Here is a 72,089-nt window from a genome sequence, read left to right on the forward strand (position 1 = left end):
ACCTTGGAACCTCCTTCTAAAATCTGGAGCCTCCGTCTAACCCTTAAACTCCTCCTAAAACCTACAACCCCCGATGAAGGCGAAAGCCTTCATTACCTCAACCATGATGATACATGTTCCTTTTACACATGCATGCACTATGTTTGCTTACCACACTTAAGCCTACATCTCTCACTGGAATACAACTGTTGGCTCTTTCCTACTACTTTCGTAGGAAGAGCTGGGTATTCTATGTTACAGGGTTCCGAGGCTTTTTGTCACCTACAGATATATTGGGATTGTCGGTTGTAGTATATGTGTAGCTTAGGACCTCGAGTCGTGTTCCAGTGAGAGACGTAGGCTTAAGTGTGGTAAGCAAACAAAGTGCAAGCATGTGTAAAAGGCACGTAAACCATATTTGTTGAGGTAATGAAGGCTTTCGCCCTCATTGGGGGTTGTAGGGTTTAGGAGGAGTTTAAGGGTTCAGAAGGAGGTTCCAGGGTTTAGAAAGAGTTCCACGGTTTAGGAGGAGTTCCAGGGTTCAGAAGGAGGTTCCAGGGTTCAGAAGGAGTCCAGGGTTAGAGAGGTTCCAAGGTTTAGAAGGAGTCCAGGGTTAGAAGGAGGATCCAAGGTTCAGAGTAGAGTACATGGTGGAGAACTCATCTCCCTCGTAGATCATGGAGTTTAAGGGTTTAGGAAAGCATAGGAGTGGGAGAGGAAGAAGGTGTAAGAGCATGGGTGAAAGAAGAGAGAGGAGGAAGGAGGAGGAGGGAAGAGGAGGAGGGAGGGGGAGGAGAGAGGAGGAGGAGGAGGAAGGAGGAGGAGGAGGAGGAGGAGGAGGGAGGAGGAGGAGAAGGAGGAAGGAGGAGAAGGGAGGAGGAGAGGGAGAGGGTGGGTTGCAGGGTTGGAGGAGAGGGGAGAAGGGTTGCAAGGTTAGGACATGCTTTTGGACGTGCAGTGCAAGGAAGCATGGACACTTGAGACAAATGCTTGGAATACCAAAGTAGACTCAACACAATGCCCCAAAGAGTGTGGGATTCATTCCATTATGGGGTATTTATACAAGTTGGAGAGCTTCTCTCTCTGCATGTAACACAAAGTCGTATCACAACATTGTAACACAAAGTTGTATCACAAAGTTGTAACACAAAGTTGTAACACATTCTCTGTCTACATGTAGAAGTTGTAACACAAAGTTGTTACACAAAGTTGTAACACAAAGTTGTGTCACAAAGTCGTAACACATTCTCTCTCTTCATGTAGACAAACTCGTAACACAAAGTTGTTACACAAAGTCGTAACACAAAGTTGTGTCTAGAAGTTGTAACACAAAGTTGTATCACAAAGTTGTAACACCTTCTCTTTCTTCATAAGTTCATGTTGGCATAGAGTCAACAACGACTCGAGGTCCTAAGCTACAGGTATACTACAAACGATAACCCCGATATATCTGTAGGTGACAAAAAGCCTCGGAACCCTGCATACTGAGAATACCCTACTCTTCCTGTGAAAGCTGTGCAAAAGAACCAACATTTGGCGTTGCTGCTATTGGGGAGACTAGCATCTCAAGTAACGAGTAAACATACATAAGTATGTGTTAAAAACAAACTACTTTGAACTTTCATGAACATATCACTCAAGAGCTAGGAGAGCTAAAATTCTTCCAACTCAAGTTTAAAAAAAAAATAAAAAAATTCCTAGCTGAAACTCTTCGTTACTGGTTTAGGAAAATGCATGTTTTCTAGAAAAATAGCACCTTAAGGAATAAATCAGGCCATGTGATTGTAGTCAGAGTGTAGAGCTTGAAATTCTGAACATTTCTGTTTTACAGAAGCACATTCTAACACAACCACCAAAAGTTATGGGCAATTAATGATTAAAGGTTCTAAATGCCATAACCCAAAAGAAAAATTAAAACCACCTCCCTAGTCAAATGTGGACAAATTCAAAGGTGCACATGTGTTTGACTAAATCCACATCTCCCCCTCCTTCCCTACAGTGTGATGACCCCCCCTCTCGATTTTTTTAAAATTAATTAACTAATATTTAATTCTTAATTTATACTACAATAATAAATAAATAAATAAAAGCCCTAACCTAACTCTAGTTAGGTTTAACCTAGGTTAGGTTAGTTTCACTTAGGGTAGGTTAGTTTAACTTAGTTAGGTTTAACCTAGGTTAGTTACTAACAGCTAGGTTAGCTTAACTAACCTTCAGTTAGTACCTAACTATAGTTAGTGAAAGTCGTTAGGTTAGTTACTAACTACCCAGTTATAGTAACCGAGGAGGTTATAGGCTAGTTAGACTAACTGGAATTCAATTGGTTCAAACCCCTCAATTGGACTGAAAGTCCATTCACATCAACCTTAAGACCAAGGCCCCCCCCCCCAAAAGGCCAATTTTACCCCTACTTCAACACTTCATATCATGCTCATTTGGGACCAAACTGGACCCCATTTGAACAAAATTTCACACATGGAAACGCCATGCTATGGGGCATTTTTCCAACCCCTTGCACACCATTTTGACATCCCTAGCACTCGCTCATTTGTGCCCCTGTGTAGGCCTCGTTTCACACAAATTCGCTCGTATCTTTACGTCTGGACCTCCGATTGATGATCCGTCTGCACCGGCACATTTCCCTACACATGTAGGACAATCTTAGGCACATTATTACCACGATGGTCCCCACAACACTAACACAACTCTAACCCTTCAAACAAAACATCAACACCCGCACTTGTGGTAGAGACACCCTTTGCAAATCTCGTCCAATCTGCATGCAACTATGTTCCGACCAACGTGTCCAACTCCAACACTCACCAAATCTGCATACAACTCCACTACAACCACCACCCTCGACAATCCTCTACCTCGAATCCCCCCCTCAAAGTCAAGCAATCCCTTTAACTCCTCCACGCCACAACATGGCTGGATGCCGTCGCGACAATGATGGGGATATTGACCTCGATCTAGAGGCTAACAATTTATTTAATCGAAGAAATAATAACAATCAAGGTAGGTGCCCCTTGGGAAAGCTGGAACTTCCTAAATATAATGGTAGGGGAGATCCAGCCTGATTCCTCCAGCATTTTGATGCCGCATGCCGAGTATGTGGAGATCAATCCCATGAAACCAAGGTGGCTTGGTTTCCCATGGCCTTTGATGAAGCATCTGAATGGTACCTATACCTTCTAGTGGAAGAGCACACCACATGGGACCTACTTCAAACAGAATTTAAAAGATGCTTGCAAACGGAGAGGCTACAAGATGATCCCACTCTCCAACTAAGTAAGATCGAACAAAGTCATCGAGAAGATGTACGCACGTACCTGGGTAAAATGAAAAGATTAATTGCCAAATGTGACCCATACCCCGATGCAAAGTACCTCACAGCCTGGTTCATTGCAGGACTAAGAAAGAAAATTTGAAAGGTATGAAAAAGATTAGCAGCTATTAAACATTCAGTGCTACTCATGCAGCAGCCACTGGCATCGAGGATGGCATGACTGACTCTGACACTAGCAGTGATGATGGTGGCCGATCTAGTGCATGAGATAAGTGCTCGAAAAAGGGAAAATCAAAGTCCATTGCCGAAACATCAAATGAAGATCACCTAGAGGCCATGACCATGAAGCTGAAAGAAGATATGATGCAAGTCATGGAACAAAAACTTCACTTGTCTCAGCCGCCAACTCAGACATATCCATGGTGAGAAAATGTCTGGTGTCCACATTGCACGGCCAATCATACAGCAAATGAGTGCCCGGTCCTAAGAGCCAGGATCACTGTACAAGCAAATCCACCGCCAAGGTTGTGGTGCCATATTTGCGTCGTCGACGGCCATGATGAAAACAGTTGCATCTTCAACATGCGAAACAACCCGCCTCGACCTCAATAATACCAAATGGCACCCATGCCAGTGTACAGGAAACTAGCACTTGCACAAGCACCCCCAACTCCAAGGCTAAATCTTATTCCCGTTCGGGCACAAGGCCCATAACTACTCAGGAATCCGAATCCATGACCATATCTAAGAGCACCAAATCTAGCTCCTCAAGAAGTTCCAATACATCAATTACAAACCAAGGAAGTAGAGTCGTCATTTGAGTATGAAACAGAGTACCTATTATACTATGTAGAAGGTGCAGAGGGTCTAATACTAGTTTATGCAAATCAAGTATGTCCCAATACATATCGATCACCAATCAAGTGCTACGATTGTGGAGAAAATCACCAGATCACAGAGTGCCCTCATCGTGGTAGCCTTGCTACTTTCCAACCACTCTGCAGAGATTGTGGCATAGGACATGCTTATATGGATTGTCCCATGAAAAATAAAGTCCCACAACAAACAGAGGTTAAGCCTGATGTCCCAATTTTGGGGTGGACCATGAAAGTTTGGGTCCGACAAGTGTAATATCACAACCTGTGAATGTAATTACATGCCAACAAAAAGAGGCCACCAAGGACCCTAACATTCCAATCCAACCAAAGTGGCTTCTTAAAAGGAAAGCACAAGTGCCTCCACCTCTGCCAAGCAATGAACAGCCAAGCTGATCTACATCATCTCCCCGTGAGCCTCCAATAAAAGAAGCTCCATACCCAAATGCAGAGGTGGAGAAGGCTCATTTTCAGGCACTTCAATAAAAAGGAACAAGCTCAATTTGAGGCTAAGAAACAAGTTCAAGTCCCAATCCATGACTTGGCCCCACAAAGTATTGATACTATACTTGAGCCTCTGTTCCAACAACAGACTCCACAACATAATGTCCCAACACGTTAACTTGAAGGAGCTGTACTCTCTAGCATCCTAAGTTGCCCTGTGTCAATTCCCATTGGAATCCTCCTACGAAATTGTCCCAATCTCTGGGAGAGTTTCAAAGGATGGATTGAACTCGCAAATCCCTCTCCACCTATGAACGACACCGAAGATATCCCTTTGCGGATGGGTGAGAGAGACGACATATGCAACATTACTGTGCCTTTGATCCACAAGGCATATAATGAAGTCCAAGCCATAGTGGATGGTGGAGCAAGTGTAAATGTCCTATCAAAGGAGCTCTAAGAAGAATGAGGTCTCCCACCAATGCAAAAGGCTAATTTCAACATATGTCTTGTCGATGATTCACGGGCTAAACCCTTGGGATTAATAAATGGCATGTCCACAAAGGTCGTAGGAGTCCCCTTTTCCCTTCGATTCATAATCTTGGATCTTCCCAAAAAATCCTATCAAATCTTACTGGGACGTCTTGGTTATGGGAAGCATCAGTCCTCCATGACTGGGGAACTAATAGACTAACAATCCAGAATCACGACACCGCATTCAGGGTGAATGTGGGAATAGGAGCTATAAAACCAATTATGCCTAGAGCATTGGATGACACATCTTCCATGACAATCTCAAGCAAATAAGCTCCTTTGCAATAGCATGCCATAGCGGGCGATTCACAAGGCAATGTCAATAACTGGATACAAACATTGGCAACCATCGACAACTGCCATTCATTAGACCCCATCTTCTCACAGATAGATGCATGAAGAACCAATCAATCTAGAGATGCCATTCTTTATGGCTGACCTCGAGTGGGATAATGAATCTAAAGAAGGTACCCATACCAATGATGACTCAAATTTTCCTTGGGACCTTGAAACTAAGGCTGGGAATGCTGAAATTGAAGATCAAATCTTTGATAATGACTTAGCCATCCTGCATGCCCTAATGATAGTCGAGCTTCCAAAAATTGAACCTCCAAACTTGAATAATAGCAAAAGATCCCGCAAGAAAGCTAAAGGAGGAAATCGCAAAAAATCCAAGGCCAAACACTTGAATGAATTCAAATGAGTCCAAACAAGGATCATTGAATTGTACCTTGCAAAGCTAGCTCCCTCAAAATCAGAACTATCGCCTCTTAAATGGTCCCCTGAGGGACTGGAAGAAGTATGTGCAGCAAATGAACCCTTACTTAGAAACACCTTACCAGTGGAAAAGTTACCCCACAGTTCCCAATGTAAGAAGTTTCAAAAATTAAGCCACATGTGCAGATGAAGCTCGATCAAGAGACTTCAGAAAAAGAAAGTCAAAAAGAGCCTAACAAATTGGTAAATGCAACTATGCCACCTAGTACACATGGCACATTTCAGGCTAGTTCAACACCATCAGAGGTCGAATCTTCGAGAAGTGCCAGAATAGTTCAAGAATCACACAAGTGGTAGTGCACCAATAGCAATGCCAAGACCATTAAGAGAATCTGAAGTTCAAGAAATTGATAGCATTGGAGAAACTCCAATCTATGAGGGATCAGCAAAAACATGCATAATAAACCTCGCCCTTGAAGGGGAGGAAGAAAAACTGGTTTTCATTGGGAAATAGCTTCGACAAGAAGATGAAACCAAACTCAAAGCACTCCTAATGGAATACCGTGACTATCTAGCATGGTCATACAAAGAGATGAAAGGTATTTCACCAGAAGTGGCAGTACACACGATACCTATAAGGGAAGGTGCTCACCCTAGTATGTGGACCTTATCGCAGAAATCCTAAGTATGGCACCATGGTTTATGACGAGCTAGAAAAACTCCTAGATGCCGGATTCATCTACGAGATAGAGCACACTGATTGGGTTTCACCCATCGTCATTGTGCCTAAATGCAACAAGAAGCTCAGAATATGCGTAAACTTAAAAAATGTGAATGTTGCCATAATTAGGGATCACGATCCCCTACCCTTAACAAAAACAGTGTTGGAAAAGGTGGCAGGTTCTGAAATATATAGCTCCTTGGATTGCTGCAGTGGCTATAACCAAGTGCAAATTGCTCCTAAAGACCAATAAAAAACAACATTTGCTACAGAATGGGGTATTTTCGCATATAGAGTCATGCCATTCTGCCTTTGTAATGCCCCAGCCACATTGAGGCAAGTCATGTTCACAGCTTTCAAGTCATTTCTGAATAAGTTTTTATAGGTGTTCTTAGATGATTTGTGCAGCCATTCAAACAAAAAAGACCACTTCAAATTTCTTGAAGCAATACTAATCAAATGTAGGGAGTATGGCATCTCCCTAAATCCAACAAAATGCTAGTTCATGGTCACCCACGGAGTTGTTTTGGGACACATCATCTCTCAACATGGGATTGCAACAACTGACATGGACAAAATCAAAATCATCATGGAATTGCCTCCTACAAATTCCAAAGGTGTACAGGTCTTTATGGGACATGCTGGCTATTATAGAAGATTTATATTGTGGTATGCCATGATAGCTAGAGCACTTTACAAATTATTAGTGGAATTCTTATGGACAAAAGAATGCGACCAAGCCTTAAAGTGGCACCTAAGCTACCTTTAATTTTTCAAAACTTCTCTTTTGAGGTTCATCCCATATGAAGGTGCTTCCCTTCCCCTTAAGCTGGTCTGTCATCGGAACATCAATCTTAGCATAATCTTGGATGAATCTCCTATAGAATCCTGACAAACCTAAGAATATCTGTAATTCTTCTAGATTTGTAGGATGTGGCCATTCCAATATGGCCCTTACTTTGTCAGGGTCCATACGAACCCCTTCTTGGGATATTATATGTCCCAAGTATTTCACTTCTTTTGCAAAGAATTCACATTTGGATTCTTTTGCAAATAGTGAATTATCTCTAAGCAGTTGGAACACTTTTTGCAAATGTTCCAAATGTTTTTTTCTAGTTTTACTATAAATAAGGATATCGTCTAGAAATACTACAGCAAATTTCCCTAGATATGGCCTTAAGACACTATTCATAAGTGTCATGAAAGTTGCTGGAGCATTTGTTAATCCAAATGGCATTACTTTAAATTGATAATGCCCATACCTAGTATGAAATGATGTCTTAGGGACATCTTCTTCCCTAATTCGTACTTGATGATATCCTGATCTTAAATCAATTTTAGTAAAGTATTTTGCCCCTTGCAATTAATCAAAGAGCTCATCAATGCGAGGCATAGGATACTTATTTTTTATGGTGATTTTATTTAGTGCTCGGTAATCTATGCATAAACGCATAGTACCATCCTTTTTCTTTACCAGTAAAATTGGTGCAGACCAAGGTGAACTACTTGTTTGGATTTGGCCCTTTCTAAGATATTCCGTTAACTGTCTTTCGACCTCATGTTTCTCCATTTGACTAAGCCTATATGGAGGTTTACAAATAGAAGTAAATCCAGGAATTAAATATATTTTATGATCCACTTCTCTCTCAGGAGGTAAACCATCAGGTAAATCAGACGAAAAAACATCTTTAAATTCAAACATTAAATCTTTTAAAGAAGATTTATACTTTTTAACATTATAAAAAACAACATTACTTCTTTCCGATGCAAAAGACATAAAGTCACCAATAAAAGTAAGTTCACAAAGATATACCTCGCATTGTTCTTGGTGTAGTAGTGGTTCCAATTCAATCGAACAAATAAGAGGAGAGTTAGGCACATCATGTTCTCCTTGAATCTAAAAGACTCTACCCTCTTTTTCAAACATAATGGAGTTATTAAGATAACTCCTCTGTAAGCTATGCCCAAGACTATACAGCCATTCTCAACCAAGCACTACATCTGTTCGGTCGAGATGCATGATTTGGAAATCCAAGGCATCCTGATAGCCTTGAATATCCATCTCTACACCATATATCATGGTGTCCCAAACTTTTTTATCACTGCCCTTCGCCAAAGAGACCACATATTTATGGGCACTCGGACTCTCAGGCAATTTTAATTTCTTAACTAATGAGTAGTTTAAGAAATTATGTGTTGCACTATCATTGACCATCATCTTACTCTTTGCCCCTTAATTTTTCCATGCATCCTCATCAAATCATGAGGACCAAAGGTGGGTTGCCACATTGCCGATGATAGATAGCACATATGGGTGCTATCCTCATGATAGACCTCTACCTCAGTGTATTTTTCAATACCATTGAGCGATAACACTTGCACCGCATGCACTTGTTTTTGTGGAGGTCTATTTGGGGCTTTAGCTCGCGCTGGTTTATTTTTAGGACAGTTCCAAGTAGCATGGTCTTTGCCCAGACATTTGAAGTAAAGATTTTCTTGCCTGACCCTTTCATAATCCTCTTTTTTTAAGAGAGGATAATTTTTTGTTTGAGGTTTCTTAGGTGGTGCTTGAGGAACCTCCTTCTTAAAGTGCCCCTTTCTTTTCAAATTGGAAAATTTATTGAACTTTGGAACAAAACCTGTTTGCTCCAAAGTTCCAATTCTGAATTTCCCCATCGTATCATCATATATTTGGGCATACTTAATGGCTTCCTCAAAGGTCTTTGGAGAATTTCTTTTCACCTCAACCTTATAAGTGTCTTTGAGACCTCTCACGAAACCCCTTATCTTTTGGAATTCATCAATTCCCTTCAGCTTAAGGACTACCTCCCTATAATTTGCTATGTACTGGACTAGAGTGTTTTTACCCATAGTGCAATTGTCCCAAGCCTCCCACGCTCTTTCTAATTCATTTTTCGGTAAAAACTCTTTTAGGAAGGCTTGTTCAAACTCAGTCCAATATCTAGGAATTTTATCACTCTCCCTGAGGCTCATCCACCATTTATAGGCTTTATTTCCAAGGGAAAGACTTGCTTCCACGACTTGATTTTCAGGAGGTGTATTCCTAAGTTGATGAAAGTCTTGCCATTTTTGCAAAAACGTATTAATCACATCTTTATTACGCTCCTTTTCTTCCCCATTAAAAATTGGCAGTTTTAAGTCCTTAAGGATGTTCGAGGTTTCTCTAAGTCGAGAGGTAGACCTCTCAACTTAATTAGGAGGAATCGGTGATTTTTTAGTAATAGATATCGATTGAGAATCGGCTATCTTAGTTATAGCTTCAGCTATGATTTTTAATGTTTCACTGATAACCCCTAACTGTGTTTCTATATTTTGCATTCGAGTTTCAAGTTTAGTGAATTCCACGTACGGAATTCCATAATCACCATAATCAATATCCTCCATTTCTACATTATCCTCTTGAGTTTCAGTTTGTACCTCCTCATGTATTTCCTCTCCAACTATCGCTTTTCCCTTTCTAGCCCTTTCCTTGGCCTCCCTATTCTTACCATCCCTTTCTGGAGTTGTCATTTTTAAAATGTATATTTTCCAGAAAATGTAAAGCAAAGCGCTTTATGTCAAAGAGAAAAATATGATGCCCACTTCCCTGGTATTTGTTTGATGGTCTTGAATTCATCTTCGTGCTTTCTTCGATCCATGATTCTTCAATCCCGTCCACGATTCTTCTGTTTCCCTCAATGTAGAAATTTGAAATCCTCGATACCTTCTTCTTTTTTCAATTTGGTGAGGCTAAGGAGTTTTGGTAGAAGAAGAGGGTGAAAAGACTTTGAAAAGAGAGGAGGGCTTTAGACTTTAGAAAGAGGTATAAAGAGAAAGGTGAGATGGTTTTTTAAAAAAAAAAACCTTTGAATGATGTGACCTTCTCAAAACTCTGGCAGAGCTACGAAATGAAGACGATGAATGGACGAAATGATGCGCACTCAAGGTCGGAGCCTTCTATCAAGCCACTGAAGCCACTGTGTAGGGATCATTATTCCACTATACTATATGAGGTTCTATGAGAGAGAGAACGTACTGCACGGTCTTCCAACTTTCAAAGCTTCCAAAATCCTTCTGGAGTTTGGACCCATTTCTTGATCTCTATGCCATTGCTCAAGGCCGTATGCTATCTCTGAAATACTGGCTATCTCTGAAATTCTAAATCTCTGATAGCCTTCCTATGCACTGCATAGTGACTAGTCTTCCGAAATGTCGAATAGCTTGGAGTCTTGGACCTTGAAGTCTTGAATCTTCGTAACTCTGTTTGCTTTTATTGAAGCATTGCACAGCCGCACGTACAATGGTACAAGACACTGCCATTGTCAACCATGGCTACTTGATAGACTCACATCAACATGCGAGTCTCACCGCCCCGCTCAACAATAACAACGTAGCCCTCAAACATCAACACAGTGGTTCAATTTAGTGCCATAGTAGACTAGCAGTATAGTTGAGGCTCTGCAGGTTTCGAAAATGGGCTCTGATACCAATCTTACAACATCGTAAAGAGGGCCCAATTCAAGTTCTCCACCCAGCCATGACTTTCCAGAGTGCTCCCCCTCCTTCGACATCGTGAACTCCCTTGTTTCTTCACTTTTCTTTTTGGAGCCTCTCTCTTGAAGCCTCCCCTGAACCCAATGCATGCCATGTGTTCTTCCTATGATGCCAAGTGTCATTTCCAAGGTCCTCACCCTTTTAACCCCTCTTGGCATCCCTCTTAATGCTATATCTATTTTGCCTAGGCATTAATTTGTGTGTCCACTGTTGCACTGTCAAGCCCTCTAGCTTCCCGCCTTATACCATGGTCGCACGGTATTATAGTTGATGTAATAATTGGATAGAGTCCAATTCAACACAATAATAAATGGGAGCCGATTGAAGCGCTACTACTTCAACATGCAAGCCATCCTTGAAAAAAAACAAAGATTTGGGAAGCCAAGTCTTCCTTAGTTAGCACTAGATTCTTACACGCACACTCACTAGCATATGCATGTTTTTGCACATATAGTTTGCACTAGATTATTACATGCACACTCACTAGCATATGCACATTTTTGCACATTTAGGAAGACCTAATCAATTTTGTATTAGGGATGATTAAGTCTTAGTTTCCCTATTAAATCCCACAAATAAGCATATAGTTAGTCCCTACCTAATCGACACATCACATGCATTCACACGATTTTGCATAGGCACATAATAGATTGCATTAATAATAGTACCACACACTTTCATTCCATACTCTCAAAGCACGCAATGAATTCACACAAGCAGGACAAGTATGCCAAAACTCAAAATGAATTGGCAAAAGAGTCTGCAGCCTTAGCAAAATGAGACCCTCGCCAAACCTCTTCCCAAGAAGAGTTGATGGCAGAGTCCACAACCTCAACAATGAGATCCCCTCTGAAATTCACAGCCATCTACCCCTCCTCAAGAGGAGATAAGCTTCCTGACTACAGACCACAAATGGTATGGTGCAAAAGCATTACAGCAGGAATGACTCGCATGCCACAAGCTCAATAGCCACTTGGTTACACACATAGCCTCCCTCCCTTCCCTTATGCTTTTAGATTTTTCTCCTCCCCTTGTCCCCTTAGGCTTTTCAACCCCCTCCCTCTCCTATAAATATACCATTTAGCCCCTCCCTCCCTCTCCTAAAAATCCCCCTCACGTCTTGCACATCCCTCTCCTATGAATCTATGTTGCAACTCACTTGCCCTCCTACACATCTACCTTGCAACCCCTCCCTCTCCAATGAATCCACCTCTCTCCCTTCCTCTTCTATGAATCCCATTCCTCCCTTCTAAAATCCACTTCCCCCCCTTCCTAATGAAACCCCCTCTCTCCATCTCTAGTGTAGAAAACTCCCTACATTCCTCTCTAACACAACCCCTTGTGCAGCCCCCCCCTTGATTGCAGCCCCCTCCTTTGATTCTATCTCACCCTCCTTTGATTGTACCTCCCTCCCTCCTCTAATTCTGAAACTCCCTCTGATGAATTTCCAACTCCCTCCTCTGATTTTGTAACTCCCTCCTCTATTTGCATAACCCCTCCCTTTGAACATCCACCCCTCCATTTGAAGATAGGTCCCCAACCTTTGATTGCAACACCTTTCCTATAAATCCCTCTCCAAAGTGACCCCCTACCTCCCTTTCCTACGCATCATCTCTTTGAATTAGCTATCTCCCTTCCTCTCCAATGTAACCTCCTCCCTCCCTCTTCTCTCCAATCCAAACACTTCCTCTCCTATCCCATGCAAACCCCTCCCTTTGTCTTTTGTCCAACCTAGCCCGCTAATGTCAAACAACTCAATACACAGCAATACAAAGTTTGAACTATAGCAAGAGGGAGTTCTCTCTCTCTCTCTCTCTCTCTCAATTCTTTATGACAAATGTTGTGACAAAGCCCTTGAACCTCTATGGGATTTTTTGCAAGCATATTTTTTTAAATAAAAAGAAGGCCCTAGAGGTTCAAGGAATTTGTTATGATATCATGGTCATAATGAATCCTTTGGGACCTCCATACGCTTCGTTTTTACAATAGATCTTTACTAACAACCATGTGATCATAATGAGCCGTCCAACCAAGGCACATTATGACCACATGGTCATCAATAAAGATCCATTGCAAAACACAAGGTCATGGAGGTCCAAGGGCTTTATCACAGCATGTGATTGTAATGAAACCCCTAGATCTTCATGAGCTTCTTTTGGAATGGATCTTTAGTAATGACCATTTGGTTGTAATGAGTTCTTTGACCAAGCCATGTGGTCATTAGTAAGAGTGATTGTATGAAATAAGCCGATGAGTCCAAGACTTCATTGTCTTGACACATCCATTAAACCTCCATGGGATTTTTTACAATTCGCTAACAAGGACGTACTACCAAAAACAATTCATGGATGTTCGAGGGCTTCATTATGATCACGTGGTCATAATGAATCCCTTGGACCTCCACAGGATTCTTTTTAGAATGATGATCCTCGAATGAGCCCTCCAACCAATCTCATTACAACTAGAAGGTCATTAATAAGGATGTATTGTAAAATAAAGAAGCCCATGGAGGTCCAAGGGCTTTATTATGATCAGTTAGTCATGTTGTCTCTATGCCAACATGGACTTAGGTAGAACAGAATGTGTGTATATAGAGTAGCAGCAAAGCTCTGCTTGTACTTGCATAAAGGTAGAAATAATCCCTCTTAGAAATCCATTTTGCATGTTCTACATGCAAGTTCTACATACGATTTCTACATGTAACTCCTACATGCGAGTTCTACATGCAACTCCTACATGCGAGTTCTACATGCAACTCCTATATGCGAGTTCTACATGCAACTCCTACATGCAACATGCAACTCCTACATGCGAGTTCTACATGCAACTCCTACATGCGAGTTCTAAATGAAAGTTCTACATGCGAGTTCTACATGAAAGTTCTACATGCAACTCCTCAGCCTTGATTGTTTTCCACCTCACTTTGAGGGGGTTTATTTATCCTCATGATTTCATGATGTATTCTGCTTAGAGCTTGCTCTCGCGGGTTTTTTCTCTTACTTAATAGAAGTCTATTTCTTGAAAAAAGAATGGTGTGTTTACTAGAGCATCAAATTAACCTTTTCCTTTGTATGGATATTTGTGTTGGACTCAACAATACCCTAATGAAATGGTTTGAGTTTGTTTATCTCCATTTGGGAGAATTGAAACTCAATCCATTTTATTGTGTGTGATTTCACCACTCATGTTTTTGAGAGGTATCTGCTTTCTCTCAAACTTTCTTCACTCAATACCACTCACAAATACAATGATCAAAACAAGAAGAAACTATGGGCTTTCTCACTCACATAGTGTCACAACACACAATGTAGGAGAGATTAGAGCCTTCTACATTGTAAAAGCTTACAAGTCCATCGATTGTATTCACAATTGAATGGAAGGGACAATAAAGGGGATTTACTTAGCTCAATACACACATATCTTTTGAATTCTTGTCTCCTACCAAAAATAAGCCTCTCTCCCTCGATGCTGAAGACTGAAGGTGACGAGATTATCTTTTGAGTTAGTATCCCACTATGTCCACCTCTCCCTTAAAACAAAACTAAATGAAATATTTCCTTTTAAAATGTACAAATTTGATACATTTTAAGCATAACTAACAAGACTATTATGTAGTATAATTATGGAAAAAAAAGCATGCAAAAGATGCCCTAAATATAAGGGTATTTTTCATAGCAATTTTGAACATTGTCATAATTTATGTAATTTTAAAAAGCACAATACATAGTCCTTATGGTTTGCTAAGTTTCAAAAAACAATTTGAAATTAGAGCATTTTTGGTGTACAATGATATTCCAAAGAAAAAGCCTTTTAGAGACTGCTACACAATGAAATAAGTATATGTATACTCTTTCACTCTGCATGTATATCAACACCTGTAGTTTCATCATCATAATGTCATTGTCATGATTAAATGATGATTCAAAAGTGGATGATCTATCCTCCTTGATATTATTAATAAGAATAATCTCTTCTTCCCTATGAAGACCCAATGCTCCTTCCATTTGCAACCATGTTTGTGTAGAGGAGGAGGATCCAACAAAATGTGTGGCATAGGATGGAATCTTGTAAAAGAGGATGTCTATCATATTTTTCCTTAGACGTCCAAGATCAAGAACATCCAATTGTGGGAATGATTTTAGGTGGTGCTTCTTGCCCTTTTCCTTTGTGAACATGCAACTGATTTAGGAGCATATTTCCCTTTTAATGGATTAGCATGCATAGTCTTAAACAATTGCATACCAATAGAAGTTACCTACCCTTGCATAGAATTTTGGATTTCTACTACTTTTGCGATCCAAAATGGATTTCCAAGAGAGTCTTCTTATGCAAGAGTCTCAATCATAGATCCAACATTCAAATCTTGTATGGAACCTACCCACATTTTAGTGAGCTGCTCTTGTCTTTGGTGAGATTATCATTCACCAAGGTACATCTTTGTGCAGATACATTGATAAAAGCTCCTACATCAAGTGGTAGACTCCAAGGTTTCTTAGCTTGTCCTAAAGGAGGAGGAGATGTTGGCCATACAAAATCATTGTGTACAGTAGTATTACTCTTTGATTAAGGATGGGGGCTTGGTCTTCAAAAGAAATATTCCACCACTCTTTGTTCTCAATCAAACTTCTCTTCTAAGTCTTGCACCTTTCATAGTAGCCAACATCCCTTCCTTGAGCTTGTGCTTGCTTCACCTCACTATCGATCATCAATAAACTTTCTTGCATTGAAGCATACATTTCACATAATAGAATCAATGATTAAAAATGTAAGCCATCTAGAGAAGAGGCATATTGCTTACTATATCAATATGTTCTTTGATCTACTTTTTTCTTATGAGAAATAGATTTTAAAAAATCAATTCATTCAATCTCTTTGTACAACAATCCTCATCTTCTCCAACTTGAATAAATATCCTAGAATCGCAAGTCTTAAGTGAAAAACCTCAAGCTATGGAGTATAAGATTCTTTCATAAGATCCATCATCCCTACCAAAGTAAATGCATCATTTCTTCCAAGATTCTTGGAGAATATAATTTTTTTTTAATGCTTTTGGTTGTGAGTATCTCAACCAAGGGGAATCCAACTTTGATCTTACCCTTATCCATAAGCATACAGATATATGTGAGAAATGTCTAGGTTTTATTTTCTCTTGCTATATTTTCAAGTTGGATATAAAGTGTCCTTAAGAGGGGTCCTTCCCAAGATGTGATAATGCAATAACTTATTGTGATTGATAGATTTGGATCATTGTGCAAATTGGGATAGTTGAAAAATACCTTGGCTTAGAGCTTTTGTGATACAAAAGACATCCCATGAGATGCATTTGCACAAATGTCTCTTCCTTCACATGTTTTGGAGGTCTTGTGAAGTGTGGAAAATAGGTCTTCTTTTGATCGATACCATATAAAAGAATCCCAAGATACTTATTTGGATTCTTCACTTTCTTCTATGCTTTGCCAATCGTTCTTGAGCTTGTTGCTCTCTAGGTGCTTTAGAGCACTAGTGATATGAGCTGCATGTAAAAATGCACAAACATCAACATTTTAAAAAACTTTTAGAGGATTGAATTTTTAATGTAAAAAGTTTGGTTCATTGTTCACTTGAGGTTGTTGACCTCTGTCTTCAACTCTTGGGGTTTGAACATATAATAGATACATCCATTCTTCCTCAAGTTCTTCCACAATCTACAGAAGTGACTATGCTAGCACACCTTTCATTGCACTCTACCATCACCTCCTTGTATAGTGTGTAAACCTTGAATCTTTTTCAATTATCTATGAAGTGCAATTTTCCTATTGTGGGCATCACTTTGCATTCATAGAAAAGTAGATTTCCATCCACGATACAGTCATATGTCCAATAGGTCCAATAACATGTGGATTCCTAAAACACCTTATCCTCTTTTGTACACATGCAAGCCTTGAGTTCCCCAAGCTATGAATGCTTTTAAATGATGATCTACCAATTTTCATATGCCCCAAATAGTACTCTTTTTGCTTGTTCCTTACAATTCAAAACAAAGTAATATGTCCTCACATCTCTCAACTTTCTCACACCTACTCTCCCTAAACAATTTTAAACATGACCCATGGTGGTGCATGTTTCCCTCAAATGAGCCTTAGATATCAATAGTTGTGTTTTTATCCTCCCATAATTGGTGAATCTTTTGTCAATATGCAACCTTACCTTTCTTAGGTTGTTGGAAGGACTAGATGCACTATGTTTAGCTCTTAAAGTGAAGGAACATGTGTGATTGAATCCATCATAGATGATAGTGCTACATCCATAGCTTGATTAGAAGTAGAATGAACATTAGATCTCCCCTAGCAACTTAAAAAAATGCACTGCTTCTTCAACATGAAAGACTATGGTTCATATGAGAACATGGAAAGCCTTGTTGGCTTATTACTATGTTCAAACAAGGAGAAAAACACATTGCCACATGTAATTTCTAGATTATATGAAGATACCAAAAGATCGCTGGGCTTGATGAATCATACTTTGTGAGATGATGTAGAGGAACCTGTACTTCTTGGATCATAAGTTGGGACATCTTGACAATCAACACTAAGAGGAAAGACATGATCAATTCAAAATAAAAAAATGCTCATATAGAAGCCTTTGGTTATATAGATACAAAGCCATTCAGGGCTATCAAATGTATGTCCTCACCCATCCCTAAAAATGGAACCCAAAAAGCAATAAACCAAAACAAAAATAGGTCTTTAAGATCCTTATTAAAAATTGAACACTAATTTATATTTAAGAAAATATGAACACGAAATTATTTATGTTTACCTAATAATTAAAAATAAGTTTAAGGTCCATATTTGGAAAAGTAAGTATTATGATGTATTTAAAAAAAGATAAATCCTAGACTTGAAAAAGGTATTTATGTATACCTAGCTATGAAGAAGGAGTATATTTGTATACCAAGTTATGAAAATGGGTTTTTAGTCCATATATGAAAAAGTATTCTAATCTATTATAGAAAATTTAAACCCTGGATTGTGGTTATTTATGTTGACATGATTGTCTTAGACCATAAAATCAAAAACCTAAACCATAATCTCTTATTGTTTACTATTCCCCAAAACTTAAATCTACCTCCTCCCACTCTAGTAAGCTACTAGATTCCAAGTTTGTAGACAAGATGGATAGCAACCCCAAAAAGTGAGTGGAAGATAAATATTTTTTCCAAATTTCAGTAATAATTACCAAATCAAAACAAATTGGGACTTAAAATTTTCAATTTTATCCAATCCCGAGGAAGCTTACATGTAACTACATGCTAATCCAATTCCAAGGATTAGATTACGATGTAGTTGCATGCAAATACAAACCCCTGATTCAAATTAGCATGCAATTGCACGCAAATCATACCCTTGGGATGGAATTAGCACGAAGGTTGCACTCTAATCTGATCAGTGTTTGCACGTTTACTGAGCTGAAATCCCTAAGCCAAAAAGTCCAAGGTGAGTCTTGTACCTATCTTAATTCATATATTAAGCCAAGAAAGTATAGAAGTAGGGGGTGATGAGTAGTAATGCTTCAAGACAATCTTACTTATTGGCAGACCCTACCTCTTGAGTATGATCATGAAAGGGTATTTCTTGAAACCTTCTCTTGGATCCTTTTATGCCTATCTTTTTTAACAAGAACAATATAAAGAAACATGGAATCCTTCTATGCTCATGACAAAAAAAGAGCCTAGACATTTTCAAAGTTTGTCATTTTATGCTCTACATAATTGTCCATCATTTCTTTTTTTATGTATGCCTTTCAACTATGCATCTATGTCTTTTTATATAGTATCCTTCTATATGAACATATTGGTAAGAAAAATAACTAGTTGCTACATTGCAACGTAGTGTAGTATTTTTATATGTTACATTTGCAATTCAATAGAAGAACATAGTCAAATCACATGACTAAATAAGTTTGATGAGTATGCTTAAATTTATGTTATGCTACAAACTAAATTTCCCTTCCTCTATTTTTACAGGATGTCAATGCAGATATTGCCAACAACAGCAACTTAAAATATCATCGTGTTCCCAAGAAAAGTTAAGCCACTAAGCAATAACAAGCCTAAACATGAACATCCATTTTTCTCACTATGCAATATGAATCCATTTATCTCACTTCACAACATAAGCACAAAGCTGAGCCCATTTGTCTCATTATGCAACAAGATATGATAGACAAAAACTCCAAATGGGATTGGAGGGCGTAAGATTGGTCTTCTCAATCTTTATGCTCCCAACAACAAAGGGGAGCAGATCTCCTTTTGGAAGGAGTTACTCTCTTGGGCCCCCATTGTAGATTCTTGGATCATTGGTGGTGACTTCAACATGGTTGAGTTGCCTTCAAACAAAAAGGGAGGCAGACAGGGTGGAATTCATTCTTTGGAGAGGGCAACCTAGGATGCTTTCCTCTTTCAGTTCAGTGGCAGGGACACTTGGTTGGATGATGCCTTTCATATTATGCCATAGTCACTCCCGTACTCTTGGTCGAACAGGAGAATACACATGCCTATTCATGCACGGATTGATAGATTTTATGTAGACAATTGTGCACTTGACAGAGGAGGATCTATATGCATTTCTACTGGGGTTTGCACCTCAGATCATTTTCCAGTGGTGTTGCAGATTCTTGAGCCTCATCGGAGAGGATGCTCTACCAGTGTCAGGATTCTGGATGCTTTTTATGCAGAGGAGAGCCTCACGGAGGATATTTTACAGATTTGGGTTTCTCACATATAGGGTGGAGCTATCCACCCATCTCAGGTAGCTGCAGCCTTATCTGGAATTAGTGGCTATTATCATACAGTCGCTGATTCTAGGAGACATGAGATTCTTAAATGTGAGATTGGTATATGCCATCAGTTAGCATCCCTTCAGAGGGAAGAGCAGAAGAGGCCCATAGATGCTTGGATTCAGCAGTGCCTTACTGCAGCAAGGGCTCATTTGTAGACATTGTTGGATGAGAGAGCAGAATATGCCTTTCATGCATGGGAATCCTTTTGGATTCAGATGGGTGGCAGGGTCAACAAACACTTTTTCTCTAGTCATGGGCCCAAACATAGTAGAGATAGTGTTTCACAGCTTGTTGACTCAGACGGGGTGTTACAATCGGCAGATCCTGATGCTATCATGCATGTAGCTTCAGATTTTTTTGCATCCCTTCTTACTGCAGATCTAGGCACACAGGCCATTGATGATGCCAGAGAGGTTATTTGGCATTGTATCCCTGTATTGGTGAAGGATGAGATGTATGTTTCTCTGGATGCACCTTTCACCAATGCAGAATTCAAGACTGCATTACTTGCCCTTCACAAGGGCAAGTACCTAGGTTCAGATGGACTTACCCCCTCCTTTTTTATTACTTTTTGGGAGCAGATTGGTGATCACATTACATCAGCCCTACAGGGCATGTGGGACTCTGGTGAGATGCCAGACTCACTTATAGATGGTCTCATTCATCTCATCCCAAAGGGGGGTAATAATAATCTTGTGTCTCAATGGAGACCCATCACTCTATTGGGCACTTTTTACAAGATTCTGGCAAAAGCCATCAGTCTGCAGCTATAAGTTTTTCTTCCAGATTTGATTCATGACATGCAGATAGGGTTTGTGCATGGCAGAAGTATTTTTGATAATATTTTCTCATTTTGGGAGGCCTTAGAATGGGCCATGCAGAGCCGCCAGAGATTGGCCATTCTACTCTTGAACTTTGAGAAAGCTTACGACAGAGTAGATTGGGATTTTTTAGAGGGTACTCTATCTCGCTTTGGTTTTTTAGATGCATTGATTAGAGGAGTATCCTCTCTCTATAGATCAGCCCATACCCAGTTGCTCATTAGGGGGGTAAGAGGGGACAGGTTTTAGATTTCTAGATCCATCCGCCAGGGATGTCCTCTTGCCCCGTTTCTTTTTCTGTTTGTGGCGGAAGCTATGAGTATCTACATTAGATCTCAAGATGATATTTATGGGCTGAGGCTTCCTATCCGCTGGGAAGAAGAGCTCCTAGATAGTGAGTTGGTAGATGACATGGCTATTTTTCTGGATGCTTCCCCCAGGACACTCACTTCCTTTCGGACAGCCTTGGATTTGTTTTGCACGGCTATAGGTGCACACATTAATTCGCATAAATCTAGTGGTTTTTGGATTTGCGAGGATGACACCCCGGATTGGGGTAATGATATTGGCTTCACTTGGGTACAGAGGGGCATCTCTGTCAGATATTTGGGCTGCCAGGTTGGGGTGGGCATCTCTCCTTCACAATAGTTTGCTCCGATGTTGGAAAGCATCAGAAGAAAGCTCCTTTTCTGGAGCTCTCAGCCAAATTGGACTTGGCCTCTAGGGTGGTGGTGGTTAACCAGGTTCTTCTAGCCACAGCATGGTTTGTATACTCTTGTTGGTGCCACTCTAGGGATTGTATCACTCAACTTAAGAGGCCTGTATGAAAAATTTTATGGAGTGGTCTAGATGGCACAACTGATGTTACAGCCAGGGTGGCTTGGGAGACCTTGATTCTTCCTACAAGAGAAGGGGGTTTGAATATCATCAACCCAGATCTACAGTGCAGAGCTTTACTTTGCAAGTTCGTTGTGAGAGGTCTTATGCCAAGGCAAGAGCCTTGGAAGGATTTTTTTATCAGATGCATACAGTCTTGCACGTCCGCTTTAGGAGAGGATTGGGGACACATAGTACTAAATGGGTTTTCACCATAGCCCACCTCAGGTCTCCCTCTTTCCTTCTTATGGTTGCTATCCTAAAAGCATGGGCCAGCTTCAGGAGTACCCTTTGCAGGATTCCCCCATCCACCCGTGAAGAGATTGAAAGGCATCCTATCATGTGGAATGACAGGATTTTGGATGAGCTTGGCAGACCACTTGGAGCTTCTCCTTACATGTAGTGGCCAAGATGGGAGAGGGGCCCTGCATCTACAATGGGAGCATGGAAAGCCTTCAGGAAGCTTCCTGCAGACCAATAGGCCCAGATGGTTCTTAATCTCAGAAGGAGTGCAAGGAGAGTCCAACAGATTGATGCAGCCTTGCCCTTGGATTGGGTGGACACAAATGACATGCCTATTACTTGCTCCACCTGGATGGGGGCATTTTCCAGATTGGGAGTTCCTTTACAAGTGATTTCTTTTCTTAACACATGAGGATGCCTTAGTTTTTTATGTTTCTTCGGGGGGCAGGCTGTCCAGATCCACACACGATATCTTGTTGGAGGTACCCATGGAGCATGGCTCTCTTTCATAGTGGTACTTGGATCTTGACCCGCTTCTCCTCGCCCTTGGCTCATGGAGGCTGTGGCTCTATGGAGGTGTCCCAATTAAGTTTTTGTAGTGGGACCCTGGGGAATGGGAATGGATAGATAAAGGGCATTTGTAATGGCGTCTGATGCTCTTTCACAGATAGTCACTAAAAAGCTTGACAAGAACAACTTCCAAGCATGGAAAAGGCTATTGGGAGTTCATTATTGGAGCTAAACAAGAACGAGTTATTCCTAATGTTCCCAATCAACAGGAGTTGCAGGCATTTAAAGGCTAGCATGAGAGAGCCGAAAAAGTTATGTACTGGCTATCTATCAGTATTTTAGATTCTATGATTGTGCATATTCAGGATGCAAGCACACCTAAGGAGGCATGGGATACTTTGACAAAAATGTATAGCACAAATATTCCACATGATAGGCGACCTTTCAATCTCCACGGGTGGATGGGGGAATCTTGCGAAGAGTACTCCTGAATCTGGCCCATGCTTTCAGGATAGCAACCATAAGAGGGGAAGAGGGAGACTTGAGGTGGGTTGTGGTGAAAACCCATTTAGTACTGTGTGTCCAATCCTCTCCTGAAGCGACGAGACTATATGCATTTGATAAAAAAATCCTTCCAAGGCTCTTGCCCTAGCATAAGCCCTCTCACAATGAACTTGCAGAGTAAAGCTCTGCACTGTAGATCTGGGTCGATGATATTCAAAACCCCTTCTCTTGTAGGAAGAATCAAGGTCTCCCAAGCCACCTTGGCTGTAACATCAGTTGTGCCATCTAGACCACTCCATCAAAAGTTTTGTACAAGCCTCTTAAGCTGAGTGATACAATCCCTAGAGTGGCACCAACAAGAGCATACAAGCCATGCTATGGCTAGAAGAACCTGGTTAACCACCACCACCTTGGAGGCCAAGTCAAGTTTGGCTGAGAGCTTCAGAAAAGGAGCTTTCTTCTGATGCTTTCCAACACCGGAGCAACTATTGTGAAGGAGAGATGCCCACCCCAACCTAGCAGCCCAAATATCTGACGGAGACTCCCCTCTGTACCCAAGTGAAGCCAATATCATTACCCAATCCAGGGTGTCATCCTCGCAAATCCAAAAACCACTAGATTTATGCCAATTAATGTGTGCACCTGCAGTCGTGCAAAACATGTCCAGAAGGAAGTGAGTGTCCTAGGGGAGGCATCCAAAAAAATAGCTGTGTCATCTGCCAACTCACTATCTAGGAGCTCTTCTTCCTGGCGGATAGGAAGCCTCAACCCATAAATATCAGCTTGAGATCTAATGTAGATACTCATAGCTTCCGCCACAAATAGAAAAAGAAACGAGGCAAGAGGACATCCCTGGCGGACGGATCTGGAAATCTGAATCATGTCCCCTCTTACCCCCCCAATGAGCAATTGGCTATGGGCTGATTTGTAGAGAGAGGATACTCCTCTAATCCATGCATCTAAAAAATCAAAGTAAAATAGAGTACCCTTTAAAAAATCCCAGTCTACTCTGAAAGTCCAAGAGTAGATGGCCAATCTCTCGCAGCTCTACATGGCCCATTCTGAGGCCTCCCAAAATGAGAAAATATTATCAAAAATACTTCTGCCATGCACAAACCCTATCTGCATGTCATGAATCAAATCTGGAAGAAAAACATGTAGCCATAGATTGATGGCTTTCTGCAGAATCTTGTAAAAAGTGCCCAATAGAGTGATGGGTCTCCATTAAGACACGAGATTCCTATTACACCCCTTTGGGATGAGATGAATGAGACCATCCGTAAGTGAGTCCGACATCTCACTAGAGTCCCACATGCCCTGCACGGCTGATGTAATGTGATCACCAATCTGCTCCCAAAAAGTAATAAAAAAGGAGGGGGTAAGTCCATCTGAACCTGGGCACTTGCCCTTATGAAGGGCAAGTAATGCAGTCTTGAATTCTGCATTGGTGAAAGGTGCATCCAGAGAAACATACATCTCATCCTTCACCAATACAGGGATACACTGCCAAATAACCTCTCTGGCATCATCAATGGCCTGTGTGCTTGGATCTATAGTAAGAAGGGATGCAAAAAAATTTGAAGCTACACGCATGACAGCATCAAGATCTGACTGTAACACCCCTCTGAGTCAACAAACTGTGAAACACTATCTCTACTATGTCTGGGCCCATGAGTAGAGAAAAAGTGTTTGTTGACCCTGCCACCCATCTGAATCCAAAATGATTCCCGTGCATGAAAGGCATATTCTGCTCTCTAATCCAACAATGTCTGCAAATGAGCCCTTGCTATAGCAAGGCACTCCTGAATCCAAGCATCTGTGGGCCTTTTCTGCTCTTCCCTCTGAAGGGATGCTAACTGTTGGCATATACCAATCTCACATCTGAGAATCTCACATCTCCTAGAATTAGCGACTGTATGATAATAGTCACTAATTTCAGATATGGCTGCAACTACGTGAGAGGGGTGGACAGCTCCACCCTGTATGTGAGAAACCCAAATCTATAAAATATCCTCCGTGAGGCTCTCCTCTACATAAAAAGCATATGAAATCCTAACCCTGGCAGAGCGTCCTCTTCGATGAGGCTCAAGAATTTGCAACACCACTGGAAAATGATCTGAGGTGGAAACCCCAGTAGAAATGCATACAGATCCTCCTTTGTAAAGTGCGCAATCGTCTACATAAAATCTGTCAATCCGTGCATGAATGGGCATGTGTATTCTCCTATTTGACCAAGAGTACAGGAGTGACTGTGGCATAATATGAAAGGCATCATCCAACCAAGTGTCCCTGCCACTAAACTGAAAGAGGAAGGCATCCCAGGCTGCCCTCTCCAAAGAATGAATTCCACCCTGTCTGCCTCCCTTTTTGTCTGAAGGCAAGTTAACCATGTTGAAGTTGCCACCAATGATCCAAGATTCTGCAATGGGGGCCCAAGAGAGTAACTCCTTCCAAAAGGAGATTCGCTCCCCTCTGTTGTTGGGAGCATAAAGATTGAGAAGACCAATCTTACGCCCTCCAATCAAAATAATGATCCATTGAGCTCTAGAAGGGGAGATAATACCATGACCAGCAACCAAGGGGAGAATAGAAAGAGATCACTGGCATCCAACTTGTGTTCCTGGATAAAAAGGATATCAATAGCACCTTCAGTGACACCTAGATGAAGTTGGTTCCGGATTAGCTACCTACGGTGACTGTGTGGAACTCCGCCTAGGCCTTGTATGTTCCAGCTGACTATCCTCATCGATCGGAGGATGCTGGATGGAAAGGCTTACCCGACCTAGTAGAGGAAACCAGCTTCCCCTTGGCCAAAACACTCCTGTTGAGGGCAAGAAACTCAACAGGTGAAAGGATCCCCACACTTGCTGAAAGGGAGGCCCTGTCAGAAGGAATCCCAATGAACGAGACCCCTAAGGTGGAGGGCACAAACTCCTCATCATCCATGAAAGTCGCCGAATCTGCCAGTTCCAAAAAAGAATTCCTAATAAGTAAGTCCTGGCCGAGGAGTGCGAAGAAGACTTGCACTCGTGGAAGATGGAGGAGAAGGACCTGTCAGGCCTCTATCAGCAGAACTGGAGCTAGGGGTTGAGGAGGCCTGTGGTTGGGGTGAAGAGGAACCTGGAGCCCTCATCTGCCATGGGATTTCCAAAGTCTGCCAAAAAAATTTCTGCAAGTCAATAGGAATCTGAAGCTTAAGGTTGCACTAACTTTACTTTTTAAAGGGTTTTTATTGAAACAAGCATTTTTTAAAAATTCAAGATTTTGTCCCTATATAAGAGAATGTGCCCTCATTTTCATTTCATTTTTTAAAGAGCTCTCCACTCCCACACCACCTCCCACTTGCCCCTGAGATTTCCACCCTATCACCCTTTCTCTTGCACACTCTCTCCATCCCCCATGGCTAGGCCCAAGATCAAGGCACCACAGAGATTAGCACAACCAGACTCACCTCCAGACTCAAAGACAGAGAGTGATAGCCCCCCCCCTCTCCCCCCGATGATCCCTGTTGAAGGGAGAAACTATCAATCCGAAAGCCAGACAGGGAGCAAGAGGGACAAAGGAAGGCACAAGAGGAGGGATAGAGGAAGGCACAAGAAGATCCTCTAATAGAGGCAGATGACTCAGAGAGCACAGAGGAGGAGCGTGTGGAAGAGGAACAACGAAGGACAGAGCAGAGGACCAAGAGAAGAATAGACAATCAGGGTCCATGCCAATGGGGGAGAGGTGCACGAGCTCCAAGTGCAAGTCAAAGAGGCTCTCAACATCTAGGAAGAGGCCCTCCACATCAAGGGCAAAGAGGCCCTCCTCCAGTGAGGCAGTACAAATTCAAGCCAGGGACAATGGCACTATGGGAGATCAAAAAGTTTCAGAAGTCCATTGATTTGCTGATCCCGATGGCCAGCTTCACAAGAGTGGTACGCGAGGTCATGTAGGACCTCAACCTTAGCCCAATGTCTCAGTTTTATAGGCGCAGAGTTGTGGAGGCTCCCTGGCATATTTCTAGAGACACCTTGCTTGTGCTGCATCATGCATCTGAGGCCTACCTCTAGTAGACCTCATGGATGACACCCTACTGGCTGCCATCCATAGGAAAAGGGTCATGGTGACCACTATAGACATGCAATTTATTGTACGTCTTAGGAAGCCCAAGGGCACTTAGGGATTTTGTATGCTCCACCTTGTACTCTGCCTATGGGCATCTATCTTGTACTCTACCTATGGGCATCTACCTTGTACTCTACCTACGGGCATCAATATAATAAAATGTCTTTTTTAGAATTGTGTTTGCAGTTGCAATATTAAATTTATTTTCAATGTATTTGCAATCTATTAATTTACTTACATGCACTATCAATGTATAGAAAAGCAAAATGAAATAATGAACATCAAATCTTAATAGAACATGCAAAAGGAAATAATACTCAATTTTACTAAACATAGAAAAGGAAACAATGTTCTCTAAACGAGAAGATAAAATTATTTGAAAATGGTAATCTTTATTTACATTGAGTAGTATCACAAAGATCATCAAAGCTTGAATGCCTAAGCTACTCTAGTCTACGCTTCTTTCTGCTTGGCTCAGATCCCTTTTTTGCTTGCTAAAGCAGAGAGGTCTGCACAATTTCATTCTCTATAGCTAAGGGATTTGTAATACCAGCTAGCGCTGCAATAGCTATAATACTATGAAGCGGACTAGATCGTGTGTCTGAGAATAAAAATAAAGCTACACTACGCCTAATCAGAACAACACGATCGGACGGATGGGCCTCATCTTCACCATCTGATTGAGGACCCTGAACTTCATGATGTTTATCTTTCCATCCAGTGATAATTGTCGATGGAACACCAAAATGTTTTGAGCCACTTTGTTGATGTAGTGGCCAATTGATGCCATCCCCCCACCAAAAGACCCTCTAGTTCCACCCTTGCATCCAGCATACTCATCAACCCATAAAATATCCTGCAACCAACATATTACATTAAAATCCAAAGATTATATAAATTAATAAAATATCAATTTTCAAGAATTAATCAGAATAAGGGTTTTTTTCCAAGTAAAAATCATATCTTTAAGAAATCTTATTTGGGAGGCCACTGACACCCTAGCAACCATGCCCATGAATTTTTTGCCCAAAAAATCCCTGCAAACTGGGCTCTGGTCACATGATGCAAAAACTAGGCTCTGGTCACATGATGTTGGATTTTGGGATTGTAGGGGTTTTTTGGGCAAAAAATTTATGGGCATGGTTGCTAGGGTCCCAGTGGCCTCCCAAAAAATATTTCTTAAAGATATGATTTTAATCTGTGAAAAAACCATAACCCTATTTTCACAAATGGAATGGGAGGGGCAAGTGGCAGGGGCATGTGTAAGGGGCAAGTGGCAGGGAAAAGTGGCAGGGCAAGTGTGACAGTGGCAGGATGTCCTGGGTTCAAAATCATAACATTTGGTTGGGTTTTGTACCCTAAACCCTTAATCTTGTTTTTCATTCCCTAAATCAAATTTGGGAGGCCTCTGACACCCTAGCAACCATGTCCATCATTTTCAAGCCAAAAACCCCCTTGGAAGCCCTAAATCTGACATCATGTGACTAGAGCCCTGTTCAATAAACCACATAATGTTGGATTTAGGGTTTCTAGGGGGGTTTTTGGCTTGAAAATGATGGACATTGTTGCTAGGATGTCAGAGGCCTCCCAAATTTGATTTAGGGAATGAAAAAAAAGATGTGGATGTCTTGAAAAGTCATAAAATTTGCTTGGGTTTTCTACTATAAACCCTAAACCCTATTTTTTATTCCCTACCAATTGAAGAAAAAGCAATGATTTTTCTTCCTAAAATGGAACCTAGAATTATAGTAATGATTTTGAAGCACATGATGAAGCTGGCAAAGCTACATACCCTTTTTGCCTCATCGCAGAGTGCGTCAGCTACAATGTCCAACTGGACTCCCTTTTGTGGTTGATCTTGAACTTCATGTTGGCTTGAGGTGCCAGCTTCTTCATCTCTGTCCCCAAACAATTCCCTCTTCAAATTCATGAACTGCTCATTGGGCATGTCGTACTCTGGTGCGGCATCCTTGATTGCCTTCTGTGTTAGTTGGATTGCCTCCAGAGATCAATGAGGCTCAAGTCATCAAAGCGTGCAATCTCATCGATTGCTGGATTCACTGGAGCATCAAAGTCAATGACATCATCAAAAGTGTCATTCGAGAGCCGACAGAGCACCTCATCCTCTCGAATTCTTCCATCACTTCCAATAGGGTAAGGTATTCCTCACCCTCAATCCTTATTGGATCACCAAAGCAAGGTGTGGCTTGCTTGCTGCCTCATCTGGATTATAGGTAGAGGATGGATATGCATGAGTCGGATATGAAGATAAGATGACCTTGCTTTCAACTTGCTCCTCAGCTAGGCTACTAGTATGCTCCTTAGGCTCCAAGTCTAGGTTTAGGTCATCTCCTCCACCAATTGTTGATGGACCTGCTCCACCACTTGTGGATGCACGACCCTCGGGCTACTCGCCAACATCCTCATCAAACTTGCTAGTGGCAAGGAGAACGGTAAGGGCTGCATCTCTCTCGATCAAATGAATTGGGCAAGATGAATCATCCCCGATGGGAATAGCGTACTCATGGAGAGAGAGAGGGACATTATCCATGGCCCTACCTAGTGTCTTCTCGAAGTTAGCACTCTGGTCAAAAGAGCTCAAAATATCCAATGAAACCCATTGGTGAGGGGAGTTAGCAATCACGACAAATTGCCCATGGATAAGTCTTTCAAAAAATTGAAGAGAGGGATTATCAGAGCAGGAAGGAGAGCTCTCAAGTGTGACTCAAGATGGAATGCTTTGTAGAAGATAGGATAAACCTGATCTGCAAAGGCATGGGAACTAGTGGATGAAATCCACTGGTCAAAAGCCTCTCTAGGGGAAGCCATGAGTGTAGGACGATGCTTGGGAAGATGAAAGAGGAGGTTGTGGAATGCAAGGTTACTCAAGTTGGGAAACTGAAAATGTGAAAATGACCTTAGAAGTGTACTTTATAAATGGAAATTGCCCTTAAAAATGCTCTTACTGACAATACTTTTATATTTATTGTTTTTTCTTTGGAAAGTCTCTCTCTCTCTCTCTCTCTCTCTCTCAGCTATCTCCCTCTCCTCTCTCTCACTCTCTCCCTCTCTCTCTCTCTCTCATAGACCCACAAGGTCTTCTGAGGATGTTAATATATCTTTCTTTCCCTTCCTTTGTGTCTCTCATTGCTCTCTCTCTCTCTCTCTCTCTCTCTCTCTCTCTCTCTCTCTCTCTCTCTCTCTCTCTCTCACTCCCCTCCTCTCCCTTGCTCTCTCTCTGTCTCTCTATCTCTTTCCCTCCCTTTGTGTCCCTATTTGCTCTCTCTCTCTCTCTCTCTCTCTCTCTCTCTCTCTCTCTCTCTCTCTCGCTCCCCTCCTCTCCCTTGCTCTCTCTCTGTCTCTCTATCTCTTTCCCTCCCTTTGTGTCCCTATTTGCTCTCTCTCTCTCTCTCTCTCTCTCTCTCTCTCTCTCTCTCTCTCTCTCTCTCTGACACCCGATGATCATCTTGTTGCCATGTTGCCCTTAGCTATCTATATCATGGACATTGATTTTACATATGCACTTTTTGTATTTTGTTAGTGGCTCCACCCTTTGGATCAGTTGTATATGGGTTTTTTTTCAATCTCATAGTCTCTCAAAGACCTTAATTAACTTTCTTATTTTTCTCTTTCTCAACTTAGAGGTGCAAATGAATAAATTCAATCTTAACTCTCTCTCTCTCTTCCCATTCTCTACCTCTCTCTCTCTATCCCACTCTCCATCTCTCTCTTTCTGTCCCCATCTCCATTGTCATGGACATTGATTTCATGTATACACTTTTTGTATTTTGTTAGCAGATCCACCCTTTGGATCAGTTGTATCTGATTTTTTTTTTTCAATCTCTTACTCTCTCAAAGTCCTTAATTAACTTTCATATATTTCTCTTTCTCAACTTAGAGGTGCAAATGAATAAATGCAATCTTAACTCTCTCTGTCTCCCTTTGTATCCCTCCCCCTCCCTCTGTCTCTAAGAGGCCCTTTGTGTCCCTAACTGCTCTCTCTCTCTCTCTCTCTCTCTCTCTCTCTCTCTCTCTCTCTCTCTCTCTCTATATATATATATATATATATATATATATATATATATTCATACATCTAACTCTATCTCATGGCCAGGTGCATTATTTGTGTCGCTTATTGTACTCTCAACTTCTCTCTCTCTCTCTCTCTCTCTCTCTCTCTCTCTCTCTCTCTCTCTCTCTCTCTCTCTCTCTCTCTCTGGCACGCTCTAATTGCTATCTATCTCGAGATCACACACTCTTTGTCTTGCACAATACAGATATACAAATATCCACACAAATTTAAAATTACAAATATTTATCGCTTTATCATTCGTAGATCATAGAGAGCCATTAATCTGGAGGTGCATACTTAATTTTAAAAATCTTAACAATAAATGAAACAACACTTTGTATTATATATGATTTCTGTTCATACATGTAATAATGCTCATTGCCAAGTGCATTGTTGAAGCACTAAGGACCCAAGAAACTGGATATCATATGAAATACCTGCCATCATGTCTCTACTATCTCTAGAGTATGGGGGGGGCAACAATTCTTACAAAGGATACTTGTCTCATCCCTATATCTAACTTTGTGATTATCAAATCTAAAACAATAGTCTTGGGGAGGGCTTGCTATTGCCAACTGCAACTCTTCCCTAATAAATCGCATGGTCCACTCCTCTTCCAATTCCAACATTAGGTCAGGATGTCCTTGCCGATAAAGAGCTGATAAATTGATACCTCGACAATAGGACTATGAGTCCCATCGCGCAGATCATCATCCATTGCTTCCCATTGAAGGTTCTTCCATCTAAACCTTCTATATGTGAAAGTCATGCAGAGATTTTGCCTTCCAATGAAATACCTGCAAAATTCAAAATCTATTAATACATAGTATCCTGATCATTTTTTATACAAACAAGAATTGTAAGATTTGCTCACCGATATGTCACATCTGAAGTGTTCAATCGACATTGTTCTAAATCTTCGGCATGACATGTTCTTGTTGTCCATCCATTGTCAAATAGCTCAAATAGCCAGTCCATTTCTAAGCTCTTGCAAGTGTAAGTAATCTTTGTTTTCCTTAATTACCTACAACTTGCAAAGAAATCAACAAAGCATGGAAGTGGAAGAAACTAGCTCAACCTAGCATTTCTTCCACCAGTAGTTGGCTTCATAGCATTTCTCACATCATTAAACATTCTATTTCTATATGATTCACTTATCTCCATGCTTGGAAGCGGCCATTCTAGACTGTCAAAAGAGGGCAAGGGAAGAGATTCTAATCTACCATACTCTCCTTCTTCATCTGGCATAATGAAAATTGATTCATAGAAGAAGGTCATGTCCTTTTTTAATTCTGATGGTGTGCGACCTTCATACTGAAGACTCCTGATCTCAACATGGAGGACATGCAACACCCCAGTTACGCATGCTGCAGGCTCCCGCTCTTTGTAAGTAGATGGATATAAGTCTGTAAAACAAATACAAGGCATAAGATAGTAGTGTCAGCGTCCCCAAATAAATGCATATACTCTAAAAAGCAAATGAAGTACTGGTACACTTTGAAAAACTTACAATTGGGCCTACGATATGGAAGTCCTTCATTCGGATGCACATATATGTTTGCATGGGTAAAGACATATTGCATATATACTTGTCTCATTGTGCTACTGCCAGGAGAAATTTCAAAATCTAAGATCCTTTCCTTCCAATGTTTGGAGATGTCCATTGCGTCCTTTCGACCCACTTTGTAGCACCTATGATTAGTGGGTTGCATTGTGATCCAGGAATATTTCCTATAGAGCTGAGGAATCCATTCCCCATGCTCATCCTTAACATTCTTCAATACAACAGACTGTAAACTACTTTTGTATCTATCATTTTCTACTTCCATAGTTTCTGCCCCTATACCATATGATTAAAATTAGCTCTTTCTACTTCCAAAGACCCTCCCAATTTATGTCTTCTATTCTCTCTTTCTCTATCCCTCTCTTTCTCTTTCTTTGCACCTCCTTCCCTCTCTCCTTCAACTAAACCTCTTACAAAAACAAGCAAAATATTATTACAAAAAACATAGAATACTTCTCTCTCTCTGTCTGTCTTCCAAGGTACCCCTCACACAAACAAACATCAAATTTTTTTGAAATACTTAGATACGATATGCTCTCTTCCTACTCTGTTTCTCCATAAACAAAGAAAACATTATTAATATTATATTATTCTCTCTCTCCCTCCCAAAACTCTTGGATTAGGATCTCTTTTTCTTCCTTCTTTCTCAAATACTTATAAAACCTAGCAGTTTGAAATAGAATCTCTGTCTCTCTCCCTCAATCATCCCCTCAACAAAAGAAAACATAGCATTTCGAAATATAATCTCTGTCTCTCTTTTCCCTTCCTCTATCTACCCCTCCTATACTAGCAAATAAGAAAACGACTATTTTCTATCTCTCTCCCTCACTCATCCCCTCAAACAGATAAAAAAACACAGCAGTTTCAAATATAATCTCCCTCCCTCTCTCTCTCTCTCTCTCTCTCTCTCTCTCTCTCTGTGTCTCTCTTCCTATATTTATCCCTCCTATACTAATGAAGAAAAAATTTACTATTTTATGTCTCTCTCCCTCAGATAGAAAACAACATAGTAGTTCGAAATAATCTCTCTCTCTCTCTCTCTCTCTCTCTCTCTCTCTCTCTCTCTCTCTCTCTCTCTCTCTCTCTTTCCCTTCCTCTATCAATGAAGAAAAAAATATCAAAAATCGTCTGTCAAAGCTCTGTTCATCCCTCTTCTCTTCCATTCATTCTCTACTTATTTCACTCTCTTAGAAACCAAAGTTGCAACCTAAATCTGCTTGGTCGAAGGAGTGAGAAAAACGGGTGTTCTCTCATTTTCGGTTCTTTCCTCACCATTTTGGAGTATAGAGAGTCACCTCTTGAAATTGCAACCTAAATCTACTTGGAAGGAGAGAGAAAAACAGGCGTTCTATCATTTTCGGCTCTTTCTCTACCTTTTTGGAGTATATAGCATCAACTCCAGAAGAAGAAACACATACTTTCCAGGTAATGAAGTGATTTTGTCTTGAAAGTTTTGTTTGTATTAAGTAGATACGTTTTTGTATCACACTTTGTCTATATGTTTGTTACAAGAGATAGGAAAGAGGGAGAAATTGAGGTAGATAGTTTCTCTGAGAGATTTTTGAATGTGGAAGAAAAACATGAGCAAAGAGGAGAGAGAATGACTAAGCAAGAGTGGAAAGAAGATATTTTGAAACCAGCTGCTAGAAAGTGGCGGGAATGAATGTTTGAAATGTTTTGGAAGAGAGAGAATAGGGGGAGAGCTGGTTAGGAAGTCAAAGTTTGGGCCAAATGGTTGAACCAAATGGAAAACGTGAGCATAGTTTTAGCTAGGGGATAGTTTGCCCTGGGAGAAAAACGAGGAGGCCTAACATGGTCAGGGCAGGCCTGTCAAAGATAATTTTTTTTTGTGAACCACCAATGACGTTTTTTGGGGTATTTTGAAAAAATTTGAAATTTCCCCTAGATTTGGGGAGCCTCTATTACAGAGAAGTCCACATGGCATAATCTCCTTCGTGGATACCATATTCCCCTATCCAAGCCTCTAATATTTTAGTAATTCTCCAAAGAGCCCCTTTTTTTAGTCCAAAATTTTTATAATGCAGAAGATTTCACTCGAAAAATGCTCGTCCCTAGCATGCAAAACTATGTCCAGTTGTTCTCTCTCTCCTCTCTTCACAAATTTAATAAAACCTTGCAAACTATACATTCCCCAATTTCCCTTGTCAACCATTTTTTAGCACCATTCATTTTGCCCACACTTTGTTGAGAAGTGTATATTATAAATTCTCTAAACTCAATTCCTTTATAGATGAAAGGAGAAAAAGATAGAGTGTTCCCTGACATATATTCATGTAGTAACTTAGTTGGAGTGTCACATTGCACACCTTGTTAAGCATGGAAAACTATGTTTAGTGTCTTTCCTCATCTTCCAAAAAAAAAAAAAAACCTTGTGAACCATCATATAAGATCTCTCTCTCTCTCTCTCTCTCTCTCTCTCTCTCTCTCTCTCTATATATATATATATATATATATGAACTCTTTCTTGGCTATGGGATAAGAGCCATTTTAAAAGATATTGTCAGCCTCAATACTTCACACATGGGTATTATTTTTGTCATAAACAAGTCTTAGTGTGACTTAGAATTAAATTTTCATCATCTTTGAAAACGAACTAGTCTTTAGACATACAAGTATATAAAGTCCGGAATTAGTGTCAATCTATGATTAGAATTCAGTACAGTCCACAACTAGTGTGACGTAGAATTAAACTTTCATTTTCAAGGAAGTACTCATTATTCATCATCTTAGACAATGCAAATTTAGGGAAAATAAAATTAGTGTATAGAATTGAACTGCAAACATGAAATTAGTGTACATACAGAGCCAATTGATATCCATCGGAAGTTGGCTCTGAGCCAATTGATATATATCTATCAAATAGTCATAATTTTTTGCATGCGGAAAGGTAGAAAAGCTTGGATGGATTTTAACACGTATAAATCAAAATTGCCACAATTTGAGGCATTCAATTACTATCTCAAAGAAGAACCCCACACTAATTAACAAATATGTAAGTCCGCGTACTAGCGAGAATCATGCTCATCTTATATGCCGTAGAAGTGTTAATTAATACAGGGACTGCCACGACGAACTATATTTACTGCAGTGCAGCCTTTGTATACAAAACAAAAAATTGTAGTCTAATAAGGACCAATGAATCATGACTTCCGTGAATATTTATATATGTTGTTGTGGAAGACTGAGAAGCTTGAGCCGTTCCTTAAAGTCCACTAGTTTGCAGAAACGCCATCAAAGCCTCAAGCGTAACTCCCGCGCGATTTGGATCACTCTTTAGTGTTGTGGAAGACTGAATCTTGAGCCGTTCCTTTACAACACCAAAGTCCACTAGTTTGCAGAAACGCCATCAAAGCCTCAAGCGTAACTCCCGCGCGATTTGGAGCACTCTTCAATTAAAATAAATTCATAATATTCTAGATTGCATAGCAGCGGGTTCTGCTGCGGGGCATGCACAAGAAGGCAGCATGAAACAATTCCAAACAATTATAGGAGCTGATGGAATGAACCTAAAGTCCAAACGGTCACTCCAGAGCAGTTCCTACAAAAGCAGCGAGCATATTTTGCTTTCCAACGACGCCGAAGGCTCCACAGAACGGTCAGTGGATCACGGTCAACCGCTGGGATAGGAGCTATTTTAGAAGATATTGTCAACCTCGACACTTCACACACAAGTATTATTTTTGTCATGAACTAGTCTTAGTGTGACTTAAATGAACTAATGAGCACATTTTTGTTTTTGTAAGGTTTTGGATCAGAGCCTCATTCATTGTTCATTTTCGAAGATGATGAAAATCTCAGTCACACTAATTGTGGATTTTATACAGATACTTCTGTGAAGTTTGATGTTGACAATAATACCTGCTAATTCGAAATCACACTGATTCAGATGATGAATAATAAGTACTTTGAAAATGAAGATTTAATTTTACGTCACATTGACCCTAATTGTAAGCTTACTTGAAGCTTGACGTCGACAGTAATATCCATAGGTTCTAAACCGTATACTCACAACCAGTATTATAGTTATGTTTCAACTACTTCTTGTGTTTTTTTTCAAGTGTCATGATGCGAGGCAAGAATATCCAATTTAGGGTCTGTGTCGGAAATTCCAAGATCATTAGGGACTAAACGAGCCAATGTACATGTATACATAATGTCAGACTAAGATTTTCATTAATCATACGTTTTAAAGCATATACTCACAACCAGTATTATACTTATCTTTCAACTTATTGTTGTGTTTTTTTTCAAGTGTCATGATGCGAGGCAAGAATATCCAATTTAAGGTCTGTTTCGAAAATTCCAAGATCATTAAGGACTAAACGAGCCAATGCACGTGTGTACAGAATAATTTGTGCACTGCGAACATGAAATTAGTATGCATACTCAACAGAGCCAATTGATACCCATCGAAAGTTGTCGTCTCTGAGCCATTGATATATATCCATCGAGGCTTAGTAGTTATAATATTTTGCAGGCGGAATAGTTTTTCAAGGCAAAAGTAGAAAGCTTGGACGGATTCCAACAAATATAAATCAAAATTGCCACAATTTGAGGCATTCAATTACTATCTCAAAGAAGAAGCCCACACTTAACGGTGCAGCCTCCAGTTACAAAATATATAAGTCCGCGTACTAGCGAGAATCATGCCGTAGAAGTGTTAAATCAATATGTAGTATAATAAGGACCAATGAATTAATGACTATTTATATATGTTGTAGTCGAAGACTTAAGTATCGAATCCTGAGCGGCCTCTTGTTGAGCGGTTCCTTTATAACATCAAAACAGTCCACTGGTTTGCAGAAACGCCACCAATCTGCACAGATAACGGGCTCAGAAGCGTCATTCCCGCGTGATTTGGAGCATTCTCAGTTGAAATAAATTAATCAGCATACGAATAACAAGTATACAAGCTGCCACATAAAATTCTACAGCGCGTCGAACGAGAGAAGACAGGGTTTGCAAAGAGGAGTCGTCTTACCACGCCGAGGCTGCACAAAATCGATTAGTCACGGTCAGTGGATCACGGCGAACCGTAAGGAGGAGAAGGAGAGGGAGAAGCCGTGACGGGGGCAGGTGAAGCAAAGGCGGGAGCGGCACCGTAAGGAGGAGAAGGAGAGGGAGAAGCCTGCACGATGGGGGGAGAAGGAGGGGGAGAAGACACGATGGGGGCAGGTGAAGCAAAGGCGGGAACGGCACCACCAACACCGTAAGGAGGAGAAGGAGAGGGAGAAGCCATGGTGGGGGCAGGTGAAGCAAAGGCGGGAGGAGCAGGTGAGGCAGGAGGAGGAGAAGGTGGTGGAGGTGAGGGAGGAGGAGGAGAAGGTGGTGGAGGTGAGGCAGCAGGTGTGACAGGAGAAGGAGAAGCTGGAGCAGCACCACCGTAAGGAGGAGCAGGAGCAGCTAAGGCGGGAGGAGAAGGTGAGGCAGGGGCGGCCGGAGAAGGTGGAGGAGTAGGAGAAGGCGGAGGGGAGGCAGCCGGTGTGACAGGAGTAGGAGGAGCACCATAAGCAGGAGAAGGTGGAGAAGGTGAGGAAGGAGGAGAAGGGTAGGGGAAGGGAGGAAGAGGGGGGCAGGGAGGGGCACCAAAGCCATAGGCAGGAGCTTGACCGAGCTTACGGGAAGGGAGGGGAGTGGCGATGGAGGAGGAGAGGCAGGCCATGGAGAGGAGGAGGAGGAAACGTAATGTCGCCATAGCTACGTACGTGAAGGTGGCAAAGACGATAATACATTACACAACTTTGCTCTTTGCAATTGATCCTCTCCTGGATTTCTTTATATTGAGGCCGCGCTTGCCCCTTTTTCTCTAAACTTAGCCCGCTTTGCTATTTCTTTTACCCCCCCTCGCTTTCCGAAAAGCTTCTTCCATCCGCTCCCCCACAACCAAAGGTCCCCTTTTTTACTATATTTCGAGCTCCTTTCATTCCTCTCGTTTTGCGCGTGTGCCATAACCCCGCATTTTGTATTAATGTATTCGTAGGAAAGATTTCGAAAATGTTTTGTCCCCCATGGAACACAAAGTTATATTGACATAAAAACGAAATTAGAGCTCATTAGGCTACAAAGTTTGTAGCACCTTGGACGATATTCTGAGTTCAAAGAACCGATTCATAAGATCCGCAACAATGTCTTGAAAGCAGATTTTAGTATGCGAGAAAATGATATCGTTTCGAACCAAGCGGATTTTATTATGCTGGAAAATGATATCATTTCGAACCCTCCATACTCCAAAGTCAAATTGCATGCCATTAAGCTTACCTTAAGAGCACCATATTCCATCTAAGTGGCATGACACTCTGTGCTTGCATAAGCCATTGATGAATCTTTCTCCACAAATTTAAGTTCGAATTTTATAGCAACCCCAAAATAGATGGAAATGCCATTCACTATCCACTTTACAAAATACATAGATTGGAGAGATATTACACCATTTCATGAGCCTATCTTTCATGTATAGATTACAGCACAGGACTCTCTAAAGAAAAAAATTAACCCTAAGTGAAGGCATTAAAGACCAAACACGATGCAGGCACATTGCCCAAACCTTTGAAGAATCCATAGGCACATATCTTTCCACACTGTTTGGATTATGTGTGGTATGACAGTAGTAGGATTTCAAATTTGTCATATTAATTAGTGGGACTAAAGTAGAGGGGACCCAATACCCCAACCAACTAACGTAATAATAAAAGATTTCAAAAATGTTGTATTAACTAGAAGATAAGCTGGGAGGGGGGGAGAGGGGGGGGAGTGTGGAAGAGCAAGTTTAAAGCAAAGGGCTCCTCCTCTTTGAAAATGTTGTATTAATTAGTAGAAAATCTAGGGGAGGAGGGATTGGAAGAGTGGGACTAAAGTAGAGGGGGCCCTCCCCTTTAAGAACTTTAAAACCCTTTTATTATAATTTCTTATGATATCTTCATGTATCCTAGTAGAACAACCTTATGAGGTTGGACAAAGATTATCTTGTGTGTAGGTCCCCCAAGTGCATGAAATTTTGAAGTTCTTTAACATTACCTTACTTGGTCTAGCTCGACCTTTTCACCTAGCAAGTATATTAAATTCTTCCATTGAAAAATAAAGCCCCTTTCAATTAAGTTCTCCTAAGGTCAAGTTATATGTATGGAATACTTTACTAGATCAAGTGCCCTTTGAATGTTTAGATTGATAGAGTAGATGAGTAAACTTAGGTGAACCTCTAGGGGAGTATGCACAAGCCAAAATGGATTCATTAATTAGTATTAGGGATTGGATGCAGCACCCCTCACAAAATCTCTTTTGCTGCATCAACTTTTTGTAGATATGCCCCTCATTAATTAGTATTAGGGATTAGATGGAGCACTCCTTACAAAATATCTTTTGCATCAACTTCTTTTAGATACGCTCCTCCAAAAAGGATACCCCTGCCACCATCCATATATAGATATACATACATACATACATACATATATATATATATATAGAGAGAGAGAGAGAGAGAGACCATGCACATACGTAAGCAAAGCCACATTGGATAGGATATTAAAAAAACTAAATCCTCAAATCAAAGTATAAGCAAGAGAACGGCCATGATAAAGGGAGCATGCAACAAGGCATGAGAGGGGGACAGAAGTAGCATTACCAGTACAATAAGGCAACAGACCAATGTGAAAATAGCCATGCAGAACTCGTAAAGCAATAGAGTGCAAGCCAATAAGAGGTTTACGCCAAGTAAAGGTGGTAATGAAAAGTGACCGCGTGCCTTTGGAGGCAAGGTGGCTGTAGAAAAGAACCGAGTCGACTATACACAAACAATATGAAGAAGAACAGGGTGAGCCATGAGCCAAAATGTGAGTAGGAGGTGGCTAAGAAGAGTGACTTGCAGGGAGAAGCATGAACAAGGAAAATATCGAGGAGCCTACTCAGCTATGATAGTGGCTTGCAAGTGCGCTAGGTGACCAAAAAGAAAGCAAAAGAGCAACATGCGTGCAACCAGCAGTGGGTAACGGGAAGTGAACCGAGAAGAGACGAGGATACATAAGGACTTATTATGAAGAACAAATGTAGGGGGCTGATCGTGGAATAAAGAGGACGTAAATGCATAATACTTAAAACTTCCCAACCAATGAGCAAGGAATAAAGCATCACGTGCCAGGGAATTGGATGAACTTGTAGTCAACAAGCCGATTGCATCAAGCAATGAAGTGTAAGAAAGAATAACTGGAGCTAGATGTGCATAGAAAAGAGCTGCACCACCATAAGTAAAAGCTGTAAATGCAATGAAAGGAGTTCGGTCACAAGTGAAAGGTGGAAAATCAACATGATAGCTAGAGTAACAAAAATTTGGTAGAGGATAAAGAATTTGAGGGATATGGAATAAGTAGATCAAAGGTGAACAAAGCAAGTAGCTTGAGAAGGTGGGCACCCTCAAGGTGCATGAAGGGCTTCCTAGGACATAGATGAGGGGTAGAAGAGCGTCTCTAAGGGCACACAAAAGTATAGATTGAGATGGCACGCACCCTCAAGGAGCATGAAGAGCTTGCTAGGACATAGATAAGGTAGAGTAGTAGATATCGTGAGGCGGGCAAGGGAGATGGAAAGCAAGTAAGAGTCATGAGGTAAGCCACAACTGGTGAGGAGAAGGGTAGGAACAAGAGAGGAACTGAGACGCCAACTCAAGCAAAACATCAAGAAGCCACAAAGGAGGATGAAGACGAAAGGTGCGCAACATCACAAAGGAGGAGGGTGAGAACTCAGAGAGGCAGCCTTGTCGTGAACTTTAGCAAGGGAGATGAATGTAAATATAGAAGAGGAAAGCAAGCACAAGCTGAGCCATCAAAGAGGGAAAAAGGCGGTGCTTCATGGGAGGTGGTACGTAGGGTAGTTGTTAAAAACGGTCATCGTTAGCTTTAGAGGTGTCCAAGATAAATGGCTGGTGATTAAGAGAACATGGTCATGGGCAATGAGGAAACAACATGGTGATTTAGGAGGTAGAAGGTGGTCTAGGGTGTTTAGAAATTCTTAGGTCAAGCTAAGGGCGTTAACATCTATTTAGAAATAAGTAGAGGGCCAAGGGAAAGTTGTAGTAGTATTTGCAGGGGCACATGGGCGAATTATCCATTTAACCCAAATAATTATAGGGGTATAAATCAAAAAAGGTGCACCCAGCTTCATAAGTGAAACATTATATATTTAAAAGAGTGGAGAGTATAAATATTAAAAAGAGGTGGGAGGGGAAGTGTAAGCCAATGATGAGGGGGTCGAAGCTCTAAATAATGCTTAATAGAAATTAATAAAGAAAAAACACATGAAAACTAAATTGTATGAGTGTACGGAGAGGGGTTAGGGGGTATGTGTGTGTGTGCATGTATAAATCAGCCTAAAAGTGAATAAAATGTGTGTGTGTGTGTGTGTGCGTGTGTGTGTGTGTGTGTGTGTGTGTGTGTGTGTGTGTGTGTGTGTGTTTAGATTTAATAATCCCATCAATAAATGAACCATACAATCGATTTAGTCCTAGCATAGCTTAAAGGCATTAATAGAAATAATTCACACATGGAGAATAAACACTTGAAGCATTTAAATTGAATTTGATATCAAATGGCAAACCCCCAGTAGGGTTTCAAAAATACGTATACAAGTGTCGAATCTGTTAGGTAGTACAGGCTCCAAGGTTAGGGTCCACTTACCTGCCACCATCCAAACAAACCTAGATGTTAAAACAACATAGATTTGTGAGGGAAGACAGGTAATGCGTGTGCACCCCAGCTTGTTATCACTTATACCAAAGACATAGAAAGCGATCATGCTTCTATAATAGATATCACAATTTAGATATAAGGGGGGTGGTACTCCACTCAATTCAAGTAAGTATTTAGAACATCAAGGGGGGTAGCCTGTAGTCTTTAACAAGATGGAGTTAACATGAGAAAATATCATAAACAGCTTTTTTTTTTTGAAAGACAACTCAAAATTAAAGTGTTAAAGTAAAAATCCTTAAAAGAAAATTAATTAGAGTGCTTACAAGACTAAGAATGAATACGATAATAAATTATTTACAAGTCAAAACACTCCATGGTTAGTCTAGTAAATAAATGAATAAGTACAAGGAATAAAGAGTAACTTGAATATATTTAAATGAAAGAAAAGTACCCAACAAAAAATTACTAGCATAGGAGAAGGAAAGAGCTAAGTAAACATAGTACACATTATTTCAACGGTCATTCTAAAGATTAATTAATCAAAATTTTCTCATCATTAGAACTTTCCACTAGAAAATAGAAAATCAAGAGCAAAAAATCTAAAGTATATAATGGGAATTACGAAGGAATATTAAAGCTAAAGAAAAAAATCTAAGGAAATTACACCACAATGAAGAAGTAAAGGTTATAAATGTAGAAGAGTGTTAAGAAATAGAGCATACGTAAGGACCAATTAGTACATAGGAAAGCATGTAAGTGGTCTACGAATAAAGGCCTAAGAAGAGAAATTAAGTAATCAACGATGTGGAAAGAAATGTAAAGAAATTAAATATGTAGAAAATGTAAAGAAATAAATACATAGCTCTAAAATATATACATACATATATATATATATATATATATATATATATATATATATATATATATATATATATAAGCAAGCATACGGATACAATTATAAGAAATTGTGAGATGAAATACTTGGGGATCAAGTGTGCGCCTAATATCAATGCGAGTTGCGAGAGCACAAGACTAGTCGAGAACCAGAAGCAACTAAGAAGCAAGCCAAGAAAGAGAAACAAGCACAAGGAAACACTGAAGACAACAAGGGAAGGTAGATCCCACACACAAACACGCATGGGAGAGGACTCAGGAGAGAAGAAAGTCACGAATCAACAAACCAAGACAAGACTAAAGACCCAATTCTAGAAGTCGTGATGCCAAAATGAAGCACTAAGGGAGCTATCAACACAGTCTGTTAAGAAGGCCGCGTACCACTATACAATAGTAGGGACTGGGAATTCGTAAGCAAGATAAGAGGTCCAAATCAAGCTTGCTTGTCAGCTCAGCACATGGCTAAAGAGAACCAGTGCACGAGAGATAGGGTACCTTGTAGAGACGTAAGTGCATGGACACTACAGAGTACCGTAGCTATAGGGACGTATGTTGCTAAAGGGAGGAAGAAGATACGAAGGAGGTTGTCAAGCAGAGCAATCAAGTGTAAGTGGAATACTGTGTAAGTGAATACCAGACAAGATGGAGCAACCATTGCGCTAAGGAGGTGTCGAGCCAATCCGTGGTAAAGCACCTCATAGGCCATATTGTTGGCAGGCAAAGAGATGAGGAAGCCCAAGGTGAACAAAAAATGGAAAAAAGAGCTTACAAAGGCGAGGAGTAGAGCTTGGAAAAGCTAGCGACCCATGGGCGGGAAGACAAAGTAAGTGCAAGGACCTTGTAGTGGAGAGGCAGCGGAAAGAAGAGCAACCAAGAGAAAGACAATCAGGGAGAGAGGCCAGTATTTCGATCTGAGGGTTTAGTTCAATTGTGTGTATGTTCTATATATAAGGTGGCGTAAGCTATTGACACCGTTATGAACGTCGAGCATGCTAGGATACTAATAAGCATAATAAGCAGTGCGTAACGCCACACACTGTGTCGGAGGGCAAGGGATAGGGGGTTGGTGGGAAAGGATAAAGTTTTGCTTAAATGAGGTAAGGGTTGTGTTAGGGGTTGGTTTCTTAAGGGACCGTCGGTACAATTAGACCAGATATAGAGGTAAATTGTGGTTAAGTACATAAATATGTATTAACTAGGAACGTTTTAATTATTTGAGTTAAAAATAGGGGGGAGGGTTAATGGATTAAATATAAATATAGAAAGTAAAAAAAGTTAACATTAAATTAAAGTGGGGGTGAAAGGGAAAAAACTAAGTGGATAATCAAAGTAAGGGGGTCTTCTTGTCACTAAAAATAAATAAATATATAGCATATACGATAAAATGCTCTAAAGATTAACAAGTACAATTCAAGTTATAAAGAGGTAAAGGGGGGTTTTATAAAAAGCAAAAAAAAAAAATTAATTGACACAATTAGAATGTAAAAAATAGAAACATAGAAATTAGATAATAAATTGAAGGGTGCCAATAAGATGCTAACACATAAAAATATTGAAAAAAGTGATAGATTAAAGAGATTTACATGTACCCACACTTAGAAGAGTGCCTTATTAAAGAAGAATTAAAGACAAGTGACAAATTAACGAAACTTACCTGCACCCACACTTAAGAGAGTGCTCAATTAAAAAATTAAAATGTTCTATAAAGTTCAAAGGTGTGGAGAGTGGAAATAATTAAAGAAAAAAAGGGGGAATGTGTAAACCAATGTCATAAATTAGGTCTACAAGCAAAGCAAAAGTATTATTACGGGAAATTTGAGTAAATCCTACTGTTTATTTTGGCATATAAGTGTGAGTGTGTCAAAGAAAATGGAACGAGAGAGAGAGAGAGAGAGACAGAGAGACAGAGACAGAGACAGAGACAAAGAGAGAGAGACAGAGAGAGAGTGTCAGGGACCATAAAAAATTAGGGGAAACGAAAGGGGGAATTACTTTTTTTTTTAAGGGAGAAATTTCCTAAAGAAAACAAGACTATTACATAGGTGTGAATGTGTAGTGCTTAGGAAAATACAATTATCATCAAAAAATTAGGTTATAATAATTTCTCTTGATTAATTAAAGTGTAAAAGGGGAGATGGTTTTATGTATACTCATACATTAAAACACTAATTATCTTTAAACCAAATTGTCAAAAATGGTTATAAAGTTCTATAAAGAGAGGGACTTCAAAAATCAAAGATCCTATAAAAGTAAGCCATTAGGAACGATTCATATATACAAAAACTAAACAAGTTTAATAATAAATTCAGTACTAATTTAAACTGTAAAAATACCATAAGAGGGGAGGTACTAGAAAGTTTTTGCAAAGGAAGCAGGAAAAAAGTTTAGTTAAAAGTCAAAAATCATTAAAAGTAAAATGAGGGGATTTGGTTAAAAAAAGAGAAAAAATTAAAAGGGGGTTGGAGGGGCTTATTAACTAGGGGATAAATAGTAATAAAAATGAAGAGGGAAAAATTTTAATAGTAGGTGCCAAAATAACAGAAAGGGGAGCGCAGTGCCAAGGCTTGAGAAAAGCAGAACTCTCTTTCAGATTCATGCAAACAGAGTTTTTAAAAAAGGGGAAGGAACAAATTTAGGCACGTTTGCAAAGATGAGAAAGTGACAAAAAAAAGGGGGTTTTCTTGTAAGAAAATTAATACTGAGTGTGTGTTTTATCCTATTTATTCATATGCAACTTCAGTACATTCTTAGATAAATCTTTCTCTTTCATTTCCCAATCCCAAGGCTGCAGGTAATATGCCAAGCTAGTTCTAATCAATACTTCTTACTGTTCTCTTCTTTGTAAATTTCCATTATAATGAGGGCATATGCCCAAGCAAGAGCAAATAGTACTTACCCCAATCCATTTTTTCATCTTCAGGTGGTTACTTGGAATTATTCCTCTTAAGCTTCACTACTAGTGTTCAGTCCTATTCTAATCAAACTAAAATAGTGTATTCTCATTCAACCCATTCATCTCCTAAGGCAATCAAACATGTTACCCATACTCCACTAACTGTTCAAGTCATTCACAAACATAACTTATGTAGTGTAGAAGTAGTCATTTCCTCATTTCCACAAAAGAAGGCAATAACCCTCATACTGTTAGAAGATCATCATGTACAAAACATTAGGATTAAGAGAAATATTCGTAGCTTCCAAGAGCTATCTCATCCTCATCAAGTTCATTGTCTAAAGTTACCCACAAAAAACTACCCATGCCTCCATAATTAGCTTTTCTCATTACGGATATAAGTCAAAGCAGACTTCTAACCCAACATGCGGGGTAGCTGCTTGTCATGAAAGATCCAACTATTTTCAAAAAATCATCAAGAGAAGTTATGTCCATACGATCCATGGGACTAAAAGTATTTGTAGATTAAAAGGCAATGAAAATAGATGATAATCAAAAATTCAATTCTTTATAATTTCAGTTTCCATCCTAATGTCACCATCTGGCTCCATCATGTATGCTCCTCTAGAAACCGCATAGAGAAGTATAGGGACTCACTTGCCACCATCCAAAAACAAAAACCATAATTAGAGTCACATCTTGGGAAGACATGCTTCAATGCCCCTATACAGTTGTTATCCATGTCCCTCTATGGTAGTTATCTGAAGAACATGCTAGTAATCTCAAATTTCTACACATTAGGTGTGAGCAGAGTAAAGGAACTCATAGAAACATGGGCTTTTCAAATCAATCCCTAATACGATTGGCATATGAGTTAAAGGTCCAAGATCCATCCAAAAACATCTTTAAGAGAAAACAAGAGGGTATCAATTCATCACATTTTCCATTACAATCCTATCAATTCTGTGTATCACCAATCTGAATTCTACATGGCATAATGGTTAGTAATTCAAAGTTTCACTAACTATTCTTTCATTGAGTGTCATCGATGAGCTTGAGCTCGAGTTCTCACAACAAGACAAAGTAACTATAGATGCACAAAATAGCGAGCGCATCTACAGGCATTGCTAGAATAGCAAAAATACGGGCGCATCTAATAGCATATCTATTAGCACGTCTGCACTGTGAATTAGATGCGGATTTAGATGCAAAACAGAGAATACAAAAAGTGAGATTTTGGTGCAGGCTGATAAATGTACATCACTGCTTTCCAAACATTGCCCATGATTACCAAAGCACATAATTTTAACAAAAATATCAATGCTTTTTTGCAAACCCACATATACAAAAATTAAGTGAGGTGAGGAGAATGAGACAATATGTAAAATAGTTTTGCCAATATCAATGATGGGCTACAGTTCAATCTCATCCTCAATGAGATCAACCCTTGCCAAACTCTCTACTTCAAAATCCAAACCAGTGTTGAGATCTACAAATACATTCAGCCCACTACTACTTGTGCTACTCATGTGCTCATCGAAATCAGCATCATCAATGGTTGGCTCGTCCTCACGGGTAATGGCCTCAATATCTGTATCTCCTATCTCATGATCATCCTCCTCTCTCGTATCACGGTCATCATCACCTCCATGCCCATGATCATCCTCCATACGCTCCATATTAGTAAATGTACTATACATCACTTTGAAACGTGGCATAATAGGTATGACATGCCACCACCTATTATTATCCACCATTGGTTGATAGACAACCTAATTCAAACACAAATACAATCATGTTATTTTCCTTGCATCGAAGATATCAAATATTTAAAAGTGAGTATTTTTATATGTGTGTACAATACATCTTCACATTGTTGCAGTAGTACTAGTGTGTCCTTCTTACTTTGCCAAAACTTTGTGGAGTCAATAGTTACAAAGCCACTTACATGGCGTTTGATTGTTGCATTAGGGCCTCTTTCCACCACATCCTTAAACCACTTTACATCCAAAACATACACAAAGAAGCATCGAAAGTCAAGCTTAATAATATCTTGGATTATGCCACAATAATCACCCATGGCTCCATTGGCTCCCTCAATGCTAGCAATGACGCCACAATCTTGTGTGTTTCTCTTATATCAATCCGTTGTGTTCAAAAATGCTTACCCTCACACCATATAGCATTGAACATAGTACACTACACCAAGACAAAATCAATTAAGCAATCTAAATTATTGAAAGCTCCTAACTTATGCATAACATTCTATATACCAACCTTGCTCATGCATCCCCTAGCATACTCCCATTCTTCCATTGTGATATGCATCCCCTTGTCTCTCTCTGCTCTCTCCATTTCATCAAGTAGCCAATTCACATGAATATCCTTTGGAAGTGCTCTTAGATGCTCATGATATGGCACACGAGATCAGTGGTGTGTACGAAAGAGGGCCCTTTCTCCTTATCTTCTTGCCTTTGCATCCTCGTATCTTGTCACCCATCCTTTCATCACATCACTATTAAGCATGCAATAGAGGTTGATATTATTAAGCAACTCCGTTCTATTACTTTGCTGCATCCTTTCCCTTGAGGCACAATAGTGGTCATCCTTAGGTCTTCATCATCTCTCCATAGTCGTGGGAGAGAGCTATCATTAGGGCAAAAGGGAGCTCATTTTGGGGCCCTGTAAGAAATTCACTATTTTTTTATTTATTTCTCTCCTAAAAGACCTCAAAAATAGTAAACTACGGAAACGTGGGTCAGAACTGTCAGTAAGGACTACAGAATTGTCAGTTCAGAAAGGAATAAGATAATCTTTTGTCTAACTAACACGATTTTGCATTAAATATCTCCTTAGATTTTTTTTTGTTTCCCGAAGATTCTGCATCTCTTTTGCCGACATGTGCAGGCCTTTCATAAAGAATCCATCACTGAACTTGGTGATTGCAAGTTTTCAAAATATTTACATGGATACCGCCACACTTCCACGATTCATGTTACAAAATGACTATGAGATTGACAAGCAAACTTCGCAACCTCAGAAGCACAAAAAATGGCCGATACTAGTGAGTCACTATCTCAAAAGAAGCGATTACACCATCTTCACATCGACTTAGAAGAACAATATGCTCCAGCACAAAAAAGACGAAAGGATACGGTGCTGAACGCTCAACAGCAGGAATGAGAAGAGAAGGGCTTCAACATATTGACTTATGGCGCGATGGAAGCATATATCCAAAATGTCAAGTAAAAAACTCTACACCTCCATTTGTCAATCCCACCACATTACTGAGGTTTGCTGGTGATGGACAAAATGGACTTCTTGGTTATATTTCAGTGCAGTCTGCATTTGCAGAAACGTATAAAATGATGTACCTACAAGAAAAGGGGGCCAGGATGCAGGAGATAGCCATTCGTGCAAAATTGGAGCAGCAGTTGCAGAATGAAATTAAGGAGCGTTCAAAGAGCAAAAAAGAGTTGACAAGAGCAAGAAAGAAGAGAACCGTGCTTGGAGACAGACTACGTAGCAGGAAGATTAAAAACATTGCAAATTTGAAGGCTGGGACTGGTGGATGCAAGCGAAAAATTCAAGAAGCAAGGTTAGATTGAAATTTATCATTTTGTATACTCAAAAAGGCTCTCAAATGACTATATCTATTTCATCCATTACCACAAAACAAGAATGGAGGTGTTGAATGATATAGGCATATTGTGTTGTTACTATAGGAAATTATTAGGATTAAACGAGTTTTACTGCCAAATCCAGCAACCGTGTGGAGGATAAGAGGTCATTTGAATGAAAGTATAGATGAGTTTATTGGGCAATATATCCATATTGAAGAAATATTTCATGGTGGTAAAGGAACAACTTCAAAGAAGAATGGTCGAGATTTATGGAATAACATTTGAGGAGTGCAAAGGCATTTTGAAATTTGTTATCAAATTGGATGAGTGTGAGGTTGTAAAGGAAAAGAAAATGGAAAGGGTTACTATTACATTGATGAATGGAGCACTTGATACATCATTAACTGAAGCGAGTTCGAAGTATTTTAGTGTGCAGTCGGAGAAACACATATGGTGGTTAGGCTCGTTCCAGGTATGATCATTTTTTGTTTCGTACTTGATTTTGGTCATTGTTTTCAAATATGTTATAGTAAGACTTTTGTTTTCTATAATCTGGCAGGTGAAGACAGAAGACCATGAAACACTAGATTGGGTGTTTCACCACACGGAAATACCAAGAATAATCAAAAGACAAGTGCAAGGCGAGAATCTCCATGTTGCAGGAAAAGATGATTTTCAAGTAGAGTGGCACATGGCGGGGGATCTTAAAACACTTAAGTGCATGTATAACGTTAGTAAAGGAGGCAACTCAAAGTCTCCTTGTCTTTACTGCAAAGAATCAGCTCAAGTAATGGATTCCAAATGGTGGAAGAGAGCACCTAATAGAGATAAAGTTGACCCTGACTTCAAGGCCATTCTGGACATTCCACTATGTAATGTTCACATCTGCACATTGCATGGTCTATGTCGAATTATTGAGAAATTGGTATTTTTGTATATTGGATTTGCTTGGAAACTCTGTCCCGAAAAAAATAGAAAGGATGCTCTTCAAGCATTGGAAAAAGTGTTATCCGATATAGATCTGCATGGAGGAGATGTTCAAATCACAAAGGATTTTAAAAAGTCTACCAATGGCAAGGAGGTACCAATCAAGCCCTCTATTGGTGGTGTTAAGGCAAGAAGATTCTTGTCTCGACCCAAACACAGTAAGCAAGTAAGGCAAGGTAGAACAGTTTCAAAGATTGATTATGGATTGTGGAAGCAAGTCCATAATGCCGTGAAAGATCATGAGGCAGATGGGGAAGCACAAAATGTGAAGGCAGAGGTGTGGAGGTCTCTTGATCAACTCTTCATGTTCTATGACAAAGTAACATGGACAAAGAGTGATTACAAGAACTTTGAAGAGGCAATTAAACATTTTGGGAAGTCAATGAAAGACGCATGGACAACCTGCAATATAACTCACTACATGGTAAGGTTCTGTCTTCTTCTTTTACTTAAGTGTGATCCTCTTTTTTTCTTATTACTTAGTATGCATTCTTATGTCTTACAGCATATCATCTACAACCACCTTCCCTATTTTGTCAAAAAGTATGGATGCCCAGCAATTTGGTCTACCCAAGGCATGGAGAAGTCTCATTACATGGCACATAATGCATTTTTTAGACACACACAACACTATGGAGGGAGTCAAAAGGCAAATAGTCTGAAGGAAGTCTTCCAATGGTTTTACCGAGGCATACTACAGAGGCTACATGCTAAAACAAACGTTGCTAGCTCCAAAGTCAAGCTTGCTTTTCTTCTAGCCCAAAAGCAAAGACGAAGACAAACTTTAGACAATTCAATGGCAGCAGAGAGACATAGACAATGGAGGGAATCGAAGATATTTAGAAACCATAAATGGACAAGTAAACATGAATAGCAGTTTGTAACTTATTGGTGTTATGTCCACATGTTTTCAAACTCAATCAATAGAATTTTTTTTTGTGGAACAAGTGACTCTTGGTGTTATGCCTATATGATTTGAGACTCCATCAACAGTATTTCTTTTGTGGAACATGTGATCTAAACGTAATACAATTTGTTCACAATTTCAATATATTGTTTGTTTAATATTTAATGACACCACTCTATCTATCCCAAGGACTTTGTACAAATCAGTTCATCTTCAACTTATTGTTCATTTATACAAGATCATACCAGACATCAAAGACTTTGTACAAATCAGTTCAACTTCAATATAATGTTTGTGCTATATTAGATGACTAAATCCTATTTCTCCCAAGGCTTGCCGATCGGAACTCTCTTTTTGATCTTGATTGGACTCTTTTTCTTCCTTGTTGGCTTGATGTCGACTATCTGTTTATCAATGCTTGCCTCTGTTGCTTGTCTGGGAGGGGTATCCTTTTCTTCAGCTGTCTCCACGTGTTCTTCTTCTTGGATTGTGTCACTTGATGCAATCATGGGTGGCTCTCGAAACCTTATGAGCTTGTGTTTTCCATAGCCCTCCAGACATTTGGGCTCCTTAACACCACATGCTAATGCATACGAAGTGTAAGACAAAAAGTAAGCGGCCCTAGAGGCCTGCTTATTCACGTAATCCCCAAATATATCTATGGTAGACAACCTCTCTATCAAAATAATCTTTTCCTTTTTCCATGAAAGATCATGTCCACCTAGAACCCTGGACAAACATTTTAAGAAGGAAACAATGGCTTCTCCATTGTTGCTCAACTGCCTATGGTAAATCAAGATCTTAGCACTACCTAGATCATGAATATAATGAGCTAGGCTTGATAGTTTGCCAAACCCAGCCGGCTTGCTTCCACTTGTTCTCTGGAGGAATGTGTCATCCTCAATTTGTAGCTGCCACATATCAAAAGATTGGAGTGAGACAATACACACCCTCAAATTGAACATACACTCTATATCCTGGAGGAAAACATAATCTTTTCCACCAATCAAGACACCTAGAAGCATGGGCACTGCATAGTTGCTACTCTGAACATCAAAATATTCAACTAGCTGTGTTGCCCTAAGAGTTTTTGTCCTCAGTTGAACAAGGTCAAGAGCAGCCACTTGTAGCCCCTCATCCTAGAGGTTGATATCTTCTTCTTGCTCTGCCATTTCTGTTACCAAAGGAACATCCTCTTTTTCCTCTACTTCAGATGTGTCTTCTTCTTCAGCCTCCTGCCCTTGTTCATCCAGAGAGTCCTGACTGAAGACAATGTACATAAGGAATGCCATGGTTTCCTCAAGCACTCTACACTTTCTGGTGTGCAAGTTATAGTTGAATTTATATTGATCAGGCAGGCTATCAAATTTTCTATTCACATGGTACCTCAGCCTGTCAATGGAGACAATATGATTTATATGCACAAAAACCTTCCACAATTCTTCCTGCCTCTGTCAGTTGTTTGAAGGTATCCCAATGGTCTGAAAGAAAATCTTTGTGATGCTCCAGTACAGAGCTCATAGTGAACTCCATGTTGAAAATACTGTGGTATATGTGGAAGTTCCTCTAAGCCTTGCATTTGTGAAGAAACTCAAATAGGAGCAAATCTGGAGATTTGTCCTCTTCTGGTTCCTTTTGTTTTGAGATGGAAGACTCAGCATTCTGCTCCAGTCTCTTCCTTTTTGCCTGTTCCAAAGTTTATATACATTGAATTCTATATGCTGACATATGCAATCAGGGAATGCATAGGATATCACAAAATAATTCCCTTCATGAGCTCTCATGACTCATCTGGTGATTGCTGTGGTCTGATTATAGCAGCAAAAAAGTCCAGCTTCCTCTTGAAAGGAGGGGCCTGAGAGTCAACTGTTCCAAAGCAAAAACATTTCTCATCATCAAGGAAGAATTCCACAGGGCCAAAGATAGCAAAACAATGAGGAAGAAGTGATAACCAAAAGAGACATAGGAATTTGCAGGAAAACGCGATGTAGGACCATTTGGAAAATGTCAAGCACTCTCCTCGCATTTTGTTGCAAATTTTCCAGTTCTGTTGATATCCATGTCAAATCAAATGCTAGGATCATCTCACAGATTCCTGGACAGTATGAGTTGATATGCAAGAGAAAGGCTGGAGTTGAGTGAAGCTTTTCATGAGGAATGTGTCAACAATAGGAATTTGCAGCAAAATGCGATATGGGCTATCTAGAGATGGATAAAGCACTCTCCTCGCATTTTGTTGCAAACTTCTAGGTTCTATTCATATCCATCTCCAATCAAATTCTAGGGTGATCTACCAAATTCTTGGACAGTATAAATTGAATATGTAATAAGAAGGGTGGAGCTGAGTGAAGATGTTTGGACATCAAGAATTCTATGGATGGAAGAAATATATGTCAAAAAACATTGAAAAGAATATAGAATTCTGACCTTTCTTTTCCTTTTCCATGCTGTTGGAGTTGCATTAGTGAATCTCCTGCTCTTTCCCAAACTTGAACTGCAGCCTTGGTGACCTGGAGATCTGGCAATGGTAGTAGTCTTTAGGTAGGTTGCAGTCTGGATGGAGTGTGCTGGGTAGGAAGGGATCAGAGAGGGAAGGAAAAGGACGATGGGAGGGTGCTGGCAGGGATGAAAGATTGGGAGGCAGGGGAGGGAAGAGTGGTTGTGGAATTGATTATGAAATCATGAATGGCACAAGTTCCAAGGCAAAAAGTGTCCCTTTCACATGTGCCAAGTTTCAAATTCCAAGAGATCTGGGTCCCACCCACACATGTGAAAAAACGACTCCATTCCACACGTGTGGGATTTAGCAGCTGCCTTGTTTGTATTTTGCACTACTCTTTTCCCTCCTGTATAATCTCTCCTGTGTCGGCCCTCCTGTCTCAGCTCTCTTGCCTCCCTACCTCCGTACTCTGCACCATCAGCACCCTGACCAGCAGCACAGGTTCATCCCCAGCATAGGGTACTCATCAGTAGCATGGCACACCCACATATAGCTTCCAGGTCTGTAGGACTCTTTATATCCTGATCTTCTTGTTTAATAGTATAACACACATGGTTGTAGGATGTGATGTACCTTGGATATTAGGATAAAGATTATAGGCATTTCTAAGGTTTTTCCACTGCAACCACAAGCAGGAAGACTTTTGAATTGGGCTAGTTGAGTGAGAGATTGATCATCTCTATAGATTTAGCAATGTTTGCTGATCTTAATGTGTGACAATTGCATTTAAGGATAAAACTTTATCTATGGGTTCCTCCTTCAGTCTGTGCACTTTTCTTGCCTTTCATAGACTCAATCCATCCTGCATGAACTTGCAAACAATTGAAATGATTGAAGGCATGTTCCAGCATGCTGCCTCATGATGCGAGGAGAAGGCTTTAGGAATTTCAAACAGCCGAAATCGTGTTTTGTTGCAAATATTGAACTGTTGCTTCATCCACCCCTGTTATTCTGGTTTTGTGTCTTTCTAAGTTGTCCATGGCTAGACTCTCCTTGCATGGAGTGTGGTGGGTAGGAAGGGATCCGAGAGGGAAGGAAAAGGATGATGGGAGGGTGCTGGCAGGGATGAAAGATTGGGAGGCAGGGGAGGGAAGAGTGGTTATGGAACTGATTATGAAATCATGAATGGCACAAGTTCCAAGGCAAAAAGTGTCCCTTTCACATGTGCCAAGTTTCAAACTCCAAGAGATCTGGGTCCCATCCACACGTGTGAAAAACAACTCCATTCCACATGTGTTGGATTTAGTAGCTACCTTGTTTGTATTTTGCACTAATCTTTTTCCTCCTGTCTAATCTATCCTGTCTCGGCCCTCCAATCTCAACTCTCTTGCCTCCCTACCTCCCTACTTTGCAACATCAACATCTTGACCAGTAGCACAGGTTCATCCCTAGCAAGGGTACTCATCAGTAGCACAGCACACCCACAGATAGCTTTTAGGTCAGTATTTATGGGTTCTTCCCTTAGTCTCTGCAATCTTCTTGCCTTCCATAGAAACAATCCATCCTGCATGAACATGCAAACACATGAAATGGCTGAAGGCATGTTCCAGCATGCTGCCTCATGAATTTGCAGGAAAATGCAAGGAGAAGGCTTTAGGAATTTCAAACAGCCGAAATCGCGTTTTGTTGCAAATATTGAACTGTTGCTTCATCCACCCCTGTCATTGTGGTTTTGTGTCATGGCTGTCCTCTCCTTGAATAGACTCAATCCATATTTTATTTAGTTCTAAAGACAGAGAAATCACTGTAGGAATGCAGATCTTCAAGTATGATAATTGCATGTGAGGGTAAAACTATACTTATGGGTTCTTCCTTCAGTCTGTGTACACTTCTTGCCTTCCATAGACTCAATCCATCCTGCATGGACATGCAAACACCTTGAAATGACTAAAGGCATATTCCAGCATGCTGCCTCATGAATTTGCAGGAAAATGCGAGGAGAAGGCTTTAGGAATTTCAAACAGCCGATATCGCATTTTGTTGCAAATATTGAACTGTTGCTTCATCCACCCCTGTCATTCTGGTTTTATGACTTTCATAATTGTCCATGGCTGTACTCTCCTTGCATAGATTCAATTCATATTGTATTTAGTTGTAAAGACAGAGAAATCACTGTAGGAATGCACCAGCATGTCACTTCAGGTATTTGCAGGAAAACGTGATTTCGAGCTGTTAGGAATTTCAAACTGTCGATATTGCGTTTTACTACAAAATTGTCAATGTTGCTTCATCCACCCCTATTCATACCATGTTCTCCATAGCTATAATCTCTTTCCATTGCTTTGTATGCAGTTTGTCAGAGTGATGGCAAGAACCAAGTCAACTGCAAGGAAAGCTCGCAAAGGGCCAGGGCTTGTAGCAACAGCAGCTAGGGCAGGTACCAAGAAATTTAGTGTGCCTCCAAAGGGAAGAGGTGCACATGGCAGGAAGGGTAAGCCAATGAGCCTACTCCAGCAAAAGGCCAAGAGATTAAAACATGGTGCAGGTGTGCTAAGGGAGATCAGGAAGCAACAGAAAGCTATAGGCTTTGCAATCCCCAAGGCACCTTTTCAAAGATTGGTGAAAGACATATGTGATAATTGGCACTTTGGGTTCAGTGGAACAGGACTGCCATTCTTTCCTTACAGGAAATGGCAGAGGACTACTTGGAAAAATATTTTGAAGATGCAATGCTGGTAGTAGCCCATGATCACAGGGTGACTCTGATGGCCAAAGATTTCAACACTTTGTCCAGAGTGAGATGGAGGTATGACAAGCTTGTTCATCCTGTGGAATGGTAGGACATAAAGATGAGAGACATTATTAATTCCACCTACAAGGAAGTCGAAGGTAGATGAGGTTAAGTTTGTTGAAGTAACCCACTCAAAGAACACCATAGGGAAGGCTGCTTATGAGGAGTCACTGAAGCAGCAAATAAAAGAATCAAAATCTATTATAGATGTGGAGACTGGAAAGAGGGAGCTGCAGATACAAAGAAGGTTGTAGGAGCTGGGCCCTAATATAGTTGTCCATATTGAGGATGAAACTTTAGTGAATGATTTTGACTTGACAAAACCATACTTGGTAGCATTGGCTCATAAGAATGAGTATTGCTCAGATACTATCATTCTTGCAATGCTCTAGTAAGTGTCTATTATTTTACATTTGTTTGCAAAACAATCCTCCTTGTACCTCCTTTATACCCTACCCTAATTATTTTTTGGTCCCATGCAACATGATGAGAAGCTGGCTTCACCACTTTGTAGAGCATATAGTTCATATTATTGATCCTGCCATTTCTTCCAAGTTAAGAGATGCAAAGGAAACTCCCATCGGTATTTCCAATCGGTTCAGACACTGCAATTTTGAAGTTATCGATGTTTTGCTACTTCCATACCATAACAGGTATGTGGGTGACTGCTTCCTTTGGGATTTTTCTTTAAGATTGAGAACTCTTGTAGCCTTTGATTTCTTAATGCTTTTGCCTTATGTAGTGACCACTGGAGTTTTGTTTCTATTGACATCCAGTAGAAGCAATGCTTTATATTCAACTCTCTTAAAAACACACACAAAGAGCTGAAATTGTAAGTGGTGTGTGTGCTTTTTTTAACTTCAAACTTCATTATTTTGATTTCATACTAAGTATTGCAGTTGTATTAGAAGGCTTCTAGATGCATTGGATCATTGTCCTCCTAATGTCTCTCTTTTGGATTCAATAGAGCCAATAAATCTAAAAGTAAAAAGTCATTCCCTCTACTAATGTCTATTTCATGCTATGCCTTTGAACTTATTGAATAATTTTGTTTTGTTCAGATGTTAATAGTTTCGAACATATCATTCCAACTGTATAGACACCACAACAAGATGATTCAAGTAGCTACAGATGGAGAGTGCTGATCAGTGCCAAATATCTACTTTCAAGCTATTTTGTATCATTCCCAGCATCCCCGTGCCTCGCGACCAAGGCACTCAACTGCCCTAGTTGGTGTTAGGAAACCATTCAGGGCTACGCATCGTTTGACATGTATACCTCTGGTACAGTAAGACAATTTAGCGAGTCACTAGTCTATCCATCTCGTATCGTTCAATTGGAAAACACATAGTTTTTCTCTGTAGTCATGCTTAACCTTTTGCCATTCCAACTACTTAACCATGTAGACTAAGCGAGGACTGACCCCAACAATTGTGTCGGTGTCTTGACTCCTCATCGTGTACATGCAAGAAGGGGAGCTCCTTGGAGGGGCCATGCAATGTATATTAAGCGTTCCTATATAACTCTACGTATTGGGAGAATTGGATAAACGCGAAAAAATAGAGACAATAGGCGTGTCTTTGCCACTTCCAAATAGATAAGTCCCACTCGTAGGTCTATGCATTCATGTTTGTGGAAGCATCTCCCTAGTTGACCTTCCCAGTCATAAGCTGGGCATCAAGAGCCAGGTTGCAAGGGGTGAAAATGGAGCATCCTCCTGCTAAGATGCTAAGGCACTCTTCTATGGCCATCGAACCCTCCCCATCCCTCCTTCTAGATGTTAGGAGGCCGGTGAGCTAATACCGAGGGTATTCCCTCCCCACGTTGGTAAGTGCTCGATGCCAATTCTCTTGGCCTGAAAGGGAGGCTCGCATTGTGAGGGACCCACCTAGGTCTCCTCCATTTCAGGTGAAGTAAGTCGAGTTGTCGTTGGCTCGTGAACCATCCACCATCCTCCCTTCTTATCAGAGGCATCTCCTCCAAGGCATCGGAACCACCATTCGCAGTGTATCTCCTTCAGCTGTTTGGAGCTTTGCTGGATCTCTGTAGCCAGAGAGTCACATTCAATGTGTGAACTACTTCCAAGGCATCCAAAGCCTTATGGGGTATCGTGGTTACACTCCTTGAAGTAGATTCATATTTTCCTTGGGTATTGTGTGCCGAACTCTTCCTCTTCATTAATCTTAGTGCCAAATTAAGTATGTGCATACCTATCCCATTAATTAAATGAGCTAGTACCATAACTTATTATTGCATTGTCTATTAGGCCATCAATGGTACACTCCAGGTTAGTAGTCTACAGGGACCATAATGTATGTGGCATTTCATGTGTCCTCTCTATTATCTCGGGGATAACCCTATAACCCTACAGTTTTTTATCACATATCCTCTCAAAGACACCCAAGTGTCCACTAGATGCCCTTAGAAGTCCGTGTCTTGGCTTGTCCTCTTCATGGTAAAAATTACCATAGTCACCAAGGGTATTTACCAACCTTAGGATGCAACTCGTTCATTTTTCTATTATCAAAGAGCCCCATAATGGGGAAAATCAGCACCTATGCAATTAAAAAGTCTCCATAGACAAATTCTTTGTCCATCCTCCTTAACCCCATATCTAAGGTTCATACTTCACCTTTAATGAAAAAATGAGACCCCAGTTACCTAGTCCCTATTGGGGGTTTTTTGGATCATTGCTAGGATGAAGGGTGACTGTATCTTCTATGTGAAAGACTAGAGGGTTGAATTTGTCCCTCTCATAGCCGTATTAATATTCATCCTGTACTTCCTTCCCCCTTGTGTTAATTCCCATAGAGTGGCGCCTTATGGGGTGGTATTGTCAATACTCCCCATGTCGGGAGATAATCTCCCAATACCCTCCTCATTCTCACCTTATCAAGGGGAGGGGAGGGGAGGGGAGGGTGTGTGTGTGTGTGTGTGTGTGTGTGTGTGTGTGTGTGTGTGTGTGTGTGTGTGTGTGTGTGTGTGTGCGCCTGTTTGTCTGTGTGTCTGTGTGTCTGTGTGTGTTTAAAATAAAAAACCTTTTAACAACATGATACACGAAGCTCAAATAAGGGTGGATAAAAAATTATTTATTATATGGGTGTTCATAAAACAAAAGTTGATACAAAAGTGTTGATCCATAAGTAGTCCAAGCTCTGAGGTCAGGGTCCAATTACCTACCACCATCCAAATACACTACATGTTAGAACAATGTAGCATAGACAGTTAACGCCTATGTTTCCTGGCTTGTTATTGCTTCACCTAGGAACATGCACTGATTCTAATGCAAAAAAAGAGTCATCAAGAAGCAAAAATAAAAGGAGATAAACTACAAAAAATGTGTGAAAAAAAGGGGGTTAGTCCAATTTGTAATAGACCAAGAGATGCATGATCGTATTAAGAATAAAATTTCATCTTATTATAGGGGGGTAGTCCACACCCTTTTTAAATATGGGGGGTAATCCTCACTAAACTAGGTTGAAAAATATGTCAAAGAAATAAAATGTACATAAATTGCTTGACTGGGAAACTCTAAATTAGAGCAAAAAATCCACACCCTTTTTAGAAAAAAGTAATTAAAAATGAATTAAAGATGAATTAAAAATGAGGGGTAATCCTCACCCACCATTATACAAGGGCAATCTAGACAAAGATTTTCTTTAAGGGAAAATAAACCAATTTGCTTAAGAATTTCTATATGTATTAGTGGCAATTAATTGCCTAAAGCATCTAATTACCCATAAAGAGTTAAAACATATAAGTAACCAAAATAGACAGCATTAAAAGAAATAGGAAACCATAATAGAAAGTTTTATAGGGCAACTTACAAGGTTTAAAAAAATTAAGTAAAAGCTTTCTTATCTACATAAATAAGCTTAAAGAAATGGACAAATTTTAAATACTATATATATATATATAATATATATATATATATATATCATATATATTTGTATATAAAGTCAACATAAATCAAGAGGAGCCATGATTTCATAAATAGAGAGAAAAGTCTAAATCTCTCTATCTTTCTCTATATATATATATATAAAGCAAAAAAATTAAGCTATAAAAAAATTTTGGGAAAAAAGATTAAACCAAAAAATAGAAAATAAAAAAATAAAAAATAACTTGCAAGTAGGACCAAAAACTAAGGGGACAAGGCAAGTGCTTCATCCATGAAGCAAATTTCACAAAATTACATAAAGCACATGAAAAAAAGGGGGCAATAAAACCATTTGAAAGGAAATTAACTACATTGAAGAATAGGAAAGAAGAAAAACAAAAACTAATAGGAAACTGTTAAGTAACCTAAAAAGAGTTGTAATCCGGTAACAAATACTGTAAAACCTCCATTTTCTTCATTAAAAAATGCCACGAGGTGTAGTCCCAGGCCACAACCTAGCCATTTTCAAATTTAATATTTTGCTACAATAAAAAATAGTTAAACTCTGAGACTATTACAAGATCAAATTGTTTAACTAAGGCAATTGATTTAATAAAAGAAATTAGTTATTAAATTAATAGAAGACAAGAAGGATACTAAGAATTTTAAATAACTACCAACATGCGTGGTCATCACGCAAGGTAACAAAGTGTTTGCAAGAAGGTAACACTATTACACTAGTCCTATACAAAAGAAGGAGAAGTATAAAGGGGATCAAAAGAGGCTTAAAGTCCAAGTCAGCCACCATAAGGTTGACTCCATGAAAATACACTTATTTGCATGCAACCACATAATAATAAACAAACTCAACACAAAGCAATGAAGAGCTAGGCCGCACCAAGCCACAGGAGGGCACCAAAAAGTAGCAAACTAATCAACAATGCTACAAGACAGAGTAAGGGAGAAGACAACTATGCCAAGCTTGTAGGCTCAACACATGTATGTTTGTAAACTACTGAGTATGGAAGCGACAACAATTGAGTAAGGATAATGACTGAGTAAGGAACCCGACTGAGTAAATCGAAACTACGCAAAAGGTTCTACCACAGCAATAGCCAAGGAGCTAAGAGAAAAGCATAGCAAATACCATGAAAGGCTTGGGGGTCCATGGATGAGACAATGAGGGTAGCACACAATAGGGACTGAGGGCGAGGCAGTGCATTAACCGAAAGAGGAGTCAGAGTGATAGGCTAGTAGTGGAGTCTTGAGAGTTGTGTGAGGGGGTATGTAGAGTAGAGGGGGTTTAAATAGGTAGCTAGTGAGCTAGTCTGGGCATTTACAGAGGTTGGAGGTCAAATCGAGGCATTTGCACATCAGGGGAGGTAGTCGGTCGAGATACGAAACGTTTATTTTGGAGAAAAGGTGTTGACCTTAATTCATGCAGTGTGCGTCGTAGGTACAAGGTGAGTCAGATGGCATGGAAGCTAACACGTGGTGTGAGAGGGGGTTTTAGATTAGTTTAACTATGTAAGAGTATTAAGAGATAAGCAAAAAATATATAGGGAATATTTTAAGGAAACTTAGGATAATAAACAAGAAATGAAAAGGTAATAAGTAAAATTAAGAGAAATTAATAGAGGAAGTAAAAATTAGGAGATAAAGATGATACGTTTTTTAAAGAAATTAAAGTAGAATTAGAAGATAGAAAATTTACAAGAAAATTTTATGGAATTAAAGAGAAATTTTATTAAAAAGGATTAAAAAAGGGAAAAAAGGGGGGGGTTAATAAAGGATAAAAAGGGAAAGGAGTAAGAAATGGGAAAAAGGGAAAAAATAAGGGAAAGGAGAGGACAAAATAAAGAAAAATTAGGTAAATAACAAAAATTTAAAAATAGAAGAAAAAGGAAGAAGTTTGAAAAAGGGAACTAAAAAGTAGGACAATAAAGGAGATCTATGAAAATAAAGGGGGGAAATAGAAATTTAATAAAGGAGAGTACAAGTAAAAAATAAATTAGAAAAAGTTAAGGAAAATAAGGGGGGATGGGGGACAGGATGGGGAGGAGATAAGGTAGGAAGATTTTTTTAAAAAAGAAAGGGGTAGGAAGTGTGTGTGTGTGGTCAAAAGGAATAAGAGGATAGACTGAGGGTGGTTATAGCAAACTACAACAATGATGGGAGAGAAGCCAGGGGGCTAGAGGTAGGCAAAGGGTAGCGCATGAAGCGGGTTTGAAAAAGGTATTTTAGTCGTGGATTTTGAGAAGGGTAGAGTAGGTTATATATATAGAGGCAGGGAGGTTTAGTTGGGGAGAGAGCCGGGCAGTGGGGACTAACTTGGGAGGTGGGGGCATTTGTCCTTCTACACCAAAGTGCATGAAAGTGTGGGATGGGTGGGTAATCACTCACTGGCAAGTAGAAAAAAGCAGGGAGGGGGACTTTATTGAGGGTAGGCCACTAAGTTAGGCCCCTGGCAAAAATAAAATTAGAATAAGAAGTAAAAAAATATAAGAGTAAGGAGAAAATAGTTTACTTGAGTTTTATAAGGTTAGGGAATCATGCCTTTATAAGATATTATAGTTAATTAGGTAGAGCTAATCAAGAAAAAAATTGGATATTTAGAACACAAGAATTAAGAGTAAGTATATATATAAAGAAAATAGAATAGGACATAATCGAAGTAATTAAAAACAATAAAAAAGAAAAGGGGGTTGGAGGAAAAAAGAAAAAGGGAAGGGAATAGTAATAACACAATTTAAAAAAAATAAAGAACATTAAAAGGAAAAAAAGAAAAGTCAAAGAAAAATTAAAGGGAAAAAAGAAAGAAAAATAAGAGAGAGACAAAGAGATAGCGAGAGTGAGAGAGAGAGAGAGAGAGAAGGGGACCAGAGTCTAACCAAAAGAGAGGAGGGTGTAGGAAGTGTGTGTGTGTGTGTGTGTGTGTGTGTGTGAGAGAGAGAGAGAGAGAAGGGGGCCAGGGTCTACACAAAAGAGAGGAAGGTGTAGGACGTGTGTGTGTGGGGGTGGGGGTGGGGGTGGGGGGGGAGAGAGAAATAAAGGAAGTGTGTGTGTGTGTGTGTGTGTGTGTGTACCCACCCTTACCCGGGGGGGACACCACAAGATGGGGGTAGGACACCCATCAAGTGGTGTCGTGCCTTGCACCTAAAAAGAGAAAGCCTCTTTATAAGTATTTGCAAAAGGGATTATATCGTAAGTGTTTCTAAGTGGTTATTTTTGTGATTATCAAGTGGTTCGATGTAATTTGACACATACTAAAATTACCATAACTATCTTGAAACAATCATGCACCAAGCACAATGATTGCGTAGTTATGACAATTCCACCAAAGAGTACAACCTGAAAGGGATAATTCTTACCTCAAAAAGAGTTGTACAAGTACCTCATCCTTGGACAACATGATAAAGGTTAAGCAAGCAACGAGGCACATGGCATGTGCCAAGTCGACCAAGGGTTACAAAGGTGGCACATGGTTAACCTAGCCAAAGGTTAACAAGGTTTGGGTGTGTGTGTGTTTAAAATTAACAACATGGCACACGAAGCTCAGATAAGGGTGAATAAAAAATTATTTATTACATGGTTGTATATAAAACCAAAAGTTGGTACAAAAGTAAAAAATAGTAACGGTAGTGTAGTTCTGACAACCATCTCATTTACTAAAGAGGAGAATTTGCATACCTACCACCATCCAACAAGAAAACATGTTAAGAACCAGTTTAACTTTAGTTGGGAAGACAGGTGTCATAGACACTCCTCCCTTGTTATCGGGGTCACAATAAATTAGAAGCTTAGCCATAAACTTAACCAGCAACATGTAAAATATTAAGTGCAAAAGATGGGGTTTTTTTTTAATTATTGTGGATCGAGTTGAGGGGTTAGGTAAAAGGAAAAATTAGGGAGAGAGGGAGGGAAAAAATAGGAAGAAAAATTTATTTTGTAAGGATGAAGGTTAATGAAGCCTATTAGAAAAAGTAAAGAAAGGAGGGATGAAGGATGCACCATAGACCTAAAAGAGATTTTAGAATACGCCAATAAAGATGCAAATATATATATATATTATTAAAGAAAAAGAAAAAGTTTTTTAATAGTCTATTTGAGGGAGAATAAGGAAGAGAATGAGGGACAATAAGCAAGAATAGAAAGATTATAGGGGAGATGGATAGGTGAGGGCCATAGTAAATTAGAGGGGGAAATGAGAGAATTAGGGGGGAAAAGGAAAACTTGTGAGAGATGACAAAAGTGGAAATGATAACAGTGATGACAAGAAATTAACCAGTGCGAGTAATTAGTAACAACACTTAGAAAAAGTCTTTTTTAAAAAAAGAAAAGGAACTTGTAAACCCATTAAAATCAAAGGGGAAAAGGAAAGAGATAAATGATTAAGAAGTCAATGCCATAATAGGGGCTTTCTCCACATCCTCTAGCAAGTGCCAACATTATAGGATTTAATCCGCAACCCATAGTAGTTACCACCATCATAGATGGGTAATCCACACCCACAAGCAAAGTCCATTATCTTAATTAGACAAATTATTGGAGGGGGTAGTCCACACCTGCCTGAAAACCAATTATTGCATCAAAATGCACAATTGTTCTATAGCTTTAACAAGAAAATTAAGGGTCACTAACATGGGGTACTCCATAAACTTATTAGATAAAAGAATTATGCTCCAACAAAATAACCAAAATACAATATATACCCATCCCAATATGAAGACAGAACTATATCTACCATATATATAAGTTATATGAAAGGAAAATTAGTAATTAAACATAGGAGATAAGGTAATTACATACAAGGAAAAAAGAAGAATAGATGGCATAAAGAGGGGGGGGGGAAGGGGGGATTTAATAAAGGCCAAGAGAATAAACAAATTAAAAAAAGGGGGGAAATGAAGTAACAAAAAATGAAAGGTGATTGTACATGTGTGTACTATGCACACCTGTAAGTCTTGCATGGACTGGTGCTCGAAGGGCGAGGCATAGTACGAAGGCAAGGGGAGGTACAACAAGTCAAGGGTGTCATGCAGGAGTTGAGGGAGTCGTGCCGAGAGGCAGACTACAGTGAGGGGACCGAGGAGCACAATTGATGGGAATCATGGGAGTTTAGAGTAATGTAGATAGGTCCGAGGTTGCACGAGCAGGCGATGGGTGTTTAGAGTACTTGGAGGTAGATAGGTCACATGGGTGGAGCGTAGACTACCAGGGTGGCCACCACAACAGACTGCAGCAGTGATGGGAGAGAAGCCAGGGAGCCAGAGGTAGGCAGAGGGCAGTGCATGAAGCGGGTTTGGAAAAGGTCTTTGTCATGGATTTTGAGAAGGGTAGAGTAGGTTATATATATAGGGGTAGGGAGGTTTAGTCAGGGAGAGAGCCGAGTGGTTGGGGACTACCTTGGGAGGCGGGGGCATTTGTCCTTCTACACCAAAGTGCATGAAAGTGTGGGATGGGTAGGTAATCAATGAGGGGGACTTTATTGAGGGTAGGCCACTAAGTTAGGCCCTTGCCAAAAATAAAATTAGAATTAGAAGTAAAAAAATATAAGAGTAAGGAGAAAATAGATTGCTTGAGTTTTATAAGATGGAGCTTAGATGGCGATCTAGACAGATACTAGGTGAAGAGCTACTAGCTGGAAGATTTGATCTGATCTGAACTGATCTGATACAATGGACTGGGGAGGTCGCCTCTTTATAGCTGTGAGGGCGGTAGTCGAATCAACATAGTCGGTGGAGTCGACCTAGTCGTGGTGGAGCCGACCAATCAACCTAGTCGGTGGAACCGACTAGTCGTCCATGGGATATTCAAGGAATATTCCCTATACCGTCGCCTCGAGGGCTCCCGCCCTCAAACCCCCACCAAGGGGCTGCTGGTGCCCCTAGGACCCCCCAGCTGGGGGCCAGCTAGCCCCCAGGCCCCAACAAGAATAAGGGGCTCCCGCACAATCACCTTTCTACCATCAACAATCTCATTGATAGACCTCATCTGACATGCAAGTCACGATCCATCCAGTGTCTCGGGCTCACACATGGCTTCTCCTCATATGGGGGCCTTCCAACTTGAGCACCTTGGACTACTGGTGGTTACCAGGAGGGTGGGGCATTGAGCATATCTAACAGTTAATGATTAGAACGATTTTGAGCCTGAGAAATTTCAAAAGGAGATCGGGTTAAGAAATTCTTAACTTTGCAAGGAAAAAATTAGGGTTTGGGGGTTGGGTAATGTTTGTGTAATTTACAGTAATTTGAAAGGAAAGAAGTAGGGAGGATAGAAGGGAAAATTTGAGGAAAGATTAAGGGAAAGATAAGTAGAGATGGGGGAAAGGAAAAAATAACTAGAGAAGAGGGAGGGGAATAAAAGAGGTGAAGGGAGACTAAAAACATAAGGGGAAAATTATAAAACAAGGGAAAGATTATTAAAGCTTATACATAATTAGAGAGGGGGGCTAGGGAGGGGAAATTATATAAATATAAATAGTGGGGGGGGGAAGAAAGAATTACTCTTTGGAGGGGAAGCATTATTAAAGAGTATATAAATTAGAGAGGGGCGGGGAGGGAATAATTTAATTAGAAAGGAGGGCAGCAGGGGGAGGGGGGGTTTAAGAATACATAAACTTAAGACAGGGACTAGGAGGGAATAATTAAAATAATTAGAGAGGAGGGAGGAAGGCGTAAATTACAAAAAAGTAAAGGTAAGTTGTGGACTCAAACGTATGAGTCCATGTCTACTGTGCGGAGCAGTACCCAAACTGTGGGGCATGCCAAAAGGACTTAAAAGCCGCGGATGTGCGAGTAGCAAGAGGCGAATCAGGCAAGAAGTTGGGCAACATAGACACCAGTAGTTAGGGACTAGAACAGTGCATGGACTATGTACCAGATCTTGAGAGTCGAGGTAGACAACTCAGTGTAGAGGGTGAGAGGCTGAGTATGGGGCACAGAGGACGAGGTAGAGTACACATAGAATGGTGAGCGTGTAGGTAGGGGGAGTTGAGTAGAGCAGAAGCGAGTACACAATAGAGCTAGGAGTTGTGAAGGGTAGAGAGCTAGGTGACTAAGGTAATTTATAGAGGTAAGGGAGCCTTTAAATTGGGAAAGGGAGAGGCCGGGCATATAGTGAGTCGGGAGAATGGAGAGATAAGGAAGAGAGATAATTGCAGGGGCAGGGGGGGTTGGGTTGGTTTAGGAGGAGTTTGGGGAGGCTAGTGTAGTTGTGAGAGGTTAGGTTAGGGGTAAAAAAAGGGAAAAATTAAAAAAGAGGGAAACGATTAAGGCCAAAATTTTTGTGAATAAATTGAAAAATTAGGTAGAAGGAGGGTGAACTAGGGGGAGAGAGTTTAATGAGGGGATAAGGAAATAAAAAAGGGGGAGTAAGGAGAAAATTAAGAGAGAAAAAATAGAAATCAAAAATGAAAAAAAATAATGAAAAAATAAATTTAGTTAAGAAAAAATAAATAGAGTAAGACAATAAAGGGGAAATGCAAGGGAAATGAATGGAGAGTGGGTGAAAAGAGGGAAATACTAGGGAGAGAAATTGAAAGAGGGGTTTGGGGGGGGGGGGCAGGTTGTGGGGGGGAGATTTAATGAGCAAGTGACCAAACCAATGGAGGAAGGGATAGTAAGAGTGTGTGTGTGTGTGTTTCTCACTGACCGCATTCTCGCAGGCCCACGACACACAATCTAAGTGAGGGCAGCAATCTAACCATCATAATGGATTGGGTCAAGCTACTACCCTGGTTTAAGGAAAATTCATTACAAAAAAAATAGAATGATAGATTATTAGTTCACAATCACAAATCAAGTATAACAATCGTTTTTTATGGGTCATCTTAATACCCACTATCCTTGGTAGTGGGTTCTAATCAATGATTGAACAGTAAGTAAAAGTATCAACCCTTTCCCACCAATTGGTGGAGGGTAGCTAAGTATCCATAATCATGGAAATGCCCTTAGACTAGTTGGTTGGGGATATCTTAAAGTGTATCAAGTGAAAGTCTCTCGGCTAGTCTACCAAGGATATCAGTATCCAAAGAACATCCTTGACACCCAAATTAACATCAAAACTTCGAGTATACAACCAAAACGTCCCTGATAAATTGAGACTTTTATCGAATAACAAAAGGGTATGGATCCTCTCGATTACATACCATGGGCAACGTTTCTGTCCAAAAGCTTGATGCCGGTCCAAGCAACTAGGGAAGGAGCTAGTCCTATGGTCCTCATCCCATAAACAGGCCTAAAACTTAAACCAATAATCAAGTATAGCCATCAATGATGCAAGATTTTTGTTTTCTTACAATGGATATACCAGTATGTGTTTGTCCTATCAAAAAATCTAAACTACTACACTACTAGACTGGTTTCAAATGTTCAAGTACATCAAATGCAATTATATATAATTGCCCTTTTCAAACCACAAATGGGAGTAATCTATTCTCCTTTTCAAACCACAAATGGGAGTAATCCATTCTTATTCAACCCCTTCAGATAGAGCATCAAAGTGATAATCAACGTGAATACCCACAATCATATTATTAAAGTGTCCAAATTACACAAAGATAGTCAATATTATTCTCCAACAATTAGTTCCTTCTTGTTATACAATATGTGGAGAAAATCCATCGCAAAGTAATTGTTGTAATTGCCAATGCCATATCTTGAGTCCATCAAAACACACCAAAGATTTTAAATGCAAATCCAATGGAGAGGTATGCTGACTCACCTAGCACCATCACAACCAAATGAAAAGTTAGAATAATTCATACAAGCTATGGTAGCCAGACTTCAATGCCGACACACAGTTGTTATCCATGTCACTCTATCTATATTAGCATTATCAAATCTTGGCATAGTCAAATAATGATATGCTTATAAAATGCTAGATTAATTCTCAATGGAATAAATAGACTAATCAAAGGGCCCATTGTCCTTTGATCAATTCCCCACCAATCATGATATTGAATCATATTAGGTGTGCAAACAAGAACCCAAATTGATGCATAAAACCATCATATAGAACCAAAGGGTAAAACATGTCTTCACTTCTCTCATATCTAAGACAATCCCATGATTCACTTTGATAATCTATATAATATAAAGGGCAAAAAATTTCTTCTAAAAGGCAATGTGTCCTAATCATAACACATTGTGATGCCATGTTAATGGCCATTTATTCAACCCATAAGAAATTACAATGGAGTAGTTTAAAAATCCAAGCAATAGATTCTAAAGGAAATCCCTAGACTATTAACAAGTCTACTTCAACCTTCTTAGTAATTCTTCAATAAGTCAGGACTATCTAAATCATTCCATATGTGCAAGTCACTCTCCATTGTAGAAGTATCTACTAAAATGTATCTCCATGGTGCAATCTCTATGGGTAGTATAAATATCCATGGCATTTGTAATTTCTCAGCATCCCACATTTTTTATATTTAACTAATTAATGGGAGTTATGCTTGAAAATCCCAACTTATAATTAAATGTCCAAAGAATTTACTTTCCTTTGTTAAAATAAAAGACCTCGTAATAATCCAAAATCCAAAGGGAATACATTTCTCCAACCTTCATACAAACTCTTACAAGGGCTCGCAATAATATCTTGAAAAATATTTTTGGTCCCCAAGTGCTATTAAACCAAGAGGGACATAAGAAAAGCATTTCTCCCTAATGTAGGCAAAAATCAAGGGTATGAAAGCATAAATCCTTCTTCTTGAAAAGGAAACTTTAATATGACTAATTTCATAAGGAAATATTCCATTAATAATAACCATCACAGATTTTATCCCTCAAAAGGCAAAAAATTCAAAGTGAAGGAAAAGTCTACAAGTGAATCCCTCTCTTATATTGGGGCCATAAAATGGAAACTTACTAACTATTTTCTCTAGAAATAATTGATCACTAGTAAGCATTTATCAGCTAACACCCCTATTGAGAGACACTCAAAAGACTTCCAACATATCTCTTTTCATGAGGGGTCTCTATTGATGTCCAACATGCTGCTAGTGCCAATCCATTGTCTGTGGTGGTAGGGCAACTCCATAGTCTATTGTACTCCTTCAACCTATGTAGTTGCACATAATGAGAGATGCTCCAATAGGCTACAATCATTTCAAGTCTGAATTTATGCACCACAACACAAATTGATCAACATAAGAAGTAGTTGTTTACTAGATGTATACCCAGGCATCGAGATCTTCAAAACAAACTCATGCTAAATGGCTCGTCCCCAAAAATCACCAGACCACATATATCAGCAAAGGGATGACAAGGAAAAGAATGGCTCATCCCTAATTCCGTGTCTGAAGAACGACCAAGAAAAGCAAATAGACTATTGAATGCAAGACATGTATTCATGAGTTCCTAAGTGTGCAAACAGTAGTTAATCATGCCTCTACTATTGCTCATACGATCCAAAGGACTATATCAAGGTATATTAGTTGTAGGCCTACCCATAGAGTGAAGCTGCTTGACCATCAAACCAAGTCATGATGTTCTGCTGGTGGCAGCAGATCAAGTATTCATGAATGACCCAATCGAGTATCATCATAGAAGCTATGACATCCAAAAAACTAATAATAGCCCATCATTTAAGGACTCCAAATGATGTGATGAGCTGGTGGCAGTAGAAAACCATATGCATATCCACATGATAGACTTCCTATATGCTTTATTCCAAATCTCGTAATCTTCTTTTTTACATAGATTAGAGGCGGGGAGGGCATCATGAATATGTAAATGTGAAGGTATGAGGCTAGTAAGTAAACTTGTATGCAAGAATGAAAAAGAAATCTCTACCCTAGATGATAGAGCTTCTTACAAAAGCCCAAAAACCATGAAATAACAAACTATTTCAAAGCTTGTTACATCCCTTTTTCTCTCCTAGAGTTGAGCCTATGCTCCACCTGTGCTTTACATATAATAACCCAATAACTTGTGGGTATAGCTATTACCAAAATGGTGTGGCACAAATCTACAAAGCCCAATAAGGGGAAGAGAAGAGGAGAAATGTCTCTTCTCTAAATCATGTGAAGAGACTCAAAATGTGGAGGAATTCCACATTTTGAAAAAGGATGCTGCCCAATAAAACCATCATGAGTGTTTCAGTGGATGAGTATGATATCTGAGTGCATGTGAACAAATGTAAGACTCTGAGGTAGTCAAGGATAAAAGGTTTCATAGGCTTGGCCCTTCATGAGTGCACTAGCCAATGCTTGAATGTCAAGCTACTTGTGGCAGCTTCCCTCTTCAATAGAGCAAGGTCGTGATTCCAGTTCATTCCTTGAGTAGTGTGCCTCACAAGTTCTAGTAAGTTCCAAAGCAAAGGAAAGGATTCTCAACTCCA

The sequence above is a fragment of the Dipteris shenzhenensis genome, chromosome 3 (genome assembly GCF_047967505.1).
Source record: "Dipteris shenzhenensis isolate YYH24624 ecotype China chromosome 3, Dip_SZ_1.0, whole genome shotgun sequence".
NCBI classification, from domain to species: Eukaryota; Viridiplantae; Streptophyta; class Polypodiopsida; order Gleicheniales; family Dipteridaceae; genus Dipteris; species Dipteris shenzhenensis.